The sequence below is a fragment of the Anguilla anguilla genome, chromosome 13, assembly GCF_013347855.1.
Source record: "Anguilla anguilla isolate fAngAng1 chromosome 13, fAngAng1.pri, whole genome shotgun sequence".
Classification (NCBI taxonomy): Eukaryota; Metazoa; Chordata; class Actinopteri; order Anguilliformes; family Anguillidae; genus Anguilla; species Anguilla anguilla.
The window spans coordinates 3537687-3609363 of record NC_049213.1 but is presented as its reverse complement, the minus strand read 5'-3'; the positions used below and the strand labels follow the sequence as shown (position 1 = coordinate 3609363).

At 51.7% G+C, this 71677-nt stretch overlaps 2 protein-coding genes across 7 annotated transcripts in view; both read left to right on the top strand.

Annotated features, from left to right (window-relative positions):
* Positions 1–20625: 20625 nt before the first annotated feature.
* LOC118211880 (R3H domain-containing protein 2) lies at positions 20626–63458 on the top strand. Of its 5 annotated transcripts, none has more exons than XM_035389438.1 (25): positions 20626–20754; positions 22160–22383; positions 22993–23034; positions 27549–27641; positions 31086–31212; positions 32284–32362; positions 32834–32893; positions 33754–33894; positions 35030–35138; positions 37712–37807; positions 38554–38585; positions 39454–39507; positions 42540–42772; positions 44548–44732; positions 46957–47046; positions 48523–48822; positions 51519–51681; positions 53706–53863; positions 54566–54720; positions 54833–54933; positions 56674–56843; positions 57137–57281; positions 59324–59418; positions 59915–59999; positions 63099–63458. In XM_035389438.1, the coding sequence occupies exons 2-25, from the start codon at positions 22225–22227 to the stop codon at positions 63437–63439; spliced, it is 3213 nt and encodes a 1070-aa protein (XP_035245329.1). In that variant the 5' UTR covers positions 20626–20754; positions 22160–22224; the 3' UTR covers positions 63440–63458. The 5 variants fall into 5 exon arrangements, with proteins under 5 accessions (XP_035245329.1, XP_035245328.1, XP_035245330.1 ...); XM_035389437.1 differs by having other exon boundaries at positions 53703–53863; XM_035389439.1 differs by lacking the exon at positions 39454–39507 and having other exon boundaries at positions 53703–53863.
* Positions 63459–68920: 5462 nt separating this feature from the next.
* The window catches only part of LOC118211750 (SH3 and cysteine-rich domain-containing protein 3-like), a 21797-nt gene continuing 19040 nt past the window's right edge, over positions 68921–71677 (top strand). Inside the window, exons 1-3 of one of the 2 annotated variants that reach the window (XM_035389174.1) lie at positions 68932–69011; positions 69407–69446; positions 69956–70007. In XM_035389174.1, the coding sequence (XP_035245065.1) occupies positions 69991–70007 (17 nt within the window). In that variant the 5' untranslated portion in view covers positions 68932–69011; positions 69407–69446; positions 69956–69990. Of the gene's footprint in view, positions 69012–69406; positions 69447–69955; positions 70008–71677 lie in introns of both variants that reach the window. The other variant, XM_035389173.1, reaches the window with a different exon arrangement.

Sequence of the window (71677 nt, the reverse complement as noted above, 5' to 3'; positions counted from 1 at the left end):
GAGAGAGAGGGAGGGAATGAGAGAACCATAGAGAGGAGGGGGGAGAGAAAGCGACAGAGAGAGAGAGAGAGAGAGAGTGGGAGGGAGCGAGCGAGCGAGTGAGTGTGCGCATGATACAGTGGGGGGGGGGGGGGGAGCGAGGGAACGCTCTGTAGCCTCCTGCTTCATTCAGAAAAAACAGGAGGCCGGCAGAAACAGAGGTGCTTCTGCTCGTTCACAAAAAAGCCGCCGAGCGCTAGGACGAGCGAGGGAGGGACGCAGAGCAGAACAGAGGAGAGGAGAGCAGAGCAGGGGAGGAGAGCAGAGGAGAGGACCAGCTTTCTCAGCGGCAGGAGGATGAGGAGGGGGGATGGAATCTCTTCATCAGATGAAAGTGTCGGCAGCTCTGCCTGATTCCTGAGCGGCGTCTGCTTCTGAGCTCAAACACAGCGCAACTCTGCAGGAGCAGCCAGGAGCACAGCGCTCAGTACAGTAAGGTGTGTGTGTGTGTGTGTTTGCGTGTGTGCATGTGTGTGTGCATGCGTGTGCATGTGTGTGTGTGTGCGTGCCTGCGTGAGCATTCAGGTTTGAGTGTATGAGTGTGTGTGTGTGCATGCGTGTGTGTGCATTCAGGTTTGAGTGCGTGCTTGTATGCGCGTGTGTGTGTGTGCCTGTACATTTCTATGTGTGTGTGTGTGTGTGTGTGTGTGTGTGTTCCTGTGCGTGTCTGTGTATGTGTGTCTGTGTGTACGTATATGTATGTGTGTCTGCCTGTGTGTTTGTGTATGTTTATACACGCGTGTTTTTGTTAGCGAGCGCGCATGTGTTAGCGTTAGCGTGCGGCTCTGCAGGTTGGTGGTCAGGCCGTGGGGTTTAGATTGTGTTTGCTGGGGTTCGGGGTCCCCGCTGCTGCCTCCTGGCTCCCCCCCCCCCCCCCTTTCCCCCGAAAGCTGACAGCTCAGCTCTGCTCAGCACAGCCCCCCCCCCCCCCCGCAGTCTGGAGCCTGCCAGGTCATCACACACCGCTAATTACTGTGATGCAGACGTGTGAATGTGGTGTCCCCTCCGAGATGCGTGACGTACTCTCTCCCCTTTCTCATCGGACGGGAAGTGCTTGTGCCCCCCCCCCCCCCCCCCCCTCCCCCGCATGCATATTTCTGCAGGATCTGCAGGTTGAGCAGCCATAAACAGCCAGCTTTGTGAAGAGGATTTTCTCTGATCGGCATGGGTTATGAAGGGGTGTGTGTGTGCGCGCGCGTGTGCGTGCGTGTGTGTGTGTGTGTGTATGTGTGGGCTGTGAGGGTGTGGGTGATGAGGGTGTTTGTGTGTTTGATATGGTGTGTATTAGTGCTTGACCCTGTTGGTGGGTGGGTGTGAGTGGGTGTGTGGGTTGCTGTGTGTGAAAGTGTGTGTGTGTGTGAGTGGTTGTGGGTGGGTGTGTGTGGGTGGCTGAGAGTGTGTGTGTGTGTGTGGGTGTGTGGGTGGGTTGGTGAGTGGGTGTGTGTGTGGGTGGGTGTGTGTGTGTATGTGTGTGTCTGTGTGTGTGTGGGTGGGTGGGCTGGCGGGTGAGTGGGTGTAAGAGAGGTTGCCTGTCAGACATTAGAGCAGGTCGGAGATGAAGTAATGTGGAATTCCCTGCAAGTGCGTCTCTTCCTGTGGGGGCGGGGACCTGAGAGTGGAGGAGGGAGGGGGTCAGTGAAACAGTCATGGGGTGGGGGGGCAGGGAGAGACAGAGGGAGAGAGAGAGAGAGAGGCGTGTGGGAGGGTCTGCTCTGGAGTCAGGAATGGACAACTTGGGGATTTTCTATAAGGATTCTGCAGTCGGGGGGAGAAAGCCTTATTACAGCCACGCAGGCACACACACAAACCCACTCTCTCACACACACACACACACACACAAACAAACTCACTCTCTCACACACACACACACACACACACACACACACACACACACACACACACACACACACACATACAAACCCACTCTCTCACACACACACACACACAAACAAACCCACTCTCTCACACACACACACACAAACAAACCTTCTCTCTCTCTCACACACACACACACACACACACACGCACGCACACACAAACAAACCCACTCTCTCACGCACACACACACGCACACAAACAAACTCACTCTCACACACACACACACACATACACAAACCCACTCTCTCTCACACACACAAACACACATACATGCACAGACACATACACACATAAGCCAAGGCATCATTTGCACCTCCAATTGTTCTGAAGAATTTTCCTCCTCTGAAAATAATGCTGTAGAACAGAAATAAAGATGGAGAGAGTAAGGAGAGTGAGGGGAGAGAGCGAACGAGAGAGAGAGAGAGAGAATGCAGCAGGGTGGAGGGAGAGCGGGCGAGCGAGCACAGCAGAGCCTCTTGAATAAAAAATCTGCTGCTAAAAATAGAGCAACTCTCCTGTCCTCGCTGCTCTTTCAGGTTTGAAGAATCTCTCCTTTTCCCCCCGACTCTTTCTTCCTCTTCCTCTTCTCAAGGCATTTCGCCATGTCTTCATTTACAGCTTTATTTCTCGTGTCTTTCCTGCGTGCGTGCGTGCGTGCGTGCGTACAAGCGAGCGAGCATTCGTGTGTGTGTGTGTGCGTGTGCGTGTGCGTGTGTGTGTGTACACCTGTGAGCAAAGCAGAAAGAAGAAATCGTAGAAAAGGATTCAATTCTTGATAATAAGAATAACAATAACAATAATAATTCTAATAATAAATATAGCTGCAAGCAGCAGTTCTGGGGGCCGAGCAGGAAGCACATCAAGTGCAAGTCAGCATAGCAAGAAAGCAGCTCACATGTGAGGATTGTGTACCGTTGTGTCATATCTGTCACTACATGCTGCCACCTTTCTGCCAAATTGGTCAAACTGTTTAGGAGGAGAGAGATTTTAAGATTTTTAAAAATTCTAATTTAATAAAAATTTTAATTTTAAGTGTTTCTTAATATATTCAAAGTGCACGTAAATCCATAATGGTGGTCGATTGGCAAATTAATTCTGTGTGAGCAGGGGGGTGTTTCGACATTAGTCAAATTGGGCAGAATTTATTCATATTTTATTCTTGAAAAATTCAAAAGGCTGCTATACCACGACCATATGGCCAAAATTGGCCAGTGGTGCTTGGGAGGTATCCTCTGTCGGAGTGTCCAGTTTGATTTGAGAGTGGGGAAAGGTATAAGGCATAAGAACCGTAATGGCCGCCCATTCAAGACGTTGACGACTGAAACATACATAATCATATTCAGACTGGGCCAGCGAGTCACTCTAGCTCATTTCAAATGTCCAAATAAAAAAACGATTTTTTCTGTCTTGGTGTAATGATCCCTCATGACCCTTTTGTCCTGGATGGATGTTGAGGTTGACCTTGAGGCCCAGTGGCGCTAACTCTGAGCAGGGCTCCCGCTGTCCGGGCCCAGTGGCGCTAACTCTGAGCAGGGCTCCCGCTGTCCGGGCCCAGTGGCGCTAACTCTGAGCAGGGCTCCCGTTGTCCGGGCCCAGTGGCGCTAACTCTGAGCGGGCGGTTGGGCTCCCGCTGTCCGGGCCCAGTGGCGCTAACTCTGAGCAGGGCTCCCGCTGTCCGGGCCCAGTGGCGCTAACTCTGAGCAGGGCTCCCGTTGTCCGGGCCCAGTGGCGCTAACTCTGAGCAGGGCTCCCGCTGTCCGGGCCCAGTGGCGCTAACTCTGAGCAGGCGGTTGGGCTCCTGTTGTCCGGGCCCAGTGGCGGTAACTCTGAGCAGGGCTCCCGCTGTCCGGGCCCAGTGGCGCTAACTCTGAGCAGGGCTCCCGCTGTCCGGGCCCAGTGGCGCTAACTCTGAGCAGGCGGTTGGGCTCCTGTTGTCCGGGCCCAGTGGCGCTAACTCTGAGCAGGGCTCCTGCTGTCCGGGCCCAGTGGCGCTAACTCTGAGCAGGGCTCCCGCTGTCCGGGCCCAGTGGCGCTAACTCTGAGCAGGGCTCCCGTTGTCTGGGCCCAGTGGCGCTAACTCTGAGCAGGCGGTTGGGCTCCCGCTGTCCGGGCCCAGTGGCGGTAACTCTGAGCAGGGCTCCCGTTGTCCGGGCCCAGTGGCGCTAACTCTGAGCAGGGCTCCCGCTGTCCGGGCCCAGTGGCGGTAACTCTGAGCAGGGCTCCCGTTGTCCGGGCCCAGTGGCGCTAACTCTGAGCAGGGCTCCCGTTGTCCGGGCCCAGTGGCGGTAACTCTGAGCGGGCGGTTGGGCCCCTGCTTTCCGGGCCCAGTGGCGCTAACTCTGAGCCCTGGTTTCCCGCTGTCCGGGCCCAGTGGCGGTAACTCTGAGCAGGGCTCCCGTTGTCCGGGCCCAGTGGCGGTAACTCTGAGCGGGCGGTTGGGCCCCTGCTTTCCGGGCCCAGTGGCGCTAACTCTGAGCCCTGGTTTCCCGCTGTCCGGGCCCAGTGGCGGTAACTCTGAGCAGGGCTCCCGTTGTCCGGGCCCAGTGGCGGTAACTCTGAGCAGGGCTCCCGCTGTCCGGGCCCAGTGGCGGTAACTCTGAGCAGGGCTCCCGCTGTCCGGGCCCAGTGGCGCTAACTCTGAGCAGGGCTCCTGCTGTCCGGGCCCAGTGGCGGTAACTCTGAGCAGGGCTCCCGCTGTCCGGGCCCAGTGGCGCTAACTCTGAGCAGGGCTCCCGTTGTCCGGGCCCAGTGGCGGTAACTCTGAGCCCTGGTTTCCCGCTCTTTCCGTGCCTTCCCTCGTTCGCGGTTCCGGTTGTTTTGTGTTTTTTTTGGAGAGCGTTACCTGGGTTGTCGGGGTCCTTGGACGCTCCCCGCATGTTAATGAGGGTCCGTGGGAAAAAGACAGAGGAGGAGAGAGGGAGGGGAAATCGATGCTGACCCCCCCGCCTCCCTCCGCCCCAGAGAGAGCACACGTAATTGCTTTTGAAGTCTGGAGGTTCTGTCCTTTCTCATCCTCCTAAACCCCCACCAGCGCATCACTCTCTTCCCCCATCGCTCTTTTTTTCCTTCCTTCTCTCTCTTCAATATTTATATTGACAAAAATGTGAACTTAAGATGCGTAGAAGTTTGCCAGACTTAACCCCCTATCCCTGCTCCGTCCTCTCATCTTCCTCCCTCCTGGCTGGCTTATTAATTCATTCATTCGTTAACTACCTAACTAACCAACTAACGTATTGTTTGATGCATTTATAGATTCCTTTAGCTTTTTCTGGGTTCAAACAAATTTTGACGCAATGGACAGGGGGGAGAGGAAGAGAGAGAGGGGGAGGGGGATATGGAGAGAGAGAAGGGGAGAGAGAGAAGAGGGGAGGGGGCGGAGAGGGAGAGAGAGAGAGAAAAATACACATACAGGTGAATCGGATCATGACTCAGAGGAGCAGCAGTGGGAGGTGTAGCGACTGGGGGTTCGGGCTCCAAGCGCATTGGCGGGAGCTGTCTGCTCCATCGGCCGCTGCTTTGAAGTCGTCACAACCGGAGTCTTAGGTCGAGGCTCCAGAACTGTGCTTCGCCTGCGCGCGGCTGATCTCTCCTGGCCCGGCCCTCGCCTGGCATTCTGGGAACAGCGCCTTCTGCGGCAGCAAGCGGGGCGCGTCGGGGAGCGGCCCGTTTGGGCTGCTCCTCTAGAGGGGGGCGGGGTTTGGCGGAAACGCTCCGTCTCCGAAACCCGCCTCCTCCCGCCGTTCGACCGCGTCCCTGTCTGGGGTTTGTCTCGGCGGCTGGTTCGAGCCGCTCTGAGACCTGCGGTCCCTGCGTGCGCGTTCCTCGCCGGGGCGTGCTGTTGCAGCCGTAAGGGGCGGGTGGATGACTCACTCGGGTTTTAGCGGGGCGGTGGGCGGCCGGCGCGGCGGGCTAGCGGGCTAGCGGGAAGCTCGTTCCGCAGGGCTCGGGTGCCTCCGGTGCACCCTGACGGCCCTACCGCCCGAGCCTCTCCGTTCCGAGGAGCTGTGACTCGCGCGTTTCTTTAGCCAATCGGCTTTCCCTCTGAAAGCGGCTTGCGTTCCCTGCAGGGACTGAGCGAGTTTTAACGGCTCCATTGAAGAAATCCTCAGAATAGTGGGACGATGTGAGGACTTATGAATCGGGCCTGGTGCAGCTAGCGAAACATCCAGTGTACTAGGTGCGGTGGAGGATTGTGGGTAATGTCCAGGCTTTTGGGGTTGCTGGGATTGGGCAGGCCTTCGAGGGTTGGAGGGTTGGGGGGTTGGGGGGGGGGGGGGGGGGGCAGACCCAGAAAACACTCAACTACGTCAGTCCTCTCAGTATCTTAACAACAGGAACTCCAGCTGGCAGGAAGAGGTTCCTTTTCCACGTCACGGTACAGAAAGTCCGTTGCCACTGGAAACGTCCCTTCAAGAACATTGGTAGGAAAGATTGGCCCTCAGTAGCTAAGGAGAAAGAGTTTTTGCGGTGGTAGGACAGGCGAAGCCTGAACCTGTGGTCTGTCCGTACAGAGACCCGGACGCTCGAGTGTTGGGAACTCTCCAGAACGAGGCAGCGGGGGAGAGGAGGGGGATATGGGGGGGGGGGGGGGCGGCAGGTTTAGGACTGTGGCAGGTGAGCAGATGGTTGGTCTCTGCGTGAGACTGGTCCTTGCACCACTGTGTCAGGCTTTGTGACGTAGACCAGGCTCCCGCTCTTTTCATTAACACCAGCAGCAGGACTGCAGCACCATGCGGAACCTATTTTTAAAATTCCTGCTTTTACAGAGCTGTAGCTGCCATCTTCCTGCAGGCAGGGAGATATTCATTAATGTTAAAATATAAACAGAATGTGTTTTTAACTCTTCTTGAGTCTTGCACTTCTTGAGGATCAACTTGAATATACCTACAGTTGAGGCCGAAAGTTTACATACACCTAGGCTAAATATATTCATACTCAGTTTTTCACAACTCTGCACATTTCATGTTACCATACATTTCTTTCAGCAAGTCAGTTAGGGCATATACTTTGTTCACATCAGAGGTAATTTTAAAACAATTGATTTGAGACAGATTTATTTCAGCTTTAATTCACTATATCAGAATTCCAGCGAGTCAAAAGTTTACATACACCAAGTTGACTGTCTCTTTAAACAGTCTGTAAGATTCCAGAAATATAGGTAATACATTTTTAGAAGCCTCTGATTGGTAAATTGTCATAATTGGGAGTTTATTAGGAGTTAATTGTCACCTGAGGCTGTATTTAAGGACCTGCCTATAGAGCCACGGCGTTTTTGCCCTTGATACCGTAGGAAAATCCAAGCAACCTAAGCTAAGACCTCATAGTGGATCTCCACAAGTCCGCTTCCTCCTTAGGAGCAATTTCCAAACAACTGAGGGTACCACAAGCATCTGTACAAACAATTGTATGCAAACATTAAAATCTTGGGACCACACAGACACTGCATTGTTCAGGAAGGAGGCACAAATGAACTCCCAGGGCTGAACGAACTTTGGTCCGAAAGGTTCAACTGAACCCCAAGACAACAACAAAGGAACTGGTGAAGGAGTTAGAGGCATCATGCGCCATCTACATCCACCATTAAGTGAATTCTACATTGCCATGGCCTGAAAGGCTGTTGTGCAAGGATGAAGCCCCTACTCCAAGACCGGCATTAAAAAGCCAGAATGAAGTTTGCAGGTGATCACCAGGACGAAGACCTAACCTTTTGAGGAGTGTTCTCTGGTCAGGTGAAACAAAAAAGTGTTTGGCCATAATGATCAGCGCTATGTATGGAGGAAAAAGGGTGAGGCTTTTAATCCGAAAAACACCATCCCAACTGTGAAGCATGGAGGTTGGCAGCTTCATGTTGTGGGGGTGTTTTGCTGGAAAAGGGACTGGTGCACTTCAGAAAATAGATGGCATCCTGAGGAAGGGGGATTATCTAGAAATACTCATGCAACACCTCAAGACATCAGCTAGAAAGTTAAAACTTGGTTGCAACTGGGTCTTCCAGCAGGATAATGATCCTAAGCATACCTCCAAAGTTTGGCTTAAAGACAACGAAGTGAAAGTATTGGAGTGGCCATCACAAAGCCCTGACCTGAATCCCATAGAAAATTTGTGGACTGAACTGAAAAAGCATTTCCGAGCAAGGAGGCTGACTAACCTGACTGAGTTACACCCGTTCTCTGAAGAGGAATGGGCAAAAATTCTGGCAGTATTGTGAGAAGCTTGTGGAAGGCTACCCCAAGCGTTTGATTCAAGTTAAGCCATTAAAAAGTAATGCCAACAAATACTAAGTGTATGTAAACTTTTGAACCACTGAAAATCTGATATAGTACATAAAAGCTGAAATAAATCTCTCTCTTAGCTATTATTTTGAAATTACCTCTTCTGGAAATAAGGTAGATAACCTAATTGACTTAACACAGGAAATGTATGGTAACATGAAATGTGTGGAGTTGTGGGAAATTGAGTTTCAGTGTCTTTAGCCTAGGTGTATGTAAACTTTTGGCCTCAACTGTATACCCCAGTCCCTGTACCCTGGTGTCTATACCCTGATCACTATTCCCTGGTCCCTATACCCTGGTCTCTATACTCTGGTCCTTGTACCCTAGTCTCTATACCCTAGTCCCTGTCCCCTAGTTTCTATACCCTGGTCCATGTACCCTGGTTTTTATTCCCTGGGCTCTATACCCCAGTCCCTGTGTGAGTTCTTGTTGAAGTACTACGTTACCCACAATCCTAAAGCGAGTTTCACCAATAAGAGACATCGCCGTTACCACAGAGATGCTGACCACTCCGAAGTTGTGTGGTCAACAGCTGGAATCTTTTCTACAGTCTATGATGACAGGTGGAGTTCAGTGCTAGCTAGCTAGTGCGCAAGGTAGCCACTGACTGTCGTTAGCAGCCTGCTGTTTCTCTCGCAGACATTATGTGTTTCTGTAGGGATGAGAAAGGGTGTGCTTAGAGGTGAAAACCACTGCGAATCCGGGCATGTAGTGGAGTGCATTGCGTCTGAGGGCCAGTATGAGAGACAGGACGTACAGAGTTGTGGAGGGTTTTGCTGGTTAGGTGAGGTCAGATATTAGGCCCCAGTTAGCTAAAATTAGCCTAACTACAGCTAATGAGTCCTAATCATGTCATGCACTACTTCTAAGTGACCATCCGAGAAGGATGTTCTGAGGCTTGTGGAAATCCAAGGAAATCCGAGCAATTTTGCGCAGTGTTCTAAGAGATATGATCAGACCTCATTTGAGAATAAATTCATTAAGTAGGGCTGGAATTGGTAATTTTGCTTGAAGCTAATTCTTAGGAAAAAAATCCAAGCAAGCATATACATTCTTAATGAAACACCATGCACCCTTCTGAGTCAGTCTGTAAGCCTTGCATATTTAAAAACATTTTTATTTTCCTGAATAATAATATTTATCAGATCCAATGTGTCCCTCATCCCAGTATTCTTGCTCAGACAAATTCTATGTCATTCCACAAAAGAGAGTGGATTTTGACAGCCACCATCTCCGCTTACATTTAAATGTTTCATGTAGTTGTAAAAGATAAGTATTCATGTTACTTTTTGTGGGAATATTATTTGATCTGTTAGAAATCGAGCAGAAGTTAACCATGACTGCGAGGCAACGAAGCTGAAGCATAACTTTAGTTTAAATGAAACTGAAGTGTAGCTTTGCTAGCCAACAATAAAAATAACCGAAACTCAGGAACTACAATATAGAATGATATAATATAAAACACTGTAATGTAAAATACTATTAATCACTTGAGCAAAAAAAAAATTAACCATAGCACATTATCCTGTGCTGGCAGGACAGTAACCCTGTGCTGCTACGAGAGTAACCCTGTGCTGCCAGGAGAGTAACCCTGTGCTGCTAGGAGAGTAACCCTGTGCTGCTACGAGAGTAACCCTGTGCTGCCAGGAGAGTAACCCTGTGCTGCTAGAAGAGTAACTCTGTGCTTCTAGGAGAGTAACCCTGTGCTGCCAGGAGAGTAACCCTGTGCTGCTAGGAGAGTAACCCTGTGCTGCTACGAGAGTAACCCTGTGCTGCCAGGAGAGTAACCCTGTGCTTCTAGGAGAGTAGCCCTGTGCTGCTAGGAGAGTTGACCTGTGCTGCTAGGAGAGTAACCCTGTGCTGCTAGGAGAGTAACTCTGTGCTGCTAGGAGAGTAACTCTGTGCTGCCAGGAGAGTAACTCTGTGCTGCCAGGAGAGTAACCCTGTGCTGCCAGGAGAGTAACCCTGTGCTGCTAGGAGAGTAACCCTGTGCTGCTAGGAGAGTAACTCTGTGCTGCCAGGAGAGTAACTCTGTGCTGCCAGGAGAGTAACCCTGTGCTGCCAGGAGAGTAGCCCTGTGCTGCTAGGAGAGTAGCTCTGTGCTGCCAGGAGAGTAACCCTGTGCTGCCAGGAGAGTAGCCCTGTGCTTCAGACTGTGGGCATCGGCGTAGAGATGGCCCTGTGGCGACCAACAGCACAGGTTGTTGCCTCTCTCTGCCTTTCTGTCTCCCTCTCTCTCTTTCACCTGCCGGAGGAAGGTTGAATAAAGTCCTCGGCAGCTGCCGTGCTGGCCACGCCCCCTGTCCCCTTTGCCCCTCCCTCCGCTTGCTGGCCATGCATGTGGTTCACGGGAGGTTCGATGCAGAGGCACTGTGGGGGTGTGGGGGGGGGGAGGGGGGGAAGGGAGGGTGAGTAGTGTCCAAACCACCGCCATCGGCCCCCAAATCCGTCTGGTCATATCCAGAGTTTAGGGTCTGAAAAGCAGAAGCTCCTGATCAGTCCAGAAACGTGGGATTGAGCAGACACTCACTTTCAGACCCTGAAGTGTCTGTGTGGGGGGCTGCTGGTGTTTGTTGCTCAGCTGTTAGAGAGCGGTGCAGCTTGTGTGTGTGTGTGTTTGTGACGTACCCAGGTCCCTCTGCCTTCTGGTAGCGCTTTCGATGGTCAGGGTCGGAAAGTCAGCGGTTTCCTGATCAATGGGAAGTCGTCTCTCTCTCCTGCGCGAAGCCTGGTGAGAGGACGGGCGGTGATTTGTGGAGAGGACCCGGTCTGCGCCGGTACGGAGATGCCGAACTCCCGCGCCCGTGCCTCTCTGCGCTCGAACCCCCCCCAGGTCTGCGAGCCGGCGAATAACGGCACCTTTTCCTGCTGAGAACCGGCGCCTCTGCGCTCAGGATGCGGAAACGCCTTGTGCTCCTTTATTTTTTCGTCTCCTGAAAAGGTCCTGTTCGAGGGGGCTGGTCACCCCTCCACCCCCCCCCCCCCACCCTTTCAGAGCAGACGGCGCCTGTCTGAATTTGCGCAGTGCCCCTCCGTGTTTCGACCGACCCGTCTGTATCACTGCGAGCTGCCGTTCTCCTCTGAGTACATGCAGCCAGATATAATTGGGGACGGTGGGTGGGTGGATGGTGTTGGGGGGAGGGGGGAGGGGGAGGGGGGGGGGGGTGATGTAGAGAGGGATGGGGGGGGGGGTGTTAGGGGAGATCTCCGCTTTTCTCTTGGTGACAGAGCCTGTTGCCATGGAGCTGGCCCTCCGATTGGCGGAGAGGCTCGGCCAATGGCAAAACGGCAGGGGCTGTTTCATCATTGAGATTTTTCTTTTTTTTTTTTCTTCCCTTCCCTGCCTTCTCTCCCTTCCTCCCTCCTTCCCTCCCACCCAGAGCGGTGAGAAGTGGGGGAGATTGCGTAATTAGGACTCTGTGCGACTGTTCCAGAGCGGATGCAGCTCCGCTCGGTCCGACCCCCCCCCACCCCACCCCCCCCCCCCCGTGTCCCTCCGAACCTCACATGCAGTAATTACCTCACAGGTGTCCACCCCTGCGGTCAGTGACGGAGACGCGCTTTCCGGACTCTTCTCCGCGGGCTGTGCCGGGGGACCAATCGCGTTACGTTTCGTTTCGCCGTCTTCTGGTGCGGGGAGGACGACGGTTTTATCGGTCTACCGTTACCCAAAACGTTAAATTACTGAATGATTAGGTTATTAAATTTTGCGCCTAGCGAAAGGGACTTGCTTATCCTCGGTGTTGTTAACAAAGGAAAACAAAAAAAAAAAAACATGACAATATTATTATGCACTTATTGTGCTCTTCCGTTTGAAACACGGAGCTCTTCGAATAGACTTTGTTAGTCACCCAGCCTGGAAACACTGGCGATGTGCACAGGCTGATGCAAACTTTCTATTTTTGTAACAAACAGAAGAAGCGATGTGTTTTTTTTTCGCGATGCCGAGGAAGCGCGGCGTGCGTTTATCTCGTTGGCGGTTTTGCGCCAGGTTCCCGGGCCTGCGTGCGGTCTGCACTCCTCTTACCGCACACGAAGCGAAGCTGGCGGACATCAGCTTCAACTTCAGCGAGCCGGGCCACGCCTCCCTAAGAGACACGCCCAACGCCACAGCGACTTTAAGGGCGGGCCAAATGACCCCAACCCCATAGGGCTTCCCCTGACCGCTCGCCAAATGACCACAACCCTCCTCCCCTAACCACTCACCAAATGACCACAACCCCATAGGGCTTCCCCTATCCGCTGGCCAAATGACCACAACCCCATAGGGCTTCCCCTAACCGCTAGCCAAATGACCACAACCCCATAGGGCCTCCCCTAACCGCTGGCCAAATGACCACAACCCCATAGGGCCTCCCCTAACCGCTGGCCAAATGACCACAACCCCATAGGGTTTCCCCTAACCGCTAGCCAAATGACCACAACCCCATAGGGCTTCCCCTAACCGCTCACCAAATGACCACAACCCCATAGGGCTTCCCCTAACCACTGGCCAAATGACCACAACCCCATAGGGCCTCCCCTAACCACTGGCCAAATGACCACAACCCCATAGGGCCTCCCCTAACCGCGGGCCAAATGACCACAACCCCATAGGGCCTCCCCTAACCACGGGCCAAATGACCACAACCCCATAGGGCCTCCCCTAACCGCGGGCCAAATGACCACAACCCCATAGGGCTTCCCCTAACCACTGGCCAAATGACCACAACCCCATAGGGCTTCCCCTAACCACTGGCCAAATGACCACAACCCCATAGGGCCTCCCCTAACCGCTCGCCAAGTGACCACAACCCCATAGGGCTTCCCCTAACCAATGGCTAAATGACCACAACCCCATAGGGCTTCCCCTAACCACTGGCCAAATGACCACAACCCCATAGGGCTTCCCCTAACCGCTGGCCAAATGACCACAACCCCATAGGGCCTCCCCTAACCACTGGCCAAATGACCACAACCCCATAGGGCTTCCCCTAACCACTGGCCAAAAAGCGGTTGGGGTTCCCCTGATGACACTGCAGCCAGCCGACAGCCTGGGACCGCTGTTTTTCACGGGGGTGGGGTTGTGTGGGGGTGGAGCAAGTCTCTCTTTCTGCGTGTGGGATATTCTTTGATGCGTGGGAGTGGCTGCTCTCTCCCCCCTTCCTCAGTCCAAACTACCCGCCCACATTCTGGCATTTTCTCCCTCATTAAAAATGCGTGGGGATCAGGACCCCCCCCCCCCCCCCCCAAGTCGGTGTCTCATTATTCAAGACTGGTCCGGGCAAACGCTTCCCTGGGTCCACACGTCTCTCTCTCGTGACCCTGCCAACCTCCTCCACCCCCCCCCCCCCTTCTCTTTCTCTCTCTCTCCCCCACCCCCCCCCCCCCCCTTTCTGTGAGGATCCCCTCCCTGCAACGCGTCGTCTCCTCAGGAGCTGGCAGGTCTGCTGACGCCATCCTCCCCCACGCGGTCCTCAGCCCACTGCTTCCTGTGGGAGAGCTCTGACTCATCCCCCCCGTCCTCCGCTCCTGTCCCGCTTTCTCTCTCTCTCTCTCTCTCTCTCTCTCCTGCTCCTTCCCTCGCTTCCGCAGCGTCACCGCGTCTTCACCCTGTCCCTGTGTGTGTGTGAGAGAGAGAGTGCGTGTGTGTGTGTGAGAGAGAGAGTGCGTGTGTGTGTGTGTGAGAGAGAGTGTGTGTGAGAAAGAGAGAGAGAGAGAGTGTGTGTGAGTGCGTGTGTGCATGTGCATATGTGTGTGTGTGTGAGCTGTCTCTCACACATACATATACACACACACACACTCACACTTACACACTCACACACACTCTCACACTCGCACACGCACATGCACACTCACACACACTCTCTCTCACACACACACACACACTTACACACACTCTCACTCACACACTCGGGTACATGGGGCTGGTGATGCTGTTAGTGTGAATGGGGCAGAGCTGCTCTGGTGCGGTCTCTCTGTGCTGCGTCTCCATTCAGATAAACACCCCCCCTCCCCAGCTCTCATTCACCTTCCCGCCATTCAGCTCCTGTGTGCGGTCCCCTCTGCTCCGCTCGCCGTGGTTCAGTTTCGGTCGCGGTCGTGAAGCGTTTTCCCCGAGGGCGTGCGTGCTGTCTGTATACAGACCCCCATGCCAGCAGGGTGGCCCCTCAAACGACTGCCTGGGATGACTACCCCACCCCGCCCCACGCTGGTCCGGGGGGGTTGCCCGGGGAACGGACTGCGGCTGGAGGGGGCCTGTGTGACCCTCCCTGCTCTCTCCCGCAGCGTCCCTGCGTCTCTCCTGGGCTGGAGGCGTTCGCTCCTGATCTGTCAGAGTTCTGACACACGCGTTTCCCCAAAGGCTCTGAGTGTGAACATGAAGAGCACAGACTGCGCTGAGCATGGGTGTGCGTGAGAGAGAGCACTGAACACGGTGAGAACAGACAGTACTGAACACGGTGAGAACAGACAGTGCTGAACATGGTGAGAACAGACAGCACTGAACACAGTGAGAACAGACAGTGCTGAACACAGTGAGAACAGACAGCACTGAACACAGTGAAAACAGACAGTGCTGCACACGGTGAGACCAGACAGCACTGAACACACTGAGAACAGACAGCACTGCACATGGTGAGAACAGACAGTGCTGAACACAGTGAAAACAGACAGTGCTGCACACGGTGAGACCAGACAGCACTGAACACACTGAGAACAGACAGCACTGCACATGGTGAGAACAGACAGTGCTGAACACAGTGAGAACAGACAGCACTGAACACGGTGAGAACAGACAGTGCTGAACACGGTGAGACCAGACAGCACTGCACATGGTGAGAACAGACAGTGCTGAACACACTGAGAACAGACCACACTGAACACAGTGAGAACAGACCACACTGAACACAGTGAGAACAGACCACACTGAACACAGTGAGAACAGACAGCACTGAACACAGTGAGAACAGACCACACTGAACACAGTGAGGACAGACAGCACTGAACACACTGAGAACAGACCACACTGAACACGGAGAGAACAGACAGTGCTGAACACGGTGAGACCAGACAGCACTGAACACACTGAGAACAGACAGCACTGCACATGGTGAGAACAGACAGTGCTGAACACACTGAGAACAGACCACACTGAACACAGTGAGAACAGACAGCACTGAACACAGTGAGAACAGACCACACTGAACACAGTGAGAACAGACCACACTGAACACAGTGAGAGCAGACCACACTGAACACAGTGAGAACAGACAGCACTGAACACAGTGAGAACAGACCACACTGAACACAGTGAGGACAGACAGCACTGAACACACTGAGAACAGACCACACTGAACACGGAGAGAACAGACAGTGCTGAACACACTGAGAACAGACCACACTGAACACAGTGAGAACAGACAGCACTGAACACACTGAGAACAGACCACACTGAACACAGTGAGGACAGGCAGCACTGAGCACGGAGAGAACAGACAGCACTGAACACAGTGAGAACAGACAGCACTGAACACAGTGAGAACAGACAACACTGAACACGGTGAGAACAGACCACACTGAACACAGTGAGAACAGACCCCACTGAACACGGTGAGAACAGACAGCGCTGAACACAGTGAGAACAGACAGCACTGAACACAGTGAGAACAGACAGGGCTGAACACAGTGAGAACAGACAGCGCTGAACACAGTGAGAACAGACAGCGCTGAACACAGTGAGAACAGACAGCACTGAACACAGTGAGAACAGGCAGCGCTGAACACAGTGAGAACAGGCAGCGCTGAACACACTGAGATCAGACAGCACCGAACACGGTGAGAACAGGCAGCGCTGAACACAGTGAGAACAGGCAGCGCTGAACACAGTGAGAACAGGCAGCGCTGAACACACTGAGATCAGACAGCACCGAACACGGTGAGAACAGGCAGCGCTAAACACAGTGAGAACAGACAGCGCTGAACACAGTGAGAACAGACAGCACTGAACACAGTGAGAACAGGCAGCACTGAACACACTGAGAACAGACCACACTGAACACAGTGAGGACAGGCAGCACTGAGCACGGAGAGAACAGACAGCACTGAACACAGTGAGAACAGACAGCACTGAACACAGTGAGAACAGACAACACTGAACACGGTGAGAACAGACCACACTGAACACAGTGAGAACAGACCCCACTGAACACGGTGAGAACAGACAGCGCTGAACACAGTGAGAACAGACAGCACTGAACACAGTGAGAACAGACAGCACTGAACACAGTGAGAACAGACCACACTGAACACAGTGAGGACAGACAGCACTGAACACACTGAGAACAGACCACACTGAACACAGTGAGAACAGACAGCACTGAACACACTGAGAACAGACCACACTGAACACAGTGAGGACAGGCAGCACTGAGCACGGAGAGAACAGACAGCACTGAACACAGTGAGAACAGACAGCACTGAACACACTGAGATCAGACAGCGCTCAACACAGTGAAAACAGACAGGGCTGAACACGGTGAGAACAGACAGCGCTGAACACGGTGAGAACAGACAGCGCTGAACACGGTGAGAACAGACAGCGCTGAACACGGTGAGAACAGACAGCACTGAACACACTGAGAACAGACAGCACTGAACACAGTGAGAACAGACAGCACTGAACACACTGAGAACAGACAGCGCTGAACACAGTGAGAACAGACAGCGCTGAACACAGTGAGAACAGGCAGTGCTTGAGCCCTGTCAGCTGTTGGTCAGATGCTCCTGTGGGCCCCAGACCGGGCCGGGTGCCTCTCTCTCTGCTCTGGGACTGGGGGAGTGTTCTTTTTTATTTATTTACTTTTTTTATCACTTACTTTGCAGTCTCCATTCAGTCCCCCCCCCCCCCCAGCTCTCTGCAGTCTGCGTATTTATTTTTAATATCATCCCTCTCTCTAACCCCTGCCCACCCCCGCCCCCTCTCCCCCCTCTCTGCTGCTGCTTCTCTCCTCTCTCCTCTCCCTCTCCCCCCACTCCCCCCCCCCCCACTCGCGACGCAGATGGCAACAGCTGAGAATGACGTTGCTGTCTCCTTGGCAACACAGTGTGCCTGTGAAATAGAGAGGGAACAGGAGAGGAGAGAGAGAGGGGGAGAGAGAAGGTGAGAGAGGAATAGAGAGAGAGAGGGTGAGTAAGGAAGAGAGGGTGAGTGAGGTAGTGAGAGAGAAGGCGAGAGGAAGAGAGAGAGCGGGTGAGTGAGGTAGAGAGAGAAAAGGTGAGGGAGGTAGAGAGAGGCTGTGTGCCTGTGAAATAGAGAGGGAACAGGAGAGGAGAGAAAGGGTGAGAGAGAGAAGGTAAAAGAGGAAGAGAGAGAGAGAGAGAGAGAGGAGCCCTGTGCCCTGCAGACTCATTCATGAGCTTCTCATTCACACTCATTCAACTTGTCGACACTGCTGTCTCTCCCTTCTCCTCCTCCCCCTTTTCTCTTACCCCCCCTCGCCCGCTCTTTGCTGTTGTTCCTGCTACGGCCCTTTCTGCCTGCTGGGCTGCCTTGTCTGTGTGTGTGTCCGTCCGTCCATTTGTCCGTGTGCCCCTGTGACCGTCCGTCCGTCCGTCCCTGTGTCTGTGCGTCCCTGTGGCCATCCGTCCCTGTGCCCGTCCATCCATCCCTCCTCTTGTCTGTCCGTGCATCCCTGTGCCCGTCCGTGTGTCCCTGTGCCCGTCTGTCCCTCTGTCCCTGTGCCCGTCCATCCCTGTGCCCGTCCGTCCCTGTGCCCGTCCGTCCGTCCGTGCGTCCGTTCCGTCCATCCTGTCCGTGTGTGTTCCCCCGGCCCTGGGGAGCTAACTCACAGCTAACTGCGCCAGAGAATGATCAGCAATAAAGCCAAACCCCGCTGATCCCCTGAGACAGGAACACTCTCAAAATCGCCACCCCCTCATCGATCAGCAACAACCTGTGTGTGTGTGTGGGGGCGGTGTGTGTGTGTGTGTGTGTGTGTGTGTGCGTGGGTGTGCTGTGTGTGTGTGTGTATTTGCGGTGTGCGCTCAGTGTGTGTGTGGGCGGTGTGTGTATGTGTGTGTGGGCGTGCTATGTGTGTGTGTGTGTATTTGCTGTGTGCGCTCTGTATGTGTGGGCGTGTTGTGTGTGCGCTCTGTGTGTGTGGGCGTGCTGTGTGTGTCCTCTGTGTGTGTGGGCGTGCTGTGTGTGTGCTCTGTGTGTGTGGGCGTGCTGTGTGTGTGCTCTGTGTGTGTGGGCGGTGTGAGTGCGTGTGTGTGTGTATTTGCGGCGTGCACTGTGTGTGTGTGTGTGTGTGTGTGTGCAGTGTGCTTTGTGTGTGTGTGAGTGCGTGTATTTGCGGCGTGCACTGTGTGTGTGTATGTGTGTGTGTGTGTGTGGGCGTGCTGTTTGTGTGTGCAGTGTGCTTTGTGTGTGTGTGAGTGCGTGTGTTTGCGGTGTGCGCTCTGTGTGTGTGTGCGTTCTGTGTGTGGGTGCGGTCTGTGTGTGTGTGCGTTCTGTGTGTGGGTGCGGTCTGTGTGTGGGTGCGGCCTGTGTGTGTGTGCGGTCTGTGTGTGTGCTCTGTGTGTGGGCGGTGTGAGTGCGTGTGTATTTGCGGCGTGCTCTGTGTGTGTGTGTGTGTGTGTGTGTGGGCGTGCTGTGTGTGTGTGCAGTGTGCTTTGTGTGTGTGTGAGTGCGTGTATTTGCGGTGTGCGGTCTGTGTGTGTTTGTGGTGTGCGCTCTGTGTGGGTGCGCTCTGTGTGTGGGTGCGGCCTGTGTGGGTGCGGCCTGTGTGTGGGTGCGGTCTGTGTGTGTGTGTGCGGTCTGTGTGTGTGTGGGTGGGTCTGTGTGCGGTCTGTGTGTGGGTGCAGTGTGCTGTGTGTGTGTGTGTGTGCGGTCTGTGTGTGTGTGCGGTCTGTGTGTGGGCGCGCTGGTCTCTGATGCAGTGCAGTGACGTGCTGTTCTCAGGTCTCCCCCACACTGGGAATCCCAGCTCTGTCCTGCAGCTCTGCAGTCTCCCAGTGCCTCACCCTCCTCTCCTCACATTACTGCAGCCTCACATGACCCTTTACCCGCCGCCTTCACTCTTTCATTAGCCGTTTGTCTTCTCTCTCTCTTTCCTACATAACCCACTGCCTTCACTCTTTCATTAGCCGTTTGTCTTCTCTCTCTCTTTCCTACATAACCCACCGCCTTCACTCTTTCATTAGCCGTGTGTCTTCTCTCTCTCTTTCCTACATAACCCACTGCCTTCACTCTTTCATTAGCCGTTTGTCTTCTCTCTCTCTCTCCTGCATGAAGCCGTTTGTAAGCAGTAAACGCTGCGTCTTTCGCGCGGGTCGTTTTCTCCCGGAGACAGCGGGAGGCGGTCCTGGCGTGCGGGGTCTGGTTAGGGGCTCGCCGGGGAAGCGCGCGCGCGGTAGTCTTGGATCGGGTGTCCGTTCGACGCGCTCCAGATTCCGGCAGGTCCTGGAGGATGCTGAGCGGGATTCTCAGCGGTCACAAAGCAAAAGCGTGCAGTCACGCAGAATGCGCCATAAATAGACGTTTATTTTAAAATGGCGGAAGTTTTACTGGTGTCTGAAGATTTGAAGTATTTTGAGTGGATGATCTGAAAGAGAGAGTCACAAACTTTTTGATGGTCCTGGTTGGAGTGGTTGATCTGACCCGGATCTGTGTGTGTGTGTGCACGTGCGTGCATGCGCGTGTGTGCGTGTGTGTGTGCACACTTGTGTTTGTCTGTACAGAGGGTCCACATTATACATTATCCATTACAGTTTAGCACTTAATTCATGAAGCTTTTGAGGTCCTTTTCCGGTTTACATTGAATTGGTCCCTGAGCTGACGCTGTTCCGTCCCAGCTGCAACATGGAGCCATGTTATGCGAGTTTTTAAAAAATGTGAAAGGTTTTATTTTGGGTGCATCATGGGAAGGCGTGGCATCATAAGGCTGTGCGTGTGAGAACTGCAGAAGGCTGTGCGTGTGAGAACTTCCTGTACTCTGCGTCCTGATACGTGATTACACACCGAGTAACCAATACGGATCAGGTGATACGGACACGCCCGTACCCAAGAGGAAGTTTAAGAATAAATACTGTTTGACGTTGTTTAATGGGGAGGCTACGAAAAGATAATGGAAGTGTTTTTGATGAAGAAAACGTGCGGATGTGTGTTTATGTTGGGGATGGAGTGTTGCAGCGGTGATGTCATTTTGTAGGCCGACCTGGACAGGGGTTCCCTCCGCAGGCCTCCAGTGCTTTTGGGGATTTTGTTTTCTGCAGATAATAAGGTGTGATGCTGATGTGTGTCCCTGATGCAGGAGCTCCCCCTGACGGATCCCGCGCCATGTCGGAGGAGTGAGGGGCGGAGCTTGAGCGTTTCCCCCGGCGACCTCCCACCACCCCCACCCCACCCCCTCCCCCCCGCTTCTGCCCCCCCCCACCCCGCCCCCCCACCCCCCCACCCCTCGGTGCTCGTGCCTGCTATGGAATGCCCTCGCCCTGCCATCCGACCCAGCCGCCCACTGTAGGACCCGCCTCCGCTCCCGTCCCGCCCAGGGAACTGGCACTGCGCTCCTAATTTCAGCCACAGGTACGCCTCCCCACCCTTCTCTGGATTTATTTATTCCACCTTAACCAGCGCCAGGGGGCGCTGTGTCTGCAGGTTTAACTCCAGTCCTGGAGGGGGCGCTGTGTCTGCAGGTCTAACTCCAGTCCTGGAGGGTGCGCAGTGTCTGCAGGTTTAACTCCAGCCCTGGAGGGGGCGCTGTGTCTGCAGGTTTAACTCCAGTCCTGGAGGGGGCGCTACATCTGCAGGTTTAACTCCAGTCCTGGAGGGGATGTGGTCTCTGCAGGTTTAACTCCAGTCCTGGAGGGGGCGCTGTGTCTGCAGGTTTAACTCCACTCCTGGAGGGGGCGCTGTGTCTGCAGGTTTAACTGCAGTCCTGGAGGGCTGCAGTGTGTGCAGGTTTAACTCCAGTCCTGGAGGGCCGCAGTGTCTGCAGGTTTAACTCCAGTCCTGGAGGGGGCGCTGTGTCTGCAGGTTTAACGCCACTCCTGGAGGGGGCGCTGTGTCTGCAGGTTTAACTGCAGTCCTGGAGGGCTGCAGTGTGTGCAGGTTTAACTCCAGTCCTGGAGGGCCGCAGTGTCTGCAGGTTTAACTCCAGTCCTGGAGGGCCGCAGTGTCTGCAGGTTTAACTCCAGTCCTGGAGGGGGCGCTGTGTCTGCAGGTTTAACTCCACTCCTGGAGGGGGCGCTGTGTCTGCAGGTTTAACTCCACTCCTGGAGGGGGCGCTGTGTCTGCAGGTTTAACTCCACTCCTGGAGGGTCGCAGTGTCTGCAGGTTTAACTCCAGTCCTGGAGGGGGCGCTGTGTCTGCAGGTTTAACTCCAGTCCTGGAGGGCCGCAGTGTCTGCAGGTTTAACTCCAGTCCTGGAGGGGGCGCTGTGTCTGCAGGTTTAACTCCAGTCCTGGAGGGCCGCAGTGTGTGCACATATTGCTGTTTCCTCTCTCAGTTAGGCTTTTGAAATGCGGCATGTGCTGTAGCTAATTAAGTAGTGAAGTGCAGCAGATGGGTCCTGCATGTAAGATGGTGGTTCTACAGGCCCTGGGGTCCAGAGCAACTGGTGTGCTGCTCTTTTGCACTCACCTTACAATCAGGGAACTGTATACAGTCAACATGCAGAACAGCCTACGGCTCTCCAGGACCAGGGCTGGGGACCCCAGCAGACCCTGTGACACGCCAGGGCTGGGGACCCCAGCAGACCCTGTGACTGTCCAGGACCAGGGCCAGACCCTGCAGCCTGGGTTTTTGGGGGAACTCGTAGCTAGCGTAGGTAACCCATGGGGAGCTGGAGTTTCTGGTGCTGCATTACAGGGTCATAGTGCTGAACCTGGACACGCCCCCCTCATAAATATGCATGAGGCTCTGCTGATGAGAATGCTTTGGCTGGCTGATGAGTCTTCAGCTCCCCCCCTCTCTCTCTGGCCCCTCACAGGAGGTTTATCTGGGCTGTGACCCCGCCCCCCCAGCCCTGCCCCGCCCTCCCCCTGGGCTGAGTCCATGTCGCTGAGCGGCGGGCCGGACGTCCTGAAGGAGGGCGAGAGCGGAGCTCTGACCGAGCCGGCGGCCAGCCGAGGCAAAGCCGCCCTGCAGCCGCCCAGCCGGGAGGGCACCGCAGAGGGCATGGAGGCAGAGGAGAGCGCCACGCAGGACTCCCAGGTGCCCCGGCGCCCGCCGCTCGCTCGCTCACTCACCCTCTCTCTCACTCACCCTCTCTCTCTCTCGCTCACTCACTCACCTACCCATTCGCTCGCTTGCTCACACACTCGTTCACTCACTCACTCACCCATTCATTTGCTCACTCTCACACTCACTTAAGCCAAGCATACACAACACTAAAAACTTATCACTATTTCACTATTCAAAGTTCAAAATCACTATTTAAAGTCTAAATGCTATCCAAGGAGATTATTAACTCATTCATTCATTCTCTGATTAATGCACTCATTCACTCATACATTCATTCATTCACTCATTCAATAGGAACAATGCATTGCATCACTATGCCAGGCCATTTGATTTGAGCTCACAGGATCCCTGGGTTGTTGTCATTGGTTGATTGATTGATTGGTTCGTTAATGGATTTGTTTGTTCCATTATGGCAGTTAAAGACTGCACAGGAAGGTCTGCTTTGCTTGGCTGTGCTGGACCTGACTGTTTCCTGTTCTCTTTCCCTTTTTGTCTCACTCTCTCCTCTCTTTCACTCTTTTTCCCCCATTCTCTCTCGCTCCCTCTCTCCTTTGCCCTCTCTCCGCATCCCTCTCTCAGCGGCGGAGCCAGAACCACGGGCACGGCAGGAAACGGACCAAGGTGAGAAACGCCCGCTCTTCCTCTTCCTCATCCTCGCCTCCTCCCAGCAGGCTTAGCGGGCCCGAGGGAGCACGCAGCTCAAGTGCGCTTACTTACAGATTACCGCCTTACCGCCTTACCGCACTCTGTGGGTATTTTTGGGCTTGGGCTTGTGTTAATAGGATCCTGCAGTCTATATCTATCCCTCTCTCTCTCTCACTCTCCCTCTCACGTTTTCTCTCTCCATCCCACTCCCTCAGCTGTGTCTGTCCCTCTCTCTTTCACTCTTGATCTGTGCTGTCTCTTCCCCACCTCTCTCTCTCTCTACCCCTCTCTCTCTCTTCCCTGCCTCTCTCTCTCTTTATCCGTCTCTCTCTTCCCCACCTCTCTCTCTATCCCTCTCTCTCTTCCCCACCTCGCTCTCTATCCCTCCCTCCCTCTCTCTAACCCTCTCTCTCTTCCCCACCTCTCTCTCCCTCTCTCTCTATCCCTCTCTCTCTCCCCCACCTCTCTCTCTATCCCTCCCTCCCTCTCTGTTGCTACACACACACACACACACACACACACACATCCCCAGTATGTATCTGGGTCAGCCCTCTCTGCAGAAGAGCGTGCGAAGCCTCTCCACCGGGCTGACCTTGTTCTCCCGAACAGCCGCCCGGGCTCCTGTTGGCCGAGACGCCGAGCGTGTCAGGCGCCCTTTCCCAAAACGCCCGGCCCGTCGCCGCGCTACGCGATCGCACCCTGCACGCGCTCCCTCTCCTTCCCGCGGCGGTGCTCAGCAGCCTGAACGCCGCGCGGAGCCGAACGCCGCTCGGTTTCCGCAGCGCCGCGCTCGCTAACCCCCCTCCAAATCCCCTCTGGGGAAACGTCGCTTATACGCGCGCCGATTTATTACAGAAAATCCCGCCGTTATCCTGCGGATTACCCATCAAAACATTGGCATAGCGTCATTAATTAAAGCCGCAGTGAGTCACTTCGCGGATGAAACGTAGCTATCCGTGTGACAGTAACGGTTCGTTTGCGATCGCACAAAGCTACTAAGCCTGTTGGACACGACACACGCGTTTTCACAATTTTTTTTTTTTTGTGAGCTGTACCTTATGTTGTTTTTTTCCTGTTCGTTACTTGGCTTGATGAAAATGCAGGATTAAGATGGAGAATTGAGTGAGAAATATGAATCCTAGACTCAGAATTAAAGGAGCCCTTTGCAGTGCATGGTCATAAATATGCGATTAGAATGTTCTGGACTGAACATTCTAATGCTGATGTCACAGTCACTGCTGAGGACTGAAAGCGATGGAGTTCACTTCAATCAAAATTATTCCAAAAACCTGCTATTCAGAGGGCTCAAGCACATCCAGGCTATTACTTTGAAAATATTTATAGGTGACAAGCAGGTAGCGGAATATGTCAGGTTAAGCTGACCGATGTGGGTTTGGAGAGATGCAAACCGCTTTGGTTCCTGAGTGCATTTCCCTCATTAAGCTCTGTTGTCCGTTCTACAGACTGTATGTCATCGCAACCTGCTGTAGGGTCAAAGCATGGGGTTGGGGTTTGGGGTTGGGGTTGGATGAGGGGGATAAGGTGGGGAGAGTCATTTGTTCTGTGCATGTTTATTATTATTGTTCCTGCAGTTAGCGCTGCTAATGTTAGCGCTATGTCTGTTATTGTTCCTGTAGTTAGCGCTGCTAATGTTAGCGTTGTGTTTGTTATTGTTGTGTTCACTGATGTTATTGTCTTATTGTCATTATTGTCCTCACCGCTCTCATAACCAATGCTACCGTGTCAGTATCATAGAAACGGGATTCAGATTAATGCTGCATAGTGGCTGAGTAAAGTTGGTCTAATAATGTTGCTAGCTGTGGTCAGCCTATGTTGTATTGGATACAATCACAGCAGAGCGGGAGCCTGATGGAAACTGTTAGCCTGCTGGGCTTGCCTTTCCGAGCCCTCAGTCCCGGGGATTGGTTCAGTTCGTCAGCAGCGTACGACAGACTGCGGGAACAGAATGGCGTCTTTTTGCTGACTTCCGTAAACGGACCACTTTAGGGAAAGAACACGGAGACATTCTCACACGTTCAGGAGCAGCGGCTGATGGACCGAGCCGCCAAATCTTTCCAACTGCCTTCTGAAAGGACGCTCGCCAGATACCGCAGTTATCATTTTATAGAACCGGCGCTCTTCAACTTGGAATGCCAGTCTATTCTAATCTCTTGTCCTGTGGCCTAAATTGAAGTAACATGATGTGCAGTATAAATTAAATCCGTCACCACGCGTCGCCCCGCTAGGCTATTGTGTCAGGAGCCGTGTCATTTTATTGCTTTGCGCTGATGAACACGTAATTAGTCCATAATTGTGTGATTAGTCACGAGTCTGCGCGTGTTGCGCTGCTGCTGTTAATGGTTTCCGATCTGAGCGCGCCCACGGAGACCCCTGCAGGCCCGCTGCTGAACTGCAGGCCGCGGTGCCCTGACGGGCTCCTGCGTGATTCTTTCGCGTATCGGCCGCGGCAAACGGAAGACGGGAATAAAGCCCGTCCGACGTGATTGCTGGAGAAGGAAAACTTTATTCGCCGCGCAGAAACGAGCACGTTGACCCGCCGTGGGGTCTCCGACGGCACGGCGGCACGTTTGACTGCTGACACGCCTCTCACTAGCCTGTTTTAAAATAACCGGGCAGTACGCTCCCTAACCTGGCCTGAGACACTGGGAAGGGTTGGGCTGGATTCACTAGATCCACGTCCTATTTTTCGTACATCCACAGGCAGAATGCTTCTGATCGGAGTAAAGAATCTCTAACTGGCCGCAAACTAACAGGCAAACCAATGCCGAAGCAGCTGTAACCATGACGACCCGGTGACCTCCACGCCGGTCTCTGGTCTTCCCCAGCGGAGGTCTGTGTCTTCCGCCCGGCCTTAACGGGGAAAGCGCTCTGGGCATCCACGAGCGCGTTCGCGAGGATGGCGTGTGGGGCTGTCAAAAAATATTCGAAGTTCGAAAACTATTCGAAAATCTTTCTTTTTTTTTTTAAAGTTCGAACCTAAATTTGAGCACTCGAATATTAGTTTTGGATCCCGCGTTTTGTAATTAACATGCAGGCTTTAATTTCATGCGGCGAATCATGTTCATGCACGCAAAGTTCATTTCCTGTGCAAACGTTACTTCCTCTGTCAACAAAAAAACGTTCTGCCCTGGACCCAGAGCAAGTGGATCGTCTGGTTTTGGTGATCTGGTGATACTTTCAGCTCTATTGACACCTAACGTTACTGGTCAGCTAGGCTCGCGAGCCAGTCTCTTTTTTCACTTCGTTCAACAGATCTGGTCAGCTAACAATTTAGGCTAAATGATGTTCCCATGGCAGGCTATGTTTCCTTTCTTTTCTGAAGATTTTGATAAAATTGAATGATGAAAGAAGTTAAACAAACTAAACAGAGTGAGTAATTTATGTTGTTTTAGGCTACAGGTGTTAGCCGTTTTTGTGTTAAGAAATAAACAGGGATTTCCTATAAACAATCATTTCCTGATGATGAATAAATGCCGATGTGTGGCAAATTACATCCACGTGGAAGTGCTTTATTCATTTGCGCATTAGGCTATAGAAACTGCAGGGGGCTCATTTATAAAATGAACTTGCGTGCATAAGTCAAGTGAAGACCTGACGTAGAGCCACAACCGTTTTCACGGTCAAATCGAGTCATGTTGAAATTTTTTTAAAGCACTACTTTGACGTGATTTTATATGCACGCGCCACACAGTTGATCTAAAATACGTTTTGTAAATGAGGCCCCAGATGTAGTAACCTATTATTAAAGTTCACCGATGTCTTCTATTCTACTGCCCGCTCGTGGAAAATAACACATAGGCCAGTTTAGAGGGAGCATATAGCGCCCGAGAATAAGTGGCTTATTTTTGTGAATTATAGGCAAATGATATATATGTCATATGTCCTTTGAGCCCCCCCCCCCCCGCGCTCTTTTGGGGTGAGAGGTGTCCTATGGGTCTGTGTTTGTGAGGATGGAGTGTAGCTCTACGCCCCCCGCTGTTTTGGGGTGAGAGGTGTCCTATGGGTCTGTGTTTGTGAGGATGGAGTGTAGCTCTACCCCCCCCCCCCCCCAGCTCTTCATCGCGTCTCCACCCTGCTCACGTTAGCCTGCGCGCGCGTGTGTGTGTTCGACTGCGCGCGTGTGTGTGTTAGCCCTGTGCGTGTCTTAGCCAGCGCAGAGAGATGATGCGTCATAAAACTAAAGGTCACTGCTTTGTTATTGCCAAGCGCACGGAGGAAGCATTGGCTCTTTGGATAAGAGGGTACGGACCACAATGCTTTGCTCTCGCAGAGTCTCTCTTAGAGTGTCTTTTTTGGGGCGTTTGCAGTCGCACTCTGTAGGACAGCCGGTCTCAAGCCGTGTCTGAATCCCCCTCGTGTGTTTGGAGGTCCGGCAGGAGGGTGGGCTGCCTGCGCTCTCTGAAAGTAGAAGTGAAGAGCTGTTAAAAGTGTTTGGACGGGCTCAACAGCGTGCGGGTCTCTTTCCTCAGTCCAACGCCAAGCAGAAGCTCGTCCGCAGTCTGGCCGTCTGCGAGGAGTCCTCTGGACCGTTCTCCGATGGGCCTCCGGAACTGCACACACAGGTACTCACCAGAACCTTCAGCCAATCACACCCCCACACACAGGTACTCACCAGAACCTTCAGCCAATCACATCCCCGCACACACAGGTATTCACCAGAACCTTCCTCCAATCACAGCTCCACACACAGGTACTCACCAGAACCTTCCACCAATCACAGCTCCGCACACACAGGTACTCACCAGAACCTTCCACCAATCACACCTCCACACACAGGTATTCACCAGAACCTTCCTCCAATCACATCCCCGCACACACAGGTATTCACCAGAACCTTCCTCCAATCACAGCTCCGCACACACAGGTACTCACCAGAACCTTCCACCAATCACACCCCCGCACACAGGTATTCACCAGAACCTTCCACCAATCACACCCCCGCACACAGGTATTCACCAGAACCTTCCACTAATCACACCTCCGCACACACAGGTACTCACCAGAACCTTCAGCCAATCACAGCTCTGCACACACAGGTACTCACCAGAACCTTCAGCCAATCACATCCCCGCACACACAGGTATTCACCAGAACCTTCCTCCAATCACAGCTCCACACACAGGTACTCACCAGAACCTTCCACCAATCACAGCTCCGCACACACAGGTACTCACCAGAACCTTCCACCAATCACACCTCCACACACAGGTATTCACCAGAACCTTCCTCCAATCACATCCCCGCACACACAGGTATTCACCAGAACCTTCCTCCAATCACAGCTCCGCACACACAGGTACTCACCAGAACCTTCCACCAATCACACCCCCGCACACAGGTATTCACCAGAACCTTCCACCAATCACACCCCCGCACACAGGTATTCACCAGAACCTTCCACTAATCACAGCTCCGCACACACAGGTACTCACCAGAACCTTCCACCAATCACACCCCCACACACAGGTATTCACCAGAACCTTCCACCAATCACAGCTCTGCACACACAGGTACTCACCAGAACCTTCCATCAATCACACCCACACACACAGGTATTCACCAGACCCTTCCTCCAATCACAGCTCCACACACACAGGTATTCACCAGAACCTTCCACCAATCACAGCTCTGCACACACAGGTATTCACCAGAACCTTCCACCAATCACACCCCCACACACAGGTATTCACCAGAACCTTCCACCAATCACACCCCCACACACAGGTATTCACCAGAACCTTCCACCAATCACACCCCCACACACAGGTATTCACCAGAACCTTCCACCAATCACACCCCCACACACAGGTATTCACCAGAACCTTCAGCCAATCACAGCTCTGCACACACAGGTATTCACCAGAACCTTCCACTAATCACAGCTCCGCACACACAGGTACTCACCAGAACCTTCCACCAATCACACCCCCACACACACAGGTATTCACCAGAACCTTCCACCAATCACAGCTCTGCACACACAGGTACTCACCAGAACCTTCCATCAATCACACCCACACACACAGGTATTCACCAGACCCTTCCTCCAATCACAGCTCCACACACACAGGTATTCACCAGAACCTTCCACCAATCACAGCTCTGCACACACAGGTATTCACCAGAACCTTCCACCAATCACACCCCCACACACAGGTATTCACCAGAACCTTCCACCAATCACACCCCCACACACAGGTATTCACCAGAACCTTCCACCAATCACACCCCTGCACACAGGTATTCACCAGAACCTTCCACCAATCACACCTCTGCACACACAGGTATTCACCAGAACCTTCCACCAATCACACCTCTGCAGACACAGGTATTCACCAGAACCTTCCACCAATCACAGCTCTGCACACACAGGTACTCACCAGAACCTTCCACCAATCACACCCCCACACACAGGTATTCACCAGAACCTTCGACCAATCACACCTCTGCACACACAGGTATTCACCAGAACCTTCCACCAATCACACCCCCGCACACAGGTATTCACCAGAACCTTTCACCAATCACATCCCCGCACACACAGGTATTCACCAGAACCTTCCACCAATCACACCTCTGCACACACAGGTATTCACCAGAACCTTCCCCCAATCACACCCGCACACACAGGTATTCACCAGAACCTTCCACCAATCACACCTCTGCACGCACAGGTACTCACCAGAACCTTCCACCAATCACACCCCCACACACACATGGTATTCACCAGAACCTTCCACCAATCACACCCCCACACACACATGGTATTCACCAGAACCTTCCACCAATCACACACCTGCACACACAGGTATTCCAGAACCTTCCGCGTACTACGGCAGCCATTGCGGCTCACAGGAAGACAGAATTAGATGGGTTTCATCATGATTGGGATTAACCGCCTGTCCATCTGGCGAAACCAAATGAATTTGTGTAGGAGATTAGCGCTAATCAGGCTAATCGGTGAGCCAATGAGAAGCCTTCTCCTGTGTCACTGCAGTGAACTCGCTTTTCCCTCCTGTCAGGGTCTAAATCCCGCTTTTAGACTACCTTAATGTACCAGGCTTAAATTGTGCCTGGACTACTGACTAAAGGACTTAAATTGAGTAAAATTATGTTTCTCTGTCCCGGAAAGGCCCTAAGGAATTCTAGAAATGTTAAAATTGGTATAAAAATGCATTATTGTGTGGCAAGCAGTATGTTAGCTGTTAAAATGGTGGCTTCCTTCAAAACGAACCTCAGTCCTCTTCTTATCTGAACGTTTGTTTGATCTGACAGCGTTAGCTCTCCAAATCTTAGGCCTCATTCCGTGGGACACCAGTGCAACCAGTTTCATCTGCCCCCTGAAATTTCTCAGGAAGATCGCAAACAAACGCAAAACACTTTATGTGCACAGTGAGTCGTGTCCATAACGATACCGTGTAACCTGTTCCACCCTCGTTAGCAATTCGCTAATTCGTTCATTTTTTGTCCCTGGGGCACAAGCACCGTCACCAGCGCTTTGAAAGATGGACCCCTTTGATGATGGATGAATTCTTTGAAATCATATTGCTGTCAGTATCCGTGTGCGTTAAAGTGGCAGAAGTATCGGCTTTATCTTAGTCCGTAGCCTCAGCTCCTCCCCTTCCATTTTGAGGTGCTTCCCTTTTTTACGACCAGAGAGAAGATTCACGAAGAGCAGGTTTACGGAGACTGTTTAAATCGTTCCTCTGCTGTACGCTACTGCGTGGGAATGTTCTTCTACCCCCAGGAATGTCTTTCACAAACACTGCTTAAACAAATCCATGCGTTCTGGCCGGTCCTGATCCACTCCAGCCACCTCTCCTTACTATTAATATCTTTTTTCTTTTCTTATGGCCAATTTCATTTACCTGTCGTTTGTCCTTAGAGCCATTCTGTGTGCAAACGAAAGAGAAGCAGTTAGCAGGTGTGTGTTTGGTAGTGCTGGAGGTCCTTTTTGTTATAAGCCAATGGAAAGGAAGGATTTTGAACCACCCCCCCCCTCTCAGGACATCATCCAGCTGCACGTCAGCTGTCCCTCGGACAAGGAGGAGGAGAAGTCCTCCAAAGAGGAGGGCGAGAACGAGGAGAAGGAGAAGAGCAAGGAGAAGACCCCGCGGAAGATGCTCTCTCGCGGTAAACGGCCTTCCCGCCGGGCGCAGCCCCTAACGTCTGCGTCACTGCACGTGCGCGGGGGTCCGTGTGTGTGTGTGTGTGTGTGTGTATGCGTGTGTGTGACTCTGTGTTTGTGCGTTTAGCCAGGTTGGCATTTTTCTCTAACACTCCTGGTTAAGTGCATTTTGAATAAATAGCTGCAGTTAAAAGAAGCACAGTTACCTGAACAGTGTGAGTGTTAGTGTTCTGAGCTCTACGGCAGTATTTTTATTCTGTTTGCTCCACACTGATGCGCCTGCTCAACACGGCACACCACCTGCTCAACACTACACACCTGCTCCACACTGCTCCTCCTGCTCCACACTGCTCCTTCTGCTCAACACTGTGGCTCCTGCTCCACACTGCTCCTCCTGCTCAACACTGCACACCTCCTGCTCAGCACTGCTCCTCCTGCTCAACACTGCATGCACCTGCTCAACACTGCTCTACCTGCTCAACACTGCACACCTCCTGCTCTGCACTGCTTCTCCTGCTCAACACTGCTCCTCCTGCTCCACACTGCTCCTCCTGCTCAACACTGCTCCTCCTGCTCCACACTGCTCCTCCTGCTCAGCGCTGCTCCTCCTGCTCAACACTGCACACCTCCTGTTCAACACTACACACCTGCTCAACACTGCTTCTACTGCTCAACACTGCATGCTCCTCCTGCTGAACACGGCACACCTCCTGCTCAACACTGCACACCTCCTGCTCCACACTGCTCCTCCTGCTCAACACTGCACCTCCTGCTCCTCCTGCTCAACACTGCACACCTCCTGCTCAACACTACACACCTCCTGCTCCACACTGCTCTTCCTGCTCAACACTGCACACCTCCTGCTCCACACTGCTCCTCCTACTCAACACTGCACACCTCCTGCTCCACACTGCCGCGGGGTCTGCTGCTTTCTGTTAACACCTTAAAATCAGCTGCCGCTTCACACCCTAGAGACGGTAGGGGGGAGGGGAGGGGAGGGGAGGGGCCGGGTGAAGTTTACAGTAATTTGTGGTCCTCAGGAGGTGAGTGTGTAATCATGTGCTTCTCCCTCTCAGACTCCAGTCAGGAATACACTGACTCCACTGGTATCGACGTGCACGAGTTCTTGGTCAACACACTGAAAAACAACCCCAGGTACTGCCCCCACACGGGCCGCCCAATCAAAACAGAGCGACAGCCACGCCCGCATGCAGAAACAGAGCAGGGCGCTCTGCCGCTGCTCTTTGATCTTGGTGAAAGCCCTTTGTCTCTCTCTCTCTCTCTCATCTCCCTCTCTCTCCCCCTCCTCCTCTCTGTCTACCTCTCTGACTCTCTCTCTCCCTCTGTCTCTCCCTCTCATCTCTCTCTCTCCCTCTCCCTCTCTTGCTCCCCCTCTCCCTCTCTCACTCTCTCCCTACCTCTCTCGCTCTCTCTCTCCCTCTGTCTCCCTCTCAGTTTTCAATTTCAAGGTGCTTTATTGGCATGACATACACGGTGTTGCCAAATCAGGAGTTACAAATAACAGCAGTAATTAAAAATAAAACGTGCTTTGATTCTTACTCTCTCTCTCGCTCTCTCTCTTTCCCTCTCTCTCACTCTCTCTCTTTCCCCCTCTCTGTCCAACAGGGATCGAATGATGCTGCTCAAACTGGAACAGGATATCCTGGAGTTCATCAACGATGACAAGTGAGGCAGATTCCGTGCTACCCCTCTCCCTGAAACACACACTACACCACTCCGATTTTACCTCCTGGCGTCCGCCTGGGTATTTATAGGCCGCTGTAGTAGCCGCGTGCGCGTCCGACGGGAGCGTTCACGCTTTGCATGCTGGGTCGCGTTACCCCCGAGGGACTCCGCGGCCCGCCGCTGGACCCCGGCGGTCCCCTCCGTTACGCTGACGCACTCGTCTGACGGGGAATCCTGCGCTCCCTCCCTCTCTCTTTTTCCTGGCTCCTGTTCTTCACCCTGGCGTCCGAGCGAATCTTCCTATCGCGGTCTCGGTGATCCATTTCAGTTTCCATTTCTGAAGGCTCTTTCACGAGCGGCCCGGGCCTTATTTACAAATGACATCTTCGATAGACACAGTAATTACATAAGGAAATACCTAATGGACGCAGAATTGTGGGGGGATTTTTTTTTAATGCATATTGTACTTACAAGTGCATTACATATTTGTGTTACAATGATGCCAAACAGAGAGATGGTTAACACAGAAGATTATTTCAGCATTTTTATATTATTCAGCCACAGTAGTGGTGGTGAACGGGCTTAGATGGTCTCTCTCTGCAGTATGGTCTCTCTCTCTCTCTCTCTCTCTCTCTGCAGTAACCTGTATAAGGGGTTACATGGTCTCTCTCTCTCTGTGTAGTAACCATCATAAGGTGAAAGGGGTTAAATGGTCTCTCTCTGTGTGCAGTAACCAGTATAAGGGATTTGATGGTCTCTCTCTCTGTGCCTGTATAAGGGATTTGATGGTCTCTCTCTCTTTGCAGTAAACAGTATAAGGTGAAAGGGGTTATTTGGTCTCTCTCTCTCTCTCTCTACAGTAACCAGTATAAGAAGTTTCCTCAGATGACCTCGTACCATCGCATGCTGCTGCACCGTGTGGCTGCCTACTTCGGCATGGACCACAACGTGGACCAGACGGGCAAGGCCGTCATCATCAACAAGACTGGCAACACTCGCATGTGAGCGCAAACACACACTCTAACCGTGAGCCAATGGGAGGGCAGGCTGGGACGGAGGCAGTACCCATGAGCCAATGGGAGGGTAGACTAGGACAGAGGCAGTACCCATGAGCCAATGGGAGGGCAGGCTAGGACGGAGGCAGTACCCATGAGCCAGTGGGAGGGCACGCTAGGACGGAGGCAGTACCCATGAGCCAGTGGGAGGGCAGGCTAGGACAGAGGCAGTGACCCTGAGCCAATGGGAGGGCAGGCTAGGACGGAGGCAGTACCCATGAGTCAGTGGGAGGGCAGGCTAGGACAGAGGCAGTACCCATGAGCCAGTGGGAGGGCAGGCTAGGACGGAGGCAGTACCCATGAGCCAATGGGAGGGCAGGCGAGGACAGAGGCAGTAACCCTGAGCCAATGGGAGGGCAGGCTGGGACAGAGGCAGTGACCCTGAGCCAATGGGAGGGCAGGCTGGGACGGAGGCAGTACCCATGAGCCAGTGGGAGGGCAGGTTAGGACAGAGGCAGTACCCATGAGCCAGTGGGAGGGCAGGTTAGGACGGAGGCAGTACCCATGAGCCAGTGGGAGGGCAGACTAGGACAGAGGCAGTACCCATGAGCCAGTGGGAGGGCAGGTTAGGACGGAGGCAGTACCCATGAGCTAATGAGAGGACAGACTAGGACAGAGGTAGTTACCATGAGCCAATTGGAGGACAGCATAAGACAAAGGTAGTAATCCTGAGCCAATGGGAGGGCAGGCTAGGACAGAGGCAGTACCCATGAGCCAATGAGAGGACAGACTAGAACAGAGGTAGTTACCATGAGCCAATTGGAGGACAGCATAAGACAAAGGTAGTAATCCTGAGCCAATGGGAGGGCAGACTAGGACAGAGGCAGTACCCATGAGCCAGTGGGAGGGCAGACTAGGACAGAGGCAGTGACCCTGAGCCAATGGGAGGGCAGACTAGGACAGAGGCAGTACCCATGAGCCAGTGGGAGGGCAGACTAGGACAGAGGCAGTAACCCTGAGCCAATGGGAGGGCAGACTAGGACAGAGGCAGTGACCCTAAGCCAATGGGAGGGCAGACTAGGACAGAGGCAGTAACCCTGAGCCAATGGGCTGTTGTCTTGACACATGCTCCTCCCCGCAGCCCGGAGCAGAGGTTCTCCGAGCACATCAAGGACGAGCGGAACATGGATTTCCAGAAGAAGTTCATCCTGAAGAGGGACGACGCCAGCATGGACAAGGATGACAACCAGGTAGGAGCAGCGTGCTGTTCACACGGCTCGAGCGCTCCACACAGGAGGGTGAACTGGGAGGGGTCTGGGCAATCGATGGTTAAAGCCATCTCAGCCGCCATCTACTGTACCGCTGGGATTAAACTCCTGATTGGAGTGCTTGAGGTGGAGACTGTGGAGGTGGTGTCTCTTTGAGTTACGTACGGGTTATGAATGTAAGGCCTTACGCAGCCAATCAGCTGAAGGGGGCGTGGTTTGGACAGCCACATTCGTAACTGGACAAAGACACCTTGCTCATGCAATATGTTCTCAGGACTGTTTAATGAGCTGCACCAGCAACTGGTCAAGAGCAAACCTGGGTCAAATACGTACTTGTTTTGGATTCAAATGATTTTCTACGCTTTACTGATCTTGTCTGGTGTATTGGAACTAATGAAATACTCTCAAAAAGTGCAAACCCCGCCTTCTGGTCATATTGGCTGGTTTAATTACACCAGGCAAGATCAATAGAGCACAGAAATGTATTTGAATTCAAGACAAATACGTATTTGACCCAGGTCTGGTCAAGAGTGCCCCCTATGGGCCTGAAAATTCAGGAAACACCACCACAAAAGTTGTGTGCAGATGGCAATATGATCCTAAACTGAGGATCTGAGACACCAGTCCTGGAGGGCCAGTGTCTGCTGGTTTAACTCCAGTCCTGGAGGGCCGCAGTGTCTGCAGGTTTAACTCCAGTCCTGGAGGGCCGCAGTGTCTGCAGGTTTAACTCCAGTCCTGGAGGGCCGCAGTGTCTGCAGGTTTAACTCCAGTCCTGGAGGGCCGCAGTGTCTGCTGGTTTAACTCCAGTCCTGGAGGGCCGCAGTGTCTGCAGGTTTAACTCCAGTCCTGGAGGGCCACAGTGTCTGCTGGTTTAACTCCAGTCCTGGAGGGCCGCAGTGTCTGCAGGTTTAACTCCAGTCCTGGAGGGGCCGCAGTGTCTGCAGGTTTAACTCCAGTCCTGGAGGGCTGCAGTGTCTGCAGGTTTAACTCCAGTCCTGGAGGGCCGCAGTGTCTGCAGGTTTAACTCCAGTCCTGGAGGGCCGCAGTGTCTGCAGGTTTAACTCCAGTCCTGGAGAGCCGCAGTGTCTGCAGGTTTAACTCCAGTCCTGGAGGGCTGCAGTGTCTGCAGGTTTAACTCCAGTCCTGGAGGGCTGCAGTGTCTGCAGGTTTAACTCCAGTCCTGGAGGGCCGCAGTGTCTGCAGGTTTAACTCCAGTCCTGGAGGGCCGCAGTGTCTGCAGGTTTAACTCCAGTCCTGGAAGGGGTGAAGTCTCTGCAGGTTTTTGTAGTTTTCTGTTGGTCAGCATCCAGTGTAGACTCTGGGAAGATGAGGTGTGGATCTATAGCCAATCAATCAGTGCCTTAGCTTTATCCCTTAAGGGTGAAACCCACGGATAGCCTACAGACACTGCGACAGTCCAGGGGCTGAGTTTGAGACCCCTCCTCTCAGCGCTGAATACGGCAGTGTAGTGCAGTTAGGCACACGCGTTCATTACTGCACGCTAGCACCTTAATCTTTTCATATCCGTAATGCCATGCCATGTAACAGCAGAGTCCTTAATCTCATTAATGCCTTGGATGTATCCAGAGTAGAACAACTTGGAGTTAAATGCAAGATGGATGGATGGATGTATGGATGGAGTTAGAAGGTGAAGTCTTGTGGCGCAGACTGCAAACCTGTTCCAACAGAATTCAACAGACCCCGAATACCGCTCCTTATGATGTTATAGGTTTAGCATTTAGCATTAGAGCGCTATGTTAGCATTATACCCTCCATCCGTTTGCTCATTAAAGCTGCAGATCTGCAGTCTCCCCCTTGCGCCCCCTGTGGCGGTTAGCGTTATGTTGCAGGTTTCTGTAATGAATCCTGCTGTCGATAGACTGGCGTCGTCTCCGCTCTCTGACTCACCTTTGCACTCTTGCGAGCCGTTCTGAATTAGAACCCAGTTCTATGCAGTTCATATAAAGCGTAGTCGGCTAGGCGTGCACGAACAGGCTCTGAGCGGCATGCTGGCCGAGCCGTTAGCCTAGCGTCCGTCTCCAGCCCCAACAGCCATCTCCCAGTATAACACCTTCATGCTCTGTCCGTGTTATGCTATCTGCAGTGTATTTCAGAGGAAACTGCTCTGACATGTCCTGAATGTCAGTAGTTATTCCCAGTCTATTCTCAGTCCCGGGTTCTGCCTGGAGGCCAGTCTCGGCAGTTCCTGGTCACCCAGATGCATGCTGGGAAAGCACACATTCCAGGACAAAACGAGCGTCTTTTTCTTTATCCGGCTGCCACCCGTTGACGGATCATGGCTGCTGGGTGATGAAGAAACCTCCACTTGCTCCTGATCAAAATGTACCATCGTGCAAAAGAGCCGTTCGCTTTGTTCTGCGTATTACCCAAAACGCACCTTTTTGTTTTAATTGTTTGCGATTTGCGGGAATTTCTATTTCAAATCAACGTTTTGACCCAGGTCTGTTTGAGGGATGGATGGTTGATGATGAACCCCTCCCATCCCAAAGTGACCGTCCCCCTGTCCCTCTGCCCCCCCCCACCCCCCCCCGCAGATTCGCGTGCCACTGCAGGACGGGCGGCGCAGTAAGTCCATCGAGGAGCGGGAGGAGGAGTACCAGCGGGTTCGAGACCGGATCTTCGCCCGCGAGGTGCGTGGGTGACCCGCCGTTTACGGACCCGCCTTTGACCCCGCCCTGTTTCCAGCGAACGCTCCTGCCACAGTGTCTGGAGAAACGTCTGGCTTCTAGAATCTTAGCTGTTTGCGTCAAAGCTTTAACCCAAATGGTGAAACACTGTGTGTATGCGCTTGTGTGTGCACAGTCTCTGGGGTTATCAATGATGAAATACTTTTCATAGTTATCAACCTTAGAGCCAAAATTTCCTCATACGTAATATACGTTCAATATTCTGCTCTCAAAAATTTCTGCTTTCATTGGCTGCCATGTTGTTCAAGAAATTTGATACCAATCCCTGATTGGCTAGAGGTGGTGATGGATGGGAATCTTAGTAGGACTGGGGGAAAAAATCTAGTCAGTTTGTGGCTCTGAGGAGACTCTAGACTCACTAGATACTCAACTCTGTCATCGTGACATTCTTACTTGAGTTCTGTCTTGAGCTCAATGCCTGAAATACTCAGATTTTGAAATAACTTCTCAATAGTTAGCAAAGGCACGTGGACAGTACTGGGGGCAGTGTGAATTCTGTACTGTAGTATAGCACAGGAAGCTCCTGTCACCAGCCAGAACCTCCTGTAGTTCTGGAGGAGAGAGAGCGCTGGAGCAGGAGCTGAATATCTGGTCAGTCTATAGAATCGGGGGTCACCGTATTGGCCTCCATGGGGTAGAGCCGTTTGCAGAACCCACCCTAACTCAAGCCTGTTTCTCTGTCTTTGCAGTCCTCTCAGAACGGCTACATCAACGACAACAGGTGAGTGTCCGCGCCGCCACTGAGACTCTAATGTGACGCCGCAGCAGCAAGGCATGATGGGAAGGTGCTGGGCTCAGCCGGAGGTTTGAGGCTGTCAGCCCAGAGAGAGCCAGATGCTCACCTCTGGTCCTCAACAGATGGATTCGAACCCTAGCGGGGCTTTGTAGCTACACTTTTAAATCCATTTCGGTGGCCGTAGCGCTGGTTTGATGGGTGGGGGATGGGCTTTTTCGGTGGCTGATTTGCGGGTGATTTATGTTTTGGAAAACAAGAACAGAAATGCGTTAGGAACTTAGCCCCGCCCAGCTGCATGTCCGTAAAAGGATAGGCCAATCAGATCTCAGCCCACCCAGAATGAAGCTGGTTCAGTGTATTTTGTACTTACTCAAGTATAATAATAGTAAAGAAAACACCCCAGTGCTCTTCACCCTTTGAAAATTAGGGTTTTTGGAATGTTTTTTTTCTTTTTCCCAAAAGTTTAAGTCAATGTTCTAGAACTCCATGGCTGTCAGTTACCAGTAGTGATTGTGACATCAGCATTAGAATGTTAAGAACATTCTAATTACATACTTGTGACCTCACACCTTAGAGGATTTAGTGTATGAAGTGTTGCAGGTATGCATGAGTGCACCCTAAAAAGCTGTTAATTTGGGGGGGGGGGAGTGGGGGTCCAGACTCAGCAGTGGGCTCTCCTGGGCTGGGGTGTGGAAGGGCGAAGTCATGCAGTGTACATACGGTGTTGTGTTGCTCAAAGTTGGGGGAGGTGCTTTGCCCCGCCCTCCCCCTCCCTCTTCCTCTCCTCCTCTTCCTCCTCCTCCTCCTTCAGCACAGTAACCCTGGCGTTTCTCTCCCAATGTGACCCCCGCAGACTTTCCACCGACGGCTACTCCTCTAGCTCCCAAAAGAGGAGACAGATCTTTAGGTACTGGCGGGGGGGGGGTCCTCTGTGTTGTTGCCATGCCCGTCTCCGGTGGTGACTCCTGTGCTCTTCTCTTGCTTGCCGTTGGCTAATGCGCTGTGGGTGTCACCCCCCCTCCCCCTCCTCGTCTGTGCATGGCTGCTTTCGTGCTCCTCAGAGACTCCGCCCCCCCTCTGCATCGTCGCCACATTTCTCTGATGACGCATTGCATTTTCCAGTCTTCTTCTTTGTTTTCTTTTTTTTTTGTTTGTTATTGTAGTCTTTTTTTTTTTTTTGGTTTTTTGCCTGCACCTCATGGTGCCTTCCCCAAGAGGGAGCGCCTGTATGATGCACGTACGACTACAACGACCAGAATCCCCCTCACCTTCCGCGCGAGCGCGTGGCCTCCGCCCCGGAGACGTGCACACCTCCGTGTCTGTGCGCGTGCATGTGTGCTTCATCCCTCCAGATGTGCGCTCCCTTCTGGAGGGAGGATGCGCGTTCCTTTCGGTCGGAGAGTCGCTCTGGACCGCGGGCGTGGCCCCGGGCGTGGCCCCGGGGCTCGACAAAATGCTCCTAAGATGCTCTGCGTTTGCGTTTCCGACCGACGAGGACACGCCCACTGCTTCCTGTGGCCTGCGTTCAGGCGTAATTGGGTCAGCCGGAGTAAACATTCGCCTGCTTCAGTCTCTGCTGAGCCTCACTGGTGTGTGCAGAGTGAGAGAGAGCGAGAGAACGCTTCTATAAAAAGACTCCCTCTAATGGTGAATGTGGCGGGGGGGGGGGGTGATGGAGGGAGAATGTCATGTGATTCTCATGCAGGGTACCTGTTTTCACATTTATTTATTTATTTTTTGTCCGTTAACAAGCTCACGACCCCCCACCCCCACCCCCCCCCACCCCCCACCCACTTCAAATAGAGCGGCAAAGACCTTTATATAGTTCATCCATTAATCATAGCTTCTCTGAAATATTTATTAGCCTTCACCACTGTCAAGAAATAAAATGGAATTTAGTTCCTGGTTTTCTGTTTCCCCTCTTCTGTTCTCTCTGTGTTTTCCTGGCGGGATCTGAAGCTGATCTCTGCCCATATCTGAGGCTGATCTTTGCTCGTATCTGAAGCTGATCTCAGCCCATATCTGAAGCTGATCTCTGCCCAGATCTGAAGCAGATCTCTCCTCATATCTGAAGCTGACCTCTGCCCATATCTGAAGCTGACCTCTGCCCATATCTGAAGCTGACCTCTGCCCATATCTGAAGCTTATCTCTGCACATATTTGAAGCTGATCTCTGCTCATATCTGAAGCTGATCTCAGCCCATATCTGAGCTTCTCAGCCCATATCTGATGCTGATCTCTGCTCATATCTGAAGCTGATCTCTGCCCATATCTGAAGCTGATCTCAGCCCATATCTGAAGCTGATCTCTGCCCATATCTGAAGCTGATCTCTGCCCATATCTGAAGCTGATCTCAGCCCATATCTGAAGCTGATCTCAGCCCATATCTGAAGCTGATCTCAGCCCATATCTGAAACTGATCTCTGCCCATATCTGAAGCTGATCTCTGCCCATATGTGAAGCTGATCTCTGCCCATATCTGAAGCTGATTTCTGCTCATATCTGAAGCTGGTCCTCAGAGCTGTTGGGAGGGACTCGATGACGTGTCGTGTTTTTGAGGTTACGGCTGATTTCCGGTCGACGAACGTCGATTTGTTTCGGTTAACATGCATTTCCTTCCCCGTCAAATAAAGCGAATTGGGGATTTACCTGTGTCTCAGAACGCAGGAAGAGAGAGCATTGGCAGAATTTGCATCTGTTTAAGTTTTATGATAGTAATTTTTATAATTATTGGTTTTCTTGGCAGCTGCCCTTACCTGACAGCACTACACGAGGCAGACTGAGTGTGTATACTACAAAGCTATAGAACAGTGCATAGACGTGACCGTGGTGACACTGTGTGCTTGATATTGTGTGTCACTTTTGTGTGTCACGTGTGTGTGCGTTGTTTGTGGGAGGGGTGAAGGGATGCGTGTGTCTGGTTGCACCTGTTAGGGGGTGGTGGCATGTTTGTGTGTGTGTGTGTGTGTGTGTGTTTCCGTGTGTGTGGGTTTCTGTGTGTATGTTTGTGTGAGTGTGTGTGTGTGTGTCTGTGTGATTGTATGTTTGTGTACCTGCACAGAGCCCCTCTGTACAGTGTTGTGTGTTGTGTGTCGTGGCTGGTCTGTGATCAGGGCCTGGTTGTGCTTTTGTGCTTCCTCTGTCAGTGCTGTGTTTGTTTGTGTTTGTTTGTTCGTTTGTGTGTTTGTTTGTTTTTTTGTTTGTTTGTTCTGGGTACCGTGAGACCCACGTTTCTGCCGTTCTTTATTCATGCATGTGTGTTTCTCTTCACCTGTGGACAGTGTGCGAGTTACTATCTGTGCAGTGTGTGAGTTGCCTGGACCGTTCTTTTATTAGCCCACATTCAGAGTGGTGTTTTTGAGAGGTGTACTCCTCTGTGTGTGTCCTTCACGGTCCCCAGTTAAACCGCTGCCCTTTCCCTCCTCTCTCCTCTGTCCGCTCTCCTCCACCCTCTCTCCTCCCCCTCTCCTCCCTCCTCTCTCCTCCACCCCTTCTCCTCCACTCTCTCCTCCACCCTCTCTCCTCCCTCCTTTCCTTCCTCCTCTCTCCTCCACCCCCTCTCCTCCACCCTCTCCTCTCTCCTCTCTCTTCCACCCACTCTCCTCTACCCTCTCTCCACCCTCTCTCCTTCATCCCCTCTCCTCCACCCCTCTCTCCCCCTCTCTCCTCTACCCTCTCTCCACCCCCTCTCCTCCACCCTCTCCTCCCTCCTCTCTCCTCCACCCACTCTCCTCTACCCTCTCTCCACCCTCTCTCCTTCATCCCCTCTCCTCCACCCCTCTCTCCTCTACCCTCTCTCCACCCCCTCTCCTCCACCCCTTCTCATCTGCCCTCCTCTCTCCTCCACCCTCTCCTCCTCCCCCTCTCCTCCCTCCTCTCTCCTCCCCCCTCTCCTACGTCCTCTCTCCTCCACCCTCACTGCTCCACCCCCGTGCGCAGGGGGAACCGGGAGAGCTCCAGCCGGGCGTCGAGCAGTCGCCAGAGCAGCACGGACAGCGAGATGAAGTGCCTGGAGCCGCGTCCCTGGAGCAGCACCGACTCGGACAGCTCCAACCGCACCCTGCGGCCGCCCGTCACCAAGGCCAGCAGCTTCTCGGGCATCTCCATCCTGACCCGCGGGGACAGCCTGGGCAGCAAGGGGTCCCAGGGGAGCTCCCGAGGCTCGCGCTCTGGTGAGAACTCTGAACCACGCTGACATCGCTCAAAATCAAACTATGTTGCTATCGCTCAGAATCAAACCACGCTGACATCACTCAGAATCAAACCACACCAACATCACTCAGAATCAAACCACACCAACATCACTCGGAATCAAACCACACCTACATCACTCGGAATCAAACCACACGGACATCACTCAGAATCAAACCACACCAACATCACTCAGAATCAAACCACGTCAACATCACTCAGAATCAAACCACACCTACATCACTCAGAATCAAACCACACCAACATCACTCAAAATCAAACCACACTGACATCACTCAGAATCAAACCACACCAATATCACTCAGAATCAAACCACACCTACATCACTCAATCAAACCACACCAACATCTCTCAGAATCAAATCACACCTACATCACTCAATCAAACCACACCAACATCACTCAGAATCAAACCACACCAACATCACTCAAAATCAAACCACACTGACATCACTCAGAATCAAACCACACCAACATCACTCAAAATCAAACCACACTGACATCACTCAGAATCAAACCACACCAATATCACTCAGAATCAAACCACACCAGGATCACTCAGAATCAAACCACACCTACATCACTCAGAATCAAACCACACCAACATCACTCAGAATCAAACCACACCAATATCACTCAGAATCAAACCACACCTACATCACTCAGAATCAAATCACACCATCATCACTCAGAATCAAACCACACCATCACTCAGAATCAAACCACACCAACATCACTCAAAATCAAACCACACCAACATCACTCAGAATTAAACCACACCATGATCACTCAGAATCAAACCACACCGACATCACTCAGAATCAAACCACACCAATATCACTCAGAATCAAACCACACCTACATCACTCAGAATCAAACCACACTGACATCACTCAGAATCAAACCACACTGACATCACTCAGAATCAAACCACACCTACATCACTCAATCAAACCACACCAACATCACTCAGAATCAAACCACACCTACATCACTCAATCAAACCACACCAATATCACTCAGAATCAAACCACACCTACATCACTCAGAATCAAACCACACTGACATCACTCAGAATCAAACCACACTGACATCACTCAGAATCAAACCACACCAACATCACTCAGAATCAAACCACACTGACATCACTCAGAATCAAACCACACCAATATCACTCAGAATCAAACCACACTGACATCACTCAGAATCAAACCACACCAACATCACTCAGAATCAAACCATGCTGACATCACTCAGAATCAAACCACATCAACATCACTCAGAATCAAACCACACCTACATCGCTCAGAATCAAACCACACCAACATCACTCAGAATCAAACCACATCAACATCACTCAGAATCAAACCACACCAACATCACTCAAAATCAAACCACACCAACATCGCTCAGAATCAAACCACACCAACATCACTCAGAATCAAACCACACCAGCATCACTCAGAATCAAACCATGCTGACATCACTCGTAATCAAACCACCCCAGCATCACTCAGAATCAAACCACACCAACATCACCCGGTCAAATCGTAGCCAAACCATGTTTTTGATCGGGGGGGTGAATAAATTTAAGAAACAGACTTTAATTTATTTGTACTTAACAAGCACCCTAGTTACATGGTCTTCTGTCCGGCGCAACATGATGTGTTTTTAAAAAAAATAAAAGCAGATTTTGTTCTGACACCGATGTTCCTGCTATGCCATCCACCCCACAGGTCTTCCTCTGTCCGTCCCAGACGTGTGCCCCCAGCCCCCTGCCCCGCTGCAGACAGGCCGGAGCCTGCTCCCCTGCCCCTCCGCCCCCCAGCAGCCTCAGGTGCAGCAGGCACAGCCCCCACCCCAGGCCGCCCTGCTGCCCACCCCACCTCAGCACCCCATGGGAAACCACATGATGAGCCAGGTAAGTTTGTCTGTCTGTCTGCTTGTCTACCTGAGTCTGTCTCTGCCTGTCTGTCTGAGCCTCTCTGCCTGTCTGTCTATCTGAGTCTGTCTCTCTGCCTGTCTGTCTGTGTCACAGAGCATACGTTTGCGTCTGTCTGCTGGTTGGTCTGTCTGAGTCTGCCTGTCTGTCTGCATCTCTGCCTGTCTATCTGAATTTGTCTGTCTGTCTACCTGAGTCTGTCTCTCTGTCTATCTGCCTGCCCGCCTGTCTGTCTGTGCTGCTTTGCGTGTTAGTCTGTCTGTCTGTGCTGCTTTGCGTGTTAGTCTGTCTGTCTGTGCTGCTTTTCGTGTTAGTCTGTCTGTCTGTGCTGCTTTGCGTTTGCGTAAGTCTGTTTGTCTGCTGCTTTGCGTTTGTGTAAGTCTGTTTGTCTGCTGCTTTGCGCTCGCGTATGTCTGTTTGTCACGCTGAGGTATTTTGAGAGGTAGGTCTGTCTGTCTCTCTCCTGTTGAGGTTTTCAGCCGAGCCTGTCTGTCCCGCAGTGGCTTTAAGCCGAGTCTCTCGCTCGAAGGAGGGGGCGTAAATTTGACGCCTGTATTATTTTTGACAGCTGATAGCAGGAGAGAATGTTCAGCAGTACAGCCCAAGTCTACGGGCCCTCCGAAGGCATCCGGGCTCTGAGAGCTCCAGGAGACGCGCTGCATCCCTGCTAAGCGTGCACGGATGTGGGCTGTCTCTGTCTGGGGCGGCGGCTGTCTTTAGGATGATGTCTGAGTGAAATTCGCTAGTGTACTATGGGAAAGCTGAGCGAAAGGAGCAGAGTGATGTTATGCAGGTCAGGCAGTGACTCCGTCTGTCAAGTAAACTGACAATGAGCGGTCAAGTTGAATGTTAGCAAGCGCTAAACTAGCTCAATTGAGCTCGTTTAGCTAGCTCACATTTCTGTTGGATAATGAGATGTAGTGGCTAAACTTAGCTGGTTAACAAGCCCAATAACCATCAAATATCCTGTTCAGGTAACAAGTTGAACCTTGAAATTCCCTGAAAAACTTCTTACAGATTTTGCGAGTTGCCCTCCATTTTTTGTTTGGACAGTCCTTTTCAAAGTTTTTGATGACAAATAGCTATATTGCTGGCTCAGAAATTTCAGTACCTAACTGAGAACAAAATCCAATGTGATGTGAATGTAATGTTCACAGTTAGCTTGCATCAAAGAAGCTGATCTAGTAAGCCAGGTGTAATACTTTGCACTGGATATGTTATATTTAGACAGCCAACATACCATCAGTAAGAATGATTAGAACAAGAACAATTGCAATTTATTAACAAATGACATTCCAAGTATTGCTGACCTCTTTAGCTTTGATGTCGGTGTAGAGAAAAATAATCATCTAGCTACGTGTCTAGCTATGATAATTTCACCGTCATGCAGATGTTCATGGGTAATTCCTTATTGTATTGGGCTAAATGTTGGGTTTAGTAGACATTGATTGAATTATGTTTGCTGGGCTATTAGGTGAACAGTGGTTGTCTATCGCTGTGTTACTAGGCAGCCATGGGGTAGTCGGGCCCAATGCACAACGGTCTTCAATCAGTGAGCTCTCTGCAGCAGAAACGTTATGAGAGTGACTCGTGGTGGAGTGGAGAGATTACTGTCTGGAGCAGGCTGGAGAGAGTTAACCACGGTCTTACCCCCGAGTCCACGGTCTTGCCCTGGAACCACGGTCTTACCCCAAGACCATATAACAAGACAAAGACTTTGAGTGTTTAAACCAAGACCGTTTATGTTGTCGTAGGGGGTCTTGAGATCACGACCGTGAGATGAAGACTCCATCTCTGCTGGAGGGGCATAGCGCATGTGCTGTGTGTGCTGTAGCGTGGTGTCTGCCTGGTGTTTATACGTGTGGATGTCTGTGTGCTGCTTTATTAGTCTAAGAGAATGGGACTGATGGCGTCTTTGGAGTAAACTATGCTTTTCTCTTCCCTTTTCCCGCTTTTATTTACCCTGCCTCTCCTCTCCTGTCCTCCACTCCTGCTTTCCTCCCCTCCTCCTCCTTTCCTCCACTCCTCCCTTCCTCCTCAATTCTTCTCCTCCCCTCCTCCTCTCCTCTCCTCCCCTCCTCCTCTCCTCTCCTCCTTTCCTCCACTCCTCCTCCTTTCCTCCACTCCTCCCTTCCTCTTCTCTTCTTCTCTCCCCTCCTTTCCTCCCCCCCCCCCCCCCCCCACTCCTCCTCCTCCTCTCCAGCCAGTGGCTTCTCCGCAGCCTGTGTCCTACTCCAGCCCTTCCTGCCCCCAGGTCCTCCTGCCCGTCTCTCCTCCCCAGCAGTACAACATGGTACCCTTCCTTCTCTCTCCTTTTCTTCTGTCTTTCTCTCTCTCCCTTTCTTCCTCTCTATCATACATCTCTCCCCTTTTCTCTCCCCCCTGTGTGTGTGTGTGTGTGTGTGTGTGTGTGTGTGTGTGTGTGTGTGTGTGTGAGTGTGTGAGTGTGTGTGTGAGTGTGTGTATGCTCCTGCATGTGTGGAGTGGCTGTGCCTCTGTTTTTATTGACTTTCTGCCCCCCCTTTCCATCTCTCTCTCTTGCTCTCTCTCTCTTTCTCTCTCTCTATCTCTGTGACTACACGCTGCTGTCCAAACTACACTCTCTTGCGCTGTTTTCTCTATGATCTCACCCCTGGTCCTGAAGAGTGGCAGGTTTTTATTTTCACCTTAAAATCTGTGACCAGGTGACGCAGATTAATTCTGAACCGTTATTTTAATGACGCAGACTGAGGGAACCGTCCCTGCGCCTCTCCAGGTCCAGGGTGGAGGACTGCTGTGCTGTCCAACATCTTTCACTGCGAACACACCACTGTGCTGTCCAACATCTTTCACAGAGAACACACCACTGTGCGGTCCAACATCTTTCACTGCGAACACACCACTGTGCTGTCCAACATCTTTCACTGCGAACACACCACTGTGCTGTCCAACATCTTTCACTGCGCTATCCAACATCTTTCACAGAGAACACACCACTGTGCTATTCAACATCTTTCACAGAGTACACACCACTGTGCTATCCAACATCTTTCACAGAGAACACCACTGTGCAGTCCAACATCTTTCACAGTGAACACCACTGTGCTATCCAACATCTTTCACAGCGAACACTACTGTGCTGCCCAACATCTTTCACAGAGAACACACCACTGTGTTGTCCAACATCTTTCACTGCGAACACACCACTGTGCTATCCAACATCTTTCACAGAGAACACACCACTGTGCTATTCAACATCTTTCACAGAGTACACACCACTGTGCTATCCAACATCTTTCACAGAGAACACCACTGTGCAGTCCAACATCTTTCACTGTGAACACCACTGTGCTATCCAACATCTTTCACAGCGAACACTACTGTGCTGCCCAACATCTTTCACAGAGAACACACCACTGTGTTGTCCAACATCTTTCACAGAGAACACACCACTGTGCTATCCAACATCTTCCACAGTGAACACACCGCTATGCTGTCCAAGTCTTTCACAGCGAACACCACTGTGCTATCCAGCATCTTTCACAGCAAACACTACTGTGCTATCTAACATCTTTCACAGCGAACACCACTGTGCTATCCAACATCTTTCACTGTGAACACCACTGTGCTATCCAACATCTTTCACAGTGAACACAAGGAGGTGTGTTAGAAAAGCAAGCAGACATGCTGACATCCTGAAAATATCTCTGTCTCTCTGTTTGTATGTCTGTCTGTTCCTCTGTCTCTCTCTCACACTCTGTGTGTCTGTCTGTCTGTCTGTGTCCCCCAGACGGAGGAGTTGGCCCCTCAGTTCGGCCAGATGACCCTGAGCCGCCAGGGCTCCAGCGAGGCCCCGGAGCCCCCCTCCATGTACCAGCCGCCCCCCACCGTGCTGCCCCAGCACCCGCCGCCCCAGACGGGGTACATCATGGCCCCCGGGGGCCAGCCGCTGCCTCCTCCCTCCGGCTACCAGCCCAGCTCGGGACACCCCCACCAGCACCCCCCGCCCCCTCCGCCGCCCCCCTCTCAGCCCGTCCTGCAGGCCCCGCCCCCTCCCCAGGGCTACATGCAGCCGCCTCCTCCGCAGCAGGTATGGGAGTGGAGCATCATGGGAGCTTTCGCTGTCATCCGTCTGGGCGTCTGCCCTGTGGCAGCAGTGTGGTGTGGCACAGCTCAGAGGTCGCCAGTTCGAAACCCAGACCAGGGCTTATGCAAGGCAGTTAATCTCAATGTGTCAGTTAAATGGGACAGTATGTATAAACATATGCTGTGTAAGTCACTATTGGCTTATGGTTCTTAGCACGTAATGCAATGTGGTCTGTTGCATTGTATGACACTTACGGACATAATGTACAGTAGCGTGTAGAGTTTACACATTTTTCCACTTGTGTGATTCTATGTCTAAAACTGTGGAGCTCAGAGCCAAATCAAGAAAATAAAGATGTCTTTGACCCGGACATTATGAAGCTTGATGTATGCCAGGCGTGCTCTCTGAAGCCTCAGTATCACCAGTATTCATTACATATTACATTACATTACAGGCATTTCACAGACGCTCTTATCCAGAGCGACTTACACAACTTTTTACATAGCATTTTTACATTGTATCCATTTATACAGCTGGATATATACTGAAGCAATTTCGGTTAAGTACCTTGCTCAAGGGTACAACGGCAGTGTCCTTACCCGGGAATCGAACCTGCAACCTTTCCGTTACAAGCCCAGTTGCTTACCCACTGTGCTACACTCGGAACAGGGCTAGCCTTTTCCTGGGGTTGTACGTTTTGGTTAGTAACGGGTTTCCTCGTAAAAGCTGAAGGACCCACCGGGGCCTTTTTTCGGATCGTTCCGTCGCCTGAGGGGTCCAGAACAGAGGCGGCCCGTTCATCGCCCGTCTCCCCCAAACGGCGGTCGCGCGGTTTCGGAAGGGAGAGGGGCGTTATTGATTTGGGCTGAGTTCTGCGGGACGCTTCCCCGCCTGGCCGATCTAAATGAAGCCGTGGCTTTAAGACTCGCGCCCGTGTGAGTCACGAATCACGCTCCCCACACGGGGGGGGGGTTTCGCCTTACGTAACACCCCAACGGGGACGACTGAGCCGAAGTCGGTTTTCAAAGTTTTTTTTTTTGAATTAGTCATTCTCAAACTTTTTTTTTAAACCGGCTTTTGTTTTTTTTATTTTTCGAAAATTGATCGTGCTCTTGTTGAAAACGGAACGGACGCAGCCTTAGCCGCGTCTGCCGGGGTCATGCCGGCGTGCTCTGAGCCTGGGAGAACCGGCCGATTTCAGAGTCGTGAACCCTGGCCCTCTTCTTCGTGATGTGACCGGCATGTCCGACCGGTCGTAACTCTGCGAAGGAGAGTGTGAGCTCGGCGCTGTGATTCTAACCGGGAGAAGACTTCCGCAGACCCACCCCCCCCCCCCAGGAACCTGATGGGCATCTAAGCTGGCACTGCCCTGGTGTGTCTCTCTACTGCTACAGAACGCACCGCTCCCAGGGATCAGATCTGTACGCTCAACGTACTCTCACCTGGCTGTGTGTGCTCAGAGACCGGTACAAACAAGGGAACGCACTTCAAACAGGAAGCTTTGCTAAATCTTGTTCATTAGCAGAACTTTGCCTGAACCAAGCTGGATGCTTTGCACTTCTCCAAGTGTATTGTAAATTGTCAGTATTGACACAAATGATTGTCAACGTAATCAGTATTGATTGTGGTTAATCAGCAAAAATTTGTGAGTTTTTTTATTTATTTTTGTAATGAATGATGTAGGATGCCAATATGAACAGCCCTGTTTGTTATATAAATGTGTGAGTAGGAAATGTTCAGAGTTGGTATTAATAAAGAATTTTTTTGTAGTAGTAGTTTTTTCTTTTCGCTGACAGTTAGAGGAACCTCATCGGTGAGCAGGGCTTCTACTCTGACTCTGGGAACAGGCACTGATCTGGGATCAGTTTGGCCTTCTTGGCTCATAATGGGTGAGGTTAGGGCGTGGACAGGGAAGAGCTGATGATAGATCAGATTTATGAAGAGACAGCCTGAGAGCTTGTGATGTCATAGATCAGCTTTATGAAGAGATGGCTTGAGGCCTTGTGATGTCACGGAATTAGGCTGTGATGTCATAGATCAGTTTTATGAAGAGATGGCCTGAGGACTTGTGATGTCACTGCGTTAGGCTGTGATATCATAGATCAGCTTTATGAAGAGATGGCCTGAGGGCTTGTGATGTCACGGAATTAGGCTGTGATGTCATAGATCAGTTTTATGAAGAGATGGCCTGAGGACTTGTGATGTCACTGCGTTAGGCTGTGATATCATAGATCAGCTTTATGAAGAGATGGCCTGAGGGCTTGTGATGTGACAGCATGAGGCTGTGATGTCATAGATCTGCTTTATTAATGTACAGCCTGCAGGCTTGTGATGTCACAGCACGAGGCAGCCTCCCAGTGCAGCTCGGCTCTGTTCCTGCCTGTGGCTGAACATGTGAACCCTGTGTGTTTCTGATCAGATACAGCTCACAACCTGCCTTTCTCTGCCCCCCCCCTTCACCCCGTCACCCCCTCTCCCTCCCTCCCTCTCTCTCTCTTTACCCCTCTCCCTCCCTCCCTCCCTCCCTCTCTCTTTACCCCTCTCCCTGCCTCCCTCCGTCTCCCTCCCTCCCTCTCTCTTTACCCCTCTCCCTCCCTGCCTCCCTCCGTCTCTCTCTCTCCCTCTCTCTCTACCCCTCTACCCCTCTCCCTCCCTCCCTCCCTCTCTCTCCCCCCTCCCCCCCCCCCCCCCCCCCTCAGATCCAGGTGTCATACTATTCCCCGGGGCAGTATGCCAGCTCAGGACAGCAGTATCGGCCCATGTCTCACCAGATGTCTTACACAGCCCAGCGCTCTCAGCCCCTGACCCAGCCTATGACCCAGCCCCTCACCCAGCCTCTCGCCCAGCCCACGCAGCCGTCTGGTGAGTGCGCCGTCTTCCTGTGCCAAGCTGTGTCTCTCCAGGACCAGGGCTGGGGACCCCAGCAGACCCTGTGGCTCTCTAGGACCAGGGCTGGGGACCCCAGCAGACCCTGTGTCTCTCCAGGACCAGGGCTGGGGACCCCAGCAGACCCTGTGACTCTCCAGGACCAGGGCTGGGGACCCCAGCAGACCCTGTGACTCTCCAGGACCAGGGCTAATGCCAGTAGTTCTCCTGTATGGAAGCAGGATACTCTCAGGATGACCTCTGCAACCCAACTCAACAATTCCGGAATCAAAAAGGACCTGACTGAGTTTCCTGTATAGTCCCTTTTTTACGTCCCTTTTCCTGTGCTCGCTTTAACGTGTTCCCCTGCTCTGCATGGCAGCCGAGACCAGCCTGACCTTAACCCTTCTCACCCCGCACACGTTCAGCTCCAGACTTCAGTCTCCAGCGTCGGTCCCGCGCCCCGCCCGGGGGGGTTTAGGCTGGCTGCGGAGCCACGGCTCCGTTTGTGCGCTTCCTGTTCGGGCTGGGCTGTTTGCCGCGGCTTTTTCTGGCGCAGGACCGCGCGTCCCTCCTGTTCTCACAGCGGGAGCGAAGAGCTGGCGCCGAACAGAGCAGAAATAAACTGGCTTTGAGTGCAGGAGGTGTTAGCGCAGCGCTACAGGACGTACCGAACAGACTGGGGCTCGTAGCACTGAAATAAACAGGCTTTGAGTTAGCACAGCGCTACAGGACGTACCGAACAGACTGGGGCTAGTAGCACTGAAATAAACAGGCTTTGAGTTAGCACAGCGCTACAGGACGTACCGAACAGACTGGGGCTCGTAGCACTGAAATAAACAGGCTTTGAGTTAGCACAGCGCTACAGGACGTACCGAACAGACTGGGCCTCGTAGCACTGAAATAAACAGGCTTTGAGTTAGCACAGCGCTACAGGACGTACCGAACAGACTGAGGCTCGTAGCACTGAAATAAACAGGCTTTGAGTTAGCACAGCGCTACAGGACGTACCGAACAGACTGGGGCTCGTAGCACTGAAATAAACAGGCTTTGAGTTAGCACAGCGCTACAGGACGTACCGAACAGACTGGGCCTCGTAGCACTGAAATAAACAGGCTTTGAGTTAGCACAGCGCTACAGGACGTACTGAACAGACTGGGGCTCGTAGCACTGAAATAAACAGGCTTTGAGTTAGCACAGCGCTACAGGACGTACCGAACAGACTGGGCCTCGTAGCACTGAAATAAACAGGCTTTGAGTTAGCACAGCGCTACAGGACGTACCGAACAGACTGAGGCTCGTAGCACTGAAATAAACAGGCTTTGAGTTAGCACAGCGCTACAGGACGTACCGAACAGACTGGGGCTCGTAGCACTGAAATAAACAGGCTTTGAGTTAGCACAGCGCTACAGGACGTACCGAACAGACTGGGCCTCGTAGCACTGAAATAAACAGGCTTTGAGTTAGCACAGCGCTACAGGACGTACTGAACAGACTGGGGCTCGTAGCACTGAAATAAACAGGCTTTGAGTTAGCACAGCGCTACAGGACGTACCGAACAGACTGGGCCTCGTAGCACTGAAATAAACAGGCTTTGAGTTAGCACAGCGCTACAGGACGTACCGAACAGACTGAGGCTCGTAGCACTGAAATAAACAGGCTTTGAGTTAGCACAGCGCTACAGGACGTACCGAACAGACTGGGGCTCGTAGCACTGAAATAAACAGGCTTTGAGTTAGCACAGCGCTACAGGATGTACCGAACAGACTCGGGCTCATAGCACTGAAATAAACAGGCTTTGAGTTAGCACAGCGCTACAGGACGCACCGAACATGGCAGTTTGTAGCTCACAGTGTGTTATGGTAGAGCATAATGGCAGCTTGTTGCTCACAGAGCATAATGGCAGCTTGTTGCTCACAGAGCGTTATTGTAGTAATGGCGGTTGTTCTGTCTGAAGCTGTTTTCCGTCCACCTGCTCCATCCATTTATGGCTGTTTTTGATGTTTGTGTCCGATCAGCAGGCCTTCAGACGATGATGCCCAGTCAGCAGCCAGCGTACCAGGGCATGATGGGAGTTCAGCAGCCGCAGAACCCGGGCCTCCTCAACTCCCCGCGGACAGGGATGGGAGGGCAGATGCAGAGCATCATGGTCCAGTACCCGCCCATGCCCTCGTACCAGGTCCGCCTCCCGCCCCCGTCTCTGCGCCGCGGCTGTGTCTGTGCGCTCAGGCCTGTGATATGTAACAGAAATGACCTTTAAAAAATGGAGTAGGTGAAAAAGAAAAGAGACCTCATTAATTAGCAGGTCAGTGGTGAAACGACCTGCTCCTCGTTGTTAACCTTGAGTAGGTCAGTCTCCCGCCCTGACCTCAGAGGCCTCCTCCCCAACTGCCTCTTGTAGTCCTGGACTCAGTTCAGTACCCCTGGCTTCTGTGTTCTCATTTTTCTCTTTTAATGAGGACTGATTTATACCTGGGACACCAGGTGAGTTAAATCTCTGGCCAATCAGTGGCATCGATCTCCCGATCCAACTGTCAGGTAGAGAGGAAAACCAGCAGCACTACTGACCTCTCGGCTGTATCACACCCGAGCACAAAGTTTCTTGTTTTGGTTTCTCTCCCCCACCCCTGAAACAGGCTGGTTTCTCTCCCCCACCCCTGAAACAGGCCGGTTTCTCTCCCCCACCCCTCAAACAGGGCGGTTTCTCTCCTCCACCCCTGAAACAGGCCGGTTTCTCTCCTCCACCCCTGAAACAGGTGGAAGAGAGAAACTGCTGCCTTACGCACATGTTCCGGAACATTCTGCTCAGTCAGCTTTCCTCTGTCTCCCCCTTTCCGCCTCTCTCTCGCTCTCTGTCTCCCCTCTGTCCCCCCCCCCCCAGGTGCCGGTGGCCAGTGACACTCAGCAGGTAGTCCAGCAGCAGTTCCAGCAGCCCGTGATGGTCCCGGCCAGCCAGTCTGTGCAGGGGGGCCTGGCTGGGGGGGGCATGCCAGTGTACTACAGCGTCCTCACCCCCACCCAGCAGAACAGCACAAGGTCAGCACCCCGCCCCCCCCCCCCCATGTCCCACAAGCCCCGTCTGTTGAGTCACACTCTCACATTAAGGCTTAGCGGCTATCACAGCTTTCCTCTGATTTATGCGTTTCAGCCCGTCAGTGGGATACCTCCAGCCCCCCAGCTCTGAGCAGTATCAGATGACCCAGTCCCCCTCCCCCTGCAACCCCCAGCAAATGCAGCAGCAATATTCAGGTGAGCCCCCCCCCCCCCACGCCTGCCTACCTGCCTACCTGCCTGCCTGCCCACCCGTCTGTCTGCATTGATCTGTATATTTGTCAATTGTTCTGTCTGTGTCCTATGTCCATCTGTCTGTCCATTTATCTGCACATCTGTCGGTGTTACGACCCAAAAGGGCAGCAGCACAAGAGTACCGCATTTAAAAATAAAGAACTTCACAATAGAGCAGAGTGTAGGTCAGTCACGGCCAAGCAAGGCTTGTGTTTATTAACGAACAACACAAAAAATAATAATAATAGTAATTAATCAAAGACATGGAACACAGCTGGTAAGGAAAATCTTAAAATTAACAAAAAGAGAGGGTCAGGCCCCCCAGCAGTTGGAGGTCGGACCTGGGGGCCCTCTCACCTGACCGCTGGAAATCTAGAAAAAATAACTAACTACAATAACGAAACGAAAAATAAAACAATGCTTCCAGTCTGCAGCAAAATCAAAGCGTAAGGAATGGCAGTACAGCTTCTCCAGCCCGGCGTGTGCCAGAGCCGGCCGTTGGCAAGCGATCGAGAGAGAGAGGGCGTGGCTCAGGAGCTGGAGTCTTCTTATAGGCAGCAGGTGTACCCAATCACCAATTAAACTCAAATGGGCAACCTGAAACACAACCACCACAGGGGGGAGACAAAGCAAAACAAAACGTATACATAACAGTCGGTCTATCAATTTCTGCAGGGTTTAGGGTTTAGGCATCTATCAGTACGTAAATCTACACCTTCCAGTTAACCCTTCAGTCCATTGATCACAAAGCTTCAAATCAATTGGTCTGTTTTCATTTTCGTTTAGGTTCACTTGAAAACGCATGTCTTTAACACAGTCATTTTCAGACTGTAGTGTTAAGGACACTAATTAAGTTAGGGTATAGAGCCAAGCAGCCATACCACCCTGTACCCTTCTCAAACTGCTGAAGCTAATCAGCCATACCACCCTGTTCCCTTCTCATGTCTAACTGCTGAAGCTAAGCAGCCACACCATCCTGTTCCCTTCTCAAACTGCTGAAGCTAAGCGGCCATACCACCCTGTTCCCTTCTCAAACTGCTGAAGCTAAGCAGTTATACCACCCTGTTCCCTTCTCAAACTGCTGAAGCTAAGCAGCCATACCACCCTGTTCCCTTCTCAAACTGCTGAAGCTAAGTGGCCATACCACCCTGTACCCTTCTCATGTCTAACTGCTGAAGCTAAGTGGCCATACCACCCTGTACACCCTTCTCATGTCTAACTGCTGAAGCTAAGCAGCCATACCACCCTGTATTCTGCTCATAGCTAACTGCTGAAGCTAAGCAGCCATACCACCCTGTACCCTTCTCATGGCTAACTGTTGAAGCTAACTGCTGAGGCGAAGCAGGTGTGGGTTAGGGTTAGTCCTTGGTTGGAAGACCTGGATGAACTAGTTTGCTGCTGAAAGAGGTGTTGGTTGGCCAGTAGAGGGGGGGTGATCTTTCCTCTGGACCAAACAGAGTTCCAGTGCCCCAAAATGGTGATGGGGACACTGTGCTGTAGAAGGTGACCTTAACCCCAGGTCCTGACTCAGTGTGCTCATTATTCATCCCATAGCACTTTTCAGAAGAGCAGCGTAACCCTGGTTTCTCAGCCAAATCCCCACAACCAGCGGGCTCTCTTTCTGGCTACCTAATTGTCCTCTATCTCTGATTGGCTCTTCCATCTTTGGCTGAGTTGTCCTGTGGTGTGGTTGTGTTGTGTCAGGTGTGGCGCCCCCTGGCCCTGGGGTGATGGTAATGCAGCTGAGCGTTCCCAATGGGCCCCAGCCGACCCAGAACCCCACCATGGTGCAGTGGAACCCCTGCAAATACTACAGCCTGGAGCAGAGAGCCAGCAAGCCTGGGGAGCTGTACAAGCCTGACTCCAACCCGCAGGTACACACTCACACACACACACACACACACACACACACTCTCACACACACACACACACAAGCCAGAGAAATTGTGCACGCCGACATGTAGCACCCCCCCCCCCCCCCCCCCCCAGCCAGACGCCCCCCTTTACAGACTGGCATCAAAATTGTGCATTAACAGATTCCAGGCTTTGGGACTCACAGAACATGTACACACAGAACAGCAGCCGTAATGTTGTTTGTTGTTAGTTGGGTTGTTGCAGGTGGTGTTGCTGCATGTCTGTGTTCTGAATCCGCCCTCTTTCGTTTCAGGCCGGTAACCAGCTGGGCAGCCCCCTGGCCTCGCCCACGCAGTCCCCCACCCCCTCCCCCTCCGGCAGCCTCAACAGCATCTGCCCCGGCCTGGGCCCCCTGCCCCTCATCTCACAGTTCCCCCGGCCCGGAGGACCTGCACAAGGTACTGCCCCCCCTGCCTTACACTGTTACCCTACTGATCCACGCTCACACCATTACACTGTTACCCTACTGATCCACGCTCACTCCATTACACTGTTACACTACTGATCCACGCTCACACCATTACACTGTTACCCTACTGATCTACGCTCACACCATTACACTGTTACACTACTGATCCACGCTCACACCATTACACTGTTACCCTACTGATCCACGCTCACACCATTACACTGTTACACTACAGACCCACACACACACACCATTACACTGTTACACTGCAGATCCACACACACACCATTACACTGTTACACTACTGATCCACACACACACCATTACACTGTTACACTACTGATCCACACACACACCATTACCCTGTTACCCTACTGATCCACGCTCACACCATTACACTGTTACCCTACTGATCCACGCTCACACCATTACACTGTTACACTACAGACCCACACACACACACACCATTACACTGTTACACTACAGATCCACACACACACACACACACACCATTACACCGTTACACTACAGATCCACACACACACCATTACACTGTTACACTACAGATCCACACACACACCATTACACTGTTACACTACAGATCCACTCACACACACCATTACACTGTTACCCTACTGATCCACGCTCACACCATTACACTGTTACCCTACTGATCCACGCTCACACCATTACACTGTTACACTACAGACCCACACACACACACCATTACACTGTTACACTACAGATCCACACACACACACACACACACACCATTACACCGTTACACTACAGATCCACACACACATCATTACACTGTTACACTACAGATCCACACACACACCATTACACTACAGATCCACACACACACACCATTACACTGTTACACTACTGATCCACACACACACACACCATTACACTGTTACACTACAGACCCAAACACACACCATTACACTGTTATACTACAGATCCACACACACACACACACCATTACACTGTTACACTACAGACACACACACACACCATTACACTGTTACACTACAGATCCACACACACACACACACACCATTACACTCTTACACTACAGATCCACACACACACCATTACACTGTTACACTACAGACCCACACACACACACCATTACACTGTTACACTCCAGACCCACACACCCACCATTACACTGTTACATTACAGATCCACACTCACACCATTGCACTTTTACACTACAGATCCACACACACACCATTACACTGTTACACTCCAGATCCACACACACACACACCATTACACTGTTACACTACAGACCCACACACACACCATTACACTGTTACACTCCAGATCCACACACACACACACACCATTACACTGTTACACTGCAGACCCACACACACACCATTACACTGTTACACTACAGACCCACACACACACACACACCATTATACTGTTACACTACAGATCCACACACACACCATTATACTGTTACACTACAGATCCACACACACACCATTACACTGTTACACTACTGATCCACACACACACACCATTACACTGTTACACTACAGATCCACACACACACACACACACCATTACACTGTTACACTACAGATCCACACACACACCATTACACTGTTACACTACAGATCCACACACACACCATTACACTGTTACACTACAGACCCACACACACACACCATTACACTGTTACACTACAGATCCACACACACACCATTACACTGTTACACTACAGATCCACACACACACCATTACACTGTTACACTACAGATCCACACACACACCATTACACTGTTACACTACAGATCCACACACACACCATTACACTGTTACACTACAGATCCACACACACACCATTACGCTTTTACACTCCAGAATTACACTTTTGCAGCTCAGACCCACCTATTACGCTGTTACAGCACAGACTGTTACTGTTATGGCACTGGTGCACTCACAGCAGACAGTGTTCCCCTCTTTATGGAAGTGCGGTGCACACTCGGCTGTACGGTGTCTTCTCCACAGGGGACGGGCGCTACTCTCTGCTGGGACAGCCCCTCCAGTACAGCCTCTGTCCTCCTCCCCTCATGCACAGCCAGTCCTCCTACAGCTCCCACCAGGTGAGTGCCTCACAGTGCAGTGTCACTCCCTTCTACCGCTCTGTTCCCCCTACTACTCTGATGGGGTGCTGTTCCACCTGGTGTCCTGAGGGGGTGCTGTTCCGCTCTCTGCCATGAGGGGGTGCTGTTCCCCCTGCTGCCCTGAGGGGGCGCTATATCCCCCACCACCATGAGGGAGCGCTGTTCTGCTCTCTGCCCTGAGGGGGCGCCGTTCCTCCTGCTACCCTCTGGCTTTGGTCCCACTCTGTGTTTTCTGTGATCCCTGTGAAGCTTGCTGTTACCCTGGCAGTCTGTCTCTCCGTCTCCCCTGATCTCATCAGCACACCAGTGTCTGTTGCTAGCATTACACTCCCCATTGCCAGCTTATGTCCCCTCAGCCCACATGACAGAACAGAACCTTCTGTTTCGGGCTTTGTGCTGCAGTGTACTCTTCAGTGGGCAGTGCTGAGTGTTTGACTGTAATGGTAAGCGGCGTTATACTGGCGTTCTGTTCCAGAGCCAAGGAGGAATGAAACCAGGGGCTCGGGGGAAGAGGCAGACGCTGAAGTCCGCTTCTACAGACCTGGGCACCACTGACATGGGTGAGACACTGCCTCAGACCTGCCTAACCTCACCTGCTCTCACATGTTCACACCGATTCCCACCAGTTTACATGATCCCAACCGAATCCCACATATCCCACAGGTTCCCAAGCATTCCCACTGACACCCGCATGTTCACACAGATTCCCACATATACATACTCACACACATTCCCACATACTTACACATACTCCCACACACTCCCACATACTCACACATAATCGCACACACTCACACATACTCACACGTATTCACATATACTCCCACATACTCCCTCATACTCACACATACTCCTACAGACTCACACATACTCACTCATTCTCCCTCATACTCCCACGTACGCAAACTCCCACATACTCCCTCATACTCACACCTACTCCCACATACTCACACATAATCACACACACTCACACACACTCACACGTATTCACACATACTCCCACATACTCACACATGTTCCCACATACTCCCTCATACTCACACATACTTACATATTCACACATACTCACACGTTCCAACATACTCACACATACTCGCTCAAACTCCCACATACTCCCTCATACTCACACATACTCCTACATACTCACACATACTCACTCATTCTCCCCCATACTCCCACATACTCACACAAACTCCCACATACTCCCTCATACTCACACATACTCCTACATACGCACACATACTCCCTCATGCTCACACACTCACACATGTTCCCAGATACTCACACATACTCACACTGATTCCCAGATACTCACATAGATTCCCAGATACTCACACAAACTCACACATATTCACACATACTCCCTCATACTCACACAAGTTCCCACATGTTCCCAGATACTCACACATACTCACACAAACTCACACATATTCACACATACTCCCTCATACTCCCTCATACTCACACACACTCCCACACACTCACACATACTTACACATACTCCCACACACTCCCACATACTCACACATACTCACACCTACTCCCACATACTCACACATAATCACACATACTCACACATACTCACACGTATTCACACATACTCCCACATACTCACACATGTTCCCACATACTCACACATACTCCCTCATACTCACACATACTCGCTCAGACTCCCACTTACTCACACATACTCACACATACTCACTCATTCTCCCTCATACTCCCACATACTCACACAAACTCCCACATACTCCCTCATACTCCTACATACTCCTACATACTCACACCTACTCCCACATACTCACACATACTCCCACATACTCACACATGTTCCCACATACTCCCTCGTACTCACACATACTTACACATATTCAAACATACTCACACGTTCCAACATACTCCCACATACTCCCTCATACTCACACATACTCCTACATACTCACACATACTCACTCATTCTCCCTCATACTCCCATATACTCACACAAACTCCCACATACTCCCTCATACTCACACATACTCACACATACTCCTACATACTCACACATACTCCCTCATGCTCACACACTCACACACGTTCCCACATACTCACACATACTCACACTGATTCCCAGATACTCACACATACTCACACAAACTCACACATATTCACACATACTGCCTCATACTCACACAAGTTCCCACATGTTCCCAGATACTCACACATACTCACACAAACTCACACATATTCACACATACTCCCTCATACTCCCTCATACTCACACATACTCACACACACTCCCACATACTCACACATACTTACACATTTTCACACATACATGTTCCCACATACTCACACATGCTCCCACATACACCCTCATACTCACACACACTCACACTGATTCACACATACTCACACATACCCACATATACTTACACATATTCACATATACTCACACATGTTCCCACATACTCACACACACTCACACACACTCCCATATACACATATACTCACACACATTCACACATACTCACACATGTTCCCACATACTCACACACACTCCCACATACACACATCCACACATACTCACACATATTCACACATACTCACTCATTCTCCCTCATACTCACACACACACATACTCACACGTTCCCACATACTCACACACACTCACACATACTTACACATACTCACACACACTCACAAATGTACTCACACATACTCCATACTCGCATGTACTCACACATATTCCCACATACTCATACCTATTCCCACATACTCACACACTCACACATACTCACACACACTCCCACATACACACATCCACACATACTCACACATACTTACACATACGATCACATACACATACACATACGATCACATACTCACACATATTCCCACATACTCACACACATTCCCACATACTCACACACATTCCCACACATACTCACACATCTACTCACACATACTCCATACTCGCATGTACTCACACATATTCCTACATACTCACACCTATTTCCACATACTCACACACACTCCCACATGTACTCACACCTATTTCCACATACTCACACACACTCCCACATGTACTCACACGTTCCCACATACTAACTCATGCTCCCACATACTCACACATTTATCTGAAATACTTTACCCTTTAACCTTTATATACAAGCAAAAGTCCTCCAGATTTCTGGATTAACTGCAATTTTTATCTGTCTTTTATCAAAATTTATGAAAAGAGTTATCTAAAAGAGTGTTTCAATTACACAATGGACCCTAGTCTGACACACACACACACAGACATACACACTCACTTATAGTCTCACACTCAAACAATCTCACGCACACACACACACACACACACACACACTCTCAAACACACACACACACACACACACACAGACACTAACACGCACACACACAGACACTAACACGCACACACACACACACACTCACACACACACACAGACACTAACACACACTCACTCACTCACTCACTCACTCACTCACTCACTCACTCACTCACTCACTCACTCACTCACTCACTCACTCACTCACTCACTCACACACACTCACACACACACACACACTCTCACACACACACACACACACACACACACACACACACACACATTCTCTCTAGCCTCAGTGTCTTGTTTGGCCTGTCTCCCTGGCAGTGGTGAGCCGGGTGCTGGAGGTGACGGACCTGCCGGAGGGGATCTCGCGCCCAGAGGCCGAGAAGCTCTTCAACCAGCTCTCGCTGTGTGGCGCCAAGATCCAGTGGCTGAAGGACAGCCAGGGCGGGCGGGGCTCGGCGGCCTGCGGGGGCGGGCCGGGGGGGCGGGGCGAGGCCTCCGACCCCGCCCACCTGTACACGGTGGTGGCCGTGTTCCCCAGCACCATGGCCGCTCAGAGCGCTTCCTTCAAACTCAACAACAGCGGCGGCGGCCTCTTCAAACTGCGCGCCGCCAAAAAGAACTATGACCTGCGAATCCTGGAGAGAGCCAGCTCCCAGTGAGGGGGGAAGGGGGGGGGAAGAGAGACAGCTCCCAGTGAGGGGGGAGGGGGGTGGGGGGGGGAGCCAGCTCCCAGTGAGGAGGGAGAGAGCTAGCTCCTAGTGAGGAGGGAGAGGGGGGGGGGGGGAAGAGGGGAAGAGAGGGAGGGGGGAGAGAGCCAGCTCCTAGTGAGGAGGGGGGGGGGGTAGGGAGGGAGAGGGAGGGGGGTAGAGAGCCAGTTCCCAGTGAGGAGGAAGGGAGGGAGGGAAGGGGGGTGAGAGAGCGGGGGGAAGAGAGCCAGCTCCCAGTGAGGAGAGAGGGAGGGGGGAGAGAGGGAGAGTGGAAGAGAGGGAAGGGGGGAGAGAGGGAGAGGTGGAGAGACGGATGGGGGAACAGAGCCAGCTCCCAGTGAGGAGAGAGAGAGGGAGGGGGGAGAAAGGGAGAGGGGGAAAGAGGGAGCGGGGAAGAGAGCCAGCTCTCAGTGAGGGAGGGGGGCGAGAGGGAGAGAGCATAGGAACAGAACAGGGGAAGGAGGGAGTGTTATTAGTAGGGAGAGGTAAAGAAGACGAGAAGAACGGAGGAGATGGTCCCAGATTTGTGTGGGGTGGGGGGGAGGGGGTTTTTCAAACATGAAATGGTTTTTTGTTTTTGATTAATTAGCCTTTTTTGTGGTTTTTTTGTTTTGGTTTTTACCAGAAGAGCACACAGGGACATGATCGATGTGTTGCCGTCGGAAACGTGTGCCCACGCCGACTCCTTACGCACACACACAAAGACAAGCGGACAGGGTCGCGTAGCGCGCGCGCACACACACACACACACACACGCATGCACGCACACACACACATGCACACACACGGACACGGGACTGTCAACTTCAGCCAGTCTGCTCCAATGCCCACCCTCTCTCTCTCTGTCTCTTTCATATTCTCCCTCCACTCTGTCTTCCCATCTCTCTGCCCCTCCCTCATTCTTTCTCCCTCTCTCCCCCTCCGCTCACTCCGCTCTCTATCCTCCCCGTTTCTCCCTCTCCTCCTCTGTCCACCCTTCCATCACACCGCCTCTCTTCTGTCTGACACTCCCACGGTCTCTCACTTACTTTTATAGTCTCATACGCACAGTGTCTCCCCCTCTCTATTTCTCTCTCTCTCTCTCCCTCCCTCCCTCCCCCTATTTCTCTCTCTCCCTCTCTCTCCCTTTCCTCCTTCTGTCCTTATCCTTCTCCCTCTCTGTCCTTCTCTCTCACTCTCTCTGCTTTCTGTTAGCCTTATACTGCTGTTGTGGTTTCTGTATTGCGCTGTTTTTTTTTTTTGTTTTCCACAAGATTTTTTTCTGGTTTTTTTTTTTTTAGTTCAATATATTTATATAAGTGATGTAAGGATTTAAAGAAATCTATATATTCAGTGATTTTTCCCCCCTTTGCTCCCTGGTTTTCAGTCCTGACCCCGCCCCCTCTCCCCTTTGACCCCTCCCCTCTCCCTCCCCTAATTGTGTTTGCGTTTTTCGTTGACAGCTGTGCAGAACGTATCAGAAGTATTTAAAAAGTGCACAATGATTGCATATGTCTACTGTAAATTTTATTTAATCTGTTATTTTTTTGTTTGTTTTTAAAAATATAAAAGAGGAGAAAAACCTGCGTCTGCATTTCTGGTGTCTCGGTGTGTGCGTCTTGGCCATGTGGCCGTCTCTGATTGGTCGAAAGAATCTGAGAGGGGAGACATCCACGTCTTCTTGGAAAATGCACTGGGACGATGAACCTGGATCTGGATTAGGGTTGGGCCAAAATTTTCTAACCGGTTTGATATTAAACCAAATACCGGACCGGTAATACCAGATTTTGCCACTAGGTGTCGCATGTGACTCAGCCGCTCCAGAGGGGAACATAATGAGAATACTGAAATTTGATCTCCTTGTTGCCGGCCTCGGCACTAAATTTGCACGGCCTGTCAATCTTTTTTTTTTGCTCTCAGACACTAGTGGCTCCATTTTTAAACAAACATAATATTATGTTAATCACGTTGTCATATTGCTTATTACTAATGCAATACAGGTTTGATTTAGCGCCGTCGGCACAGGTTGCTGATGTAGGCTACTTTTTAATTTGCCAGAACGTCTCATAATGACAAATGCCGGTTCAGTCGGTTCGCATAAAATCAAACTGGTTTAAGCTCGTACACCGGACCCGACCGGCAAAACCGGAAACCGACACAACCCTAATCTGGATTTTAAATTGCGCTTGGCCTCCACTGTCAGGTCCATGCTCTTAAAGGGGTGCTGTTAATGGCCCTGACCAGGCTGCTCATAACCTTACAGCACTATGAGCCTGACCAGGCTGCTCATAACCTTCCGGCACTATGAGCCTGACCAGGCTGCTCATAACCTTACAGTACTATGAGCCTGACCAGGCTGCTCGTAACCTTACTGCACTATGAGCCTGACCAGGCTGCTCGTAACCTTACTGCACTATGAGCCTGACCAGGCTGCTCATAACCTTACAGCACTGTGAGCCTGACCAGCCTGCTCATAACCTTACAGCACTATGAGCCTGACCAGGCCGCTCATAACCTTACAGTACTATGAGCCTGACCAGGCTGCTCATAACCTTACAGCACTATGAGCCTGACCAGGCTGCTCATAACCTTACAGCACTGTGAGTCTGACCAGGCTGCTCATAACCTTACAGCATTATGAGCCTGTCCAGGCTGCTCATAACCTTACTGCACTATGAGTCTGACCAGGCTGCTCATGACCTTACAGCACTATGAGCCTGACCAGGCTGCTCATAACCTTACAGCACTATGAGCCTGACCAGGCTGCTCATAACCTTACAGTACTATGAGCCTGACCAGGCTGCTCTCATAACCTTACAGCACTATGAGCCTGACCAGCCTGCTCACAGCCATACAGCACTATGAGCCTGACCAGGCTGCTCATAACCTTACAGCACTATGAGCCTGACCAGGCTGCTCATAACCTTACAGCACTGTAAGCCTGACCAGCCTGCTCATAACCTTACAGCACTATGAGCCTGACCAGGCCGCTCATAACCTTACAGCACTATGAGCCTGACCAGGCTGCTCATAACCTTACAGCACTATGAGCCTGACCAGGCTGCTCATAACCTTACTGCACTATGAGCCTGACCAGGCTGCTCATTACCTTACAGCACTATGAGCCTGACCAGGCTGCTCATAACCTTACAGCACTATGAGCCTGACCAGGCTGCTCATAACCTTACAGCACTATGAGCCTGACCAGGCTGCTCATAACCTTACAGCACTATGAGTCTGACCTGGCTGCCCATAACCTTACAGCACTATGAGCCTGACCAGGCTGCTCATAACCTTACAGCACTATGAGTCTGACCTGGCTGCCCATAACCTTACAGCACTATGAGCCTGACCAGGCTGCTCATAACCTTACAGCACTATGAGCCTGACCAGGCTGCTCATAACCTTACAGCACTATGAGTCTGACCAGGCTGCTCATAACCTTACAGCACTATGAGTCTGACCAGGCTGCTCATAACCTTACAGCACTGTGAGCCTGACCAGGCTGCTCATAACCCTACAGCACTATGAGCCTGACCAGGCTGCTCATAACCTCACAGCACTATGAGCCTGACCAGGCTGCTCATAACCTTACAGCACTATGAGCCTGACCAGGCTGCTCATAACCTTACAGCACTATGAGCCTGACCAGGCTGCTCACAACCTTACAGCACTATGAGCCTGACCAGGCTGCTCATAACCTTACAGCACTATGAGCCTGACCAGGCTGCTCATAACCTTACAGCACTATGAGCCTGACCAGGCCGCTCATAACCTTACAGCACTATGAGCCTGACCAGGCTGCTCATAACCTTACTGCACTATGAGCCTGACCAGGCCGCTCATAACCTTACTGTACTATGAGCCTGACCAGGCTGCTCATAACCTCACAGCACTATGAGCCTGACCAGGCTGCTCATAACCGTACAGCACTAAGAGCCTAACCAGGCTGCTCATAACCTTACAGTACTATGAGCCTGACCAGGCTTCTCATAACCTTACTGTACTATGAGCCTGACCAGGCTGCTCATAACCTTACAGTACTATGAGTCAGACCAGGTTCCTCATAACCTTACCGTAATGTGAGCATGACCAGGTTGTTCATAACCCAACGCTAGAGTGAGCATGACCAGGTTGTTCATAACCCAACACTAAAGTGAGCATGACCAGGTTGTTCATAACCCAACACTAAAGTGAGCATGACCAGGTTGTTCATAACCCAACGCTAAAGTGGCATGACCTGGTTGTTCATAACCCTACAGTAATGTGAGCATGACCAGGTTGGCGCTGTGATGTGAGATAATTGTTCCCGAGTTCCAGAGTTGTGCTTTTCTCCTTCTGATGACTCATGGTCTCGTCTAGTTGGCAATCTGATTGGAGACCCCAATTCAAGCCAACCCAGTCATTGGCCTATGACATAACACTGGCTAAATCTTGCTTGAACTAATCAGATTACAGAAAGCTAATCTCACTTTTTAATTTTTAATTTAACCTTTATTTAATCAGGTTAGTCTCATTGACATTAGAAATCTCTTTTTCAAGAGAGACCTGGCCAAGAAAGCAGCAGTTGATTACAGACACAACAACAACACTAACTACAAACTAGAGAAGAGTTTTGCCATGGCAGCTGCAATAGACTGTGTAATACCTTATAATAACTGACTTATTATTATTATTATTATTATTATTATTATTATTAACATTAATAACAATAATAATAATAAGATTATTTAATTACTGCTTTAATTGATTAATTAAGGGCCAATTAAGAAAAGCAAGCCTTGCTGCTCTGCAGGTCCTGGGCTGGTGCACTGATGTGTGATGCAGTGGAGCTGTTGCCTAACGGTGTTTATTACTGCAGTGACAGTGTGCGGTTTTGACTCTTTGTGTATGGTGGGGGGAGGGGGGGGGGTATGAACAGTTGTCAAACGGGAGGTGGGGGGTCTGATTTCTGTCCGTCAGCTGTGTGGCACTTGAGTTCAGCTGTCCCAAATTCTCAAGCGGACGCACACACACACACACACACACACACACACGCACACACACACACAAATATACACACACACATACAAACACACTCACACACAGCCACATACACACACTCATGCCACACCACACACACATACATACACACACAAAGATGCATACACACATACATACAAACACACACACAACCACACACACACACACAAATATACACACACACATACAAACACACTCACACACAGCCACATACACACACTCATGCCACACCACACACACACATGCCACACACCACACACACACACAGACACACATACACATACATACAAACACACACAAACAAACACACACACTGCAAGGACCATTCCTCAGTCAGTCCCCCACCTGTTGGCTTGGAGGGGCTGCTGGAAATCGGTCTGCATAAAAGGACAGAATGGTTGTGTGTGTGTGTGTGTGTGTGTGTGTGTGTGTGTCGTGGTTTGCGTGCCAGTCCTGTGCTGACCCTCACAGAGACAGCAGTCCACTGGCCAGCGAGGACCCCTCCGGACACGTAAGACCCACGGTCAGTTATATCCACTGTGTGTGTGCATGTATATGTTTATACTGCTCCTTCATCCATTAGAAAGAATACCCCAGTCAGACTGATATCTCTTTCCAGGGGTTTCTGTTCAAGAGCGCAACATAAAATAATGTGAACACACTAGAACATGCCAGACAGTATGTCTGTCTATAACGCTCACCTGTATACAGACCAAGTTTGTTTTTTAAGGTTGTTTTTAGTGTTTTTTTTGTGGTGGATAAAGGCTACTGTTTATTTTTATTTTTTGATCGGTAGTGAGTTTGCGTTAAAGGACAGCGACTTTTTCTGATGCGGCTGCCTACAGATTAGGGACTTTTGAGGCCCGTAATGAGCAGTTTGTGAGGCGCCGGTGCCGCTCCATTTTTAACCCTTAGCAGATCGAGTTGCTGGCCCCAGAATAGACGCCGCTTTGTTGCGGTAAGTCCTGGGTGTGTGTGTGTGCGCAGGAATGGTAACCGGTCTCTGTTACTGGATCGATTCTGGCCCGTTTCTCGTCCTGCCGGGAGTGATTTCTGACGCTCTTCCGTGAAACTTCCGAGTGTTAGTCGCTTTGGATGAGGCTCCCCGATTGACCGTTCAGGCGGCAGCGTAGTATAATGGCTAAGGAGTTGGTCTTGTAACCTAAAGGTTGCAGGTTCAATTCCCTGGTAGGACACCGCCGTTGTACCCTTGAGCAATGTACTTAACTTGCATTGCTCCAGTATATATCCAGCTGTATAATTGGATACAATGTAAGTCGTTCTGGATAAGAGTGTCTGCTGTATGCCTGTAAACTGTAAACTAAACCGTTCACTGTGGAAGAACAATGGAACTCAAACGAGAAGTTGCGTTACAACACTGTTCACTGAACTGTCAGAAATAAAACTGCAAAACAGAAGATAGCAGCTGTTACTGGATCCATCTGAGCTTTAACCCTTTCCCCACAGAGCTGTCCCAGAAGAAGGCTGGTCCTCGGTGAACCATGGCCCAGTACGACCAGTGAGTCTTCCTCCTCCTCTCCTCTTCCTCTCCGTGGACTCAGCGGTCTTTGCGTTCAGAGCCTGCTGTCCTTTGGTCTTGCTTGTGTAGCAGTTTAATGCTCGCTGGGGTAGCTCAGTTCTTGTTTGTGTAACTCTGACAGCGAGCCTAGTGAACACTAAATAATGGAGTCTGCTCTTCTCACACTTGCTGTGGCTCTTCACCCTTCGAGGACTTACTGCACGATGATCCCTCATCTGTGCACTTGTGTTTGTGTGGTTAGTGGCTCTGGATTAGAGCACTGAAGGGCAGTAATGTAAGGCATTCCCCCCAGTGTGACTGTCTTGTGTGTCTGTCCCTCAGTGTGAGTCTGTGTGTCTGTCCCTCAGTGTGAGTCTGTGTGTCTGTCCCGCAGTGTGAGTCTGTGTGTCTGTCCCTCAGTGTGAGTCTGTGTGTCTGTCCTGCAGTCTGAGTCTGTGTGTCTGTCCCTCAGTCTGAGTCTGTGTGTCTGTCCCTCAGTGTGAGTCTGTGTGTCTGTCCCTCAGTCTGAGTCTGTGTGTCTGTCCCTCAGTCTGAGTCTGTGTGTCTGTTCCCCAGTGTGAGTCTGTGTGTCTGTCCCTCAGTCTGAGTCTGTGTGTCTGTTCCCCAGTGTGAGTCTGTGTGTCTGTCCCTCAGTGTGAGTCTGTGTGTCTGTCCCTCAGTGTGAGTCTGTGTGTCTGTCCTCAGTGTGAGTCTGTGTGTCTGTCCCTCAGTGTGAGTCTGTGTGAGTCTGTGTGAGTCTGTGTGAGTCTGTGTGTCTGTCCCTCAGTGTGAGTCTGTGTGTCTGTCCCTCAGTGTGAGTCTGTGTGTCTGTCCCTCAGTGTGAGTCTGTGTGTCTGTCCCTCAGTGTGAGTCTGTGTGAGTCTGTGTGTCTGTCCCTCAGTCTGTGTGTCTGTCCCTCAGTGTGACTCTGTGTGTCTGTCCCTCAGTGTGAGTCTGTGTGTCTGTCCCGCAGTCTGAGTCTGTGTGTCTGTCCCGCAGTCTGAGTCTGTGTGTCTGTCCCTCAGTGTGAGTCTGTGTGTCTGTTCCCCAGTGTGAGTCTGTGTGTCTGTCCCTCAGTGTGAGTCTGTGTGTCTGTCCCTCAGTGTGAGTCTGTGTGTCTGTCCCTCAGTCTGAGTCTGTGTGTCTGTCCCTCAGTCTGAGTCTGTGTGAGTCTGTGTGTCTGTCCCTCAGTCTGAGTCTGTGTGTCTGTTCCCCAGTGTGAGTCTGTGTGTCTGTCCCTCAGTCTGAGTCTGTGTGTCTGTCCCTCAGTCTGAGTCTGTGTGTCTGTCCCTCAGTGTGAGTCTGTGTGTCTGTCCCTCAGTGTGAGTCTGTGTGTCTGTCCCTCAGTGTGAGTCTGTGTGTCTGTCGCTCAGTGTGACTCTGTGTGTCTGTCGCTCAGTGTGAGTCTGTGTGTCTGTCGCTCAGTGTGAGTCTGTGTGTCTGTCCCTCAGTGTGAGTCTGTGTTTCTGTCCCTCAGTGTGAGTCTGTGTGTCTGTCCCTCAGTGTGAGTCTGTGTGTCTGTCGCTCAGTGTGAGTCTGTGTGTCTGTCCCTCAGTGTGAGTCTGTGTGTCTGTCCCCCAGTGTGAGTCTGTGTGTCTGTTCCCCAGTGTGAGTCTGTGTGTCTGTCCCTCAGTGTGTCTGTGTGTCTGTTCCCCAGTGTGAGTCTGTGT

Coding starts and splice junctions, on each gene's coding strand:
- LOC118211880 (XM_035389437.1), top strand. CDS start 22,225: ATGTCGCTGAGCGGCGGGCCGGACGTCCTGAAGGAGGGCGAGAGCGGA. Junction 33,895..35,029: donor AAGACTGGCAACACTCGCAT/GTGAGCGCAAAC, acceptor TCCTCCCCGCAG/CCCGGAGCAGAGGTTCTCCG. Junction 38,586..39,453: donor GGCTACATCAACGACAACAG/GTGAGTGTCCGC, acceptor TGACCCCCGCAG/ACTTTCCACCGACGGCTACT.